At 45.8% G+C, this 72,089-nt stretch overlaps 2 protein-coding genes across 2 annotated transcripts; both read right to left on the reverse strand.

The window, feature by feature from the left end:
- Positions 1-23,778: 23,778 nt before the first annotated feature.
- On the reverse strand, positions 23,779-25,093 carry LOC100037626 (dehydration-responsive element-binding protein 1B). Its single transcript, XM_044529455.1, has one exon. The coding sequence runs from the start codon at positions 24,847-24,849 to the stop codon at positions 24,202-24,204; it is 648 nt and encodes a 215-aa protein (XP_044385390.1). The 5' UTR covers positions 24,850-25,093; the 3' UTR covers positions 23,779-24,201.
- Positions 25,094-30,116: 5,023 nt separating this feature from the next.
- LOC123107469 (dehydration-responsive element-binding protein 1B) lies at positions 30,117-31,104 on the reverse strand. Its single transcript, XM_044529456.1, has one exon. It carries the CDS (start codon positions 30,885-30,887, stop codon positions 30,294-30,296), a length of 594 nt encoding a protein of 197 aa, XP_044385391.1. The 5' UTR covers positions 30,888-31,104; the 3' UTR covers positions 30,117-30,293.
- Positions 31,105-72,089: the final 40,985 nt, after the last annotated feature.

Raw genomic sequence — 72,089 nt, forward strand, 5'->3', positions numbered from 1 at the left:
TTTTTGAAGATGATTAATAGATAAATTCCTCACTTGCAGCAATTTATTTTAGAATTTTTGGGGTTCCAGATCTTGCGCTATATACAGATTACTACAGACTGTTCTGTTTTTGATAGATTCTGTTTTTCGTGTGTTGTTTGCTTATTTTGATGAATCTATGGCTAGTAAAATAGTTTATAATCCATAGAGAAGTTAGAATAAAGTAGGTTTAACACCAATATAAATAAAGAATGAGTTCATTACAGTACCTTGAAGTGGTCTTTTGTTTTCTTTCGCTAACGGAGCTCACGAGTTTTCTTCTTTGATTTTTGTGTTGTGAAGTTTTTCAAGTGTTGGGTGAATTCTATGATGGATTATGGAACAAGGAGTGGAAAGAGTCTAAGCTTGGGTATACCCATGGCACCCCCAAGATAATCCAAGGACACCAAAAAGTCAAAGCTTGGGGATGCCCCGGAAGGCATCCCCTCTTTCGTCCACTTCCATCGGTAATTTACTTGGAGCTATATTTTTATTCACCAACATGATATGTGTTTTGCTTGGAGCATCTTGTATTATTTGTGTCTTTGTGTCTTAGTTTGCCACAATCATCCTTTCTGTTCACACCTTTTGAGAGAGCCATACATGAATTAAAATTTGATAGAATACTCTATGTGCTTCACTTATATCTTTCGAGCTAAGTAGTTTTGCTCTATGTGCTTCACTTATATCTTTTGAGCTAAGTAGTTTCGCTCTATGTGCTTCACTTATATCTTTTGAGCGTTATAATTTTGCTCTATACGCTTCACTTATATCTTTTAGATCATGGTGGTGGATTTGTTTTAAAGAAACTATTGATATCTCATGCTTCACTTAAATTATTTCGAGAGTCTCTTAATAGCATGGTAATTTGCTTAATAATAATATGCTTGGTATTCAAGATTAGCGAACTTTCTTTTGAGTGTGTTGAATACTAAGAAAAGATTGAAGCATGATAATTGTTTTGAGATATGGAGGTGATAATATTAAAGTCATGCTCGTTGAGTAGTTGTGAATTTAAAGAATACTTGTGTTAAAGCTTGTGATTCCCGTAGCATGCACGTATGGTGAACCGTTATGTGATGAAGTTGGAGCATGATTTATTTATTGATTGTCTTCCTTATGAGTGGCGGTCAGGGACGAGCGATGGTCTTTTCCTACCAATCTATCCCCCTAGGAGCATGCGTGTAATACTTTGCTTTGATAACTTCTAGATTTTTGCAATGAGTATATGAGTTCTTTATAACTAATGTTGAGTCCATGGATTATACGCACTCTCACCCTTCCACCTTTGCTAGCATCTCTAATACCGCGCACCTTTCGCCGGTATCATACACCTACCATATACCTTCCTCTAAACAGCCACCATACCTACCTATTATGGCATTTCCATAGCCATTCCGAGATATATTTCCATGCAACTTTCCACCATCTAGTTCATCATGACACATTCATCATTGTCATATTGCATATCCCGGTACACCACCGGATGCATTCACATAGAATCATATTTTGTTTTAAATATCGAGGTTGTAATTGTTGAGTTGTAAGAAAAATAAAAGTGTGATGATCATTATTATTAGAGCATTGTCCCAGTGAGGAAAGAATGATGGAGACTATGATTCCCCCACAAGTCGGGATGAGACTCCGGACGAAAAAATAAAAGAGGCCAAAGAAGCCCAAATAAAAAGAGGCCATAAAAAAGATAAAAGGCCCAAATAATATATATATATATGAGATAAAAAGAGAGAAGGGACAATGGTACTATCCTCTTACCACACTTGTGCTTCAAAGTAGCACCATGATCTTCATAGTAGAGAGTCTCTCATGTTATCACTTTCATATACTAGTGGGAATTTTACATTATAGAACTTGGCTTGTATATTCCAATGATGGGCTTCCTCAAATTGCCCTAGGTCTTCATGAGCAAGCAAGTTGGATGCACACCCACTTAGTTTCTTTTTGAGCTTTCATATACTTATAGCTCTAGTGCATCCGTTGCATGGCAATCCCTACTCACTCACATTGATATCGATTGATGGGCATCTCCATAGCCCGTTGATACGCCTAGTTGATGTGAGACTATCCTCTCCTTTTTGTCTTCTCCACAACCACCATTCTATTCCACCTATAGTGCTATATCCATGGCTCACACTCATGTATTGCGTGAAGATTGAAAAAGTTTTGAAAAAGTTAGAGTATGAAAAAATTGCTTGGCTTGTCATCGGGGTTGTGCATCATTTAAATACTTTGTGTGGTGAAGATGGAGTATAGCCAGACTATATGATTTTGTAGGGATAACTTTCTTTGGCCATGTTATTTTGAGAAGACATAATTGCTTTGTTAGTATGCTTGAAGTATTATTATTTTAATGTCAATATAAACTTTTGTCTTAAATCTTTCGAATCTGAATATTCATATCACAATTAAGAAGATTTGCATTGAAATTATGCCAAGTAGCACTCCGCATCAAAAATTCTCTTTTTATCATTTACCTACTCGAGGACGAGAAGGAATTAAGCTTGGGGATGCCTGATACGTCTCCAACGTATCTATAATTTTTGATTGCTCCATGCTATATTACCCATTGTTTTGGACTATATTGGGCTTTATTTTCCACTTTTATATTATTTTTGGGACTAACCTATTAACCGGAGGCCCAGCCCAGAATTGCTGTTTTTTTGCCTATTTCAGTGTTTCGGAGAAACATAATATCAAACGGAGTCCAAACGTAATAAAATCTTCGGGAAGGTGATTTTCTCACGGAACGTGATCCAGGAGAATTGGACCCTGCTCCAAGGAACAAAAGAGGCGGTCACGAGGGTGGGGGGGCGCGCCCCCCTGCCTCGTGGGCCCCTCGTTGCTCCTCCGGCGTACTTCTTCCTCCTATATATACACCCGTACCCCCAAACGAACAGAAGAGGAGCCAAAAACCTAATTCCACCACCGCAACTTTCTGTATGCATGAGATCCCATCTTGGGGCCTATTCCGGAGCTCCGCCGAAAGAGGGCCGTCATCACGAAGGGCTTCTACATCATCCTAGCCCCTCCGATGAAGTGTGAGTAGTTTACGTCAGACGTTCGGGTCCATAGTTAGTAGCTAGATGGCTTCTTCTCTCTCTTTGAATCTCAATACAAAGCTCTCCCCCTCTCTTGTGGAGATCTATTCGATGCAATCTTCTTTTTGCGGTGTGTTTGTTGAGACCGATGAATTGTGGGTTTATGATCAAGTCTATCTATGAATAATATTTGAATCTTCTCTGAATTCTTTTATGTATGATTGGTTATCTTTGCAAGTCTCTTCGAATTATCCGTTTGGTTTGGCCAACTAGATTGGTAGTTCTTGCCATGGGAGAAGTGCTTAGCTTTGGGTTCGATCTTGCGGTGTCCTTTCCCAGTGACAGAAGGGGCAGCAAGGCACGTATTGCATCGTTGCAATCGAGGATAACAAGATGGGGTTTATTTCATATTGCATGAATTTATCTCTCTACATCATGTCATCTTGCTTAAGGCGTTACTCTGTTTTTAACTTAATACTCTAGATGCATGCTGGATAGCGGTTGATGAGTGGAGTAATAGTAGTAGATGCAGAATCGTTTCGGTCTACTTTTCACGGACGTGATGCCTATATACATGATCATGCCTAGATATTCTCATAACTATGCTCAATTCTGTCAATTGCTCAACAGTAATTTGTTCACCCACCATAGAATACTTATGCTCTTGAGAGAAGCCACTAGTGAAACCTATGGCCCCCGGGTCTATTCTCATCATATCAATCTCCATCACTTTAATCTTGCTTTGCTTTTTTACTTTGCCTTTACTTTTTACTTTGTATCTTTATATCAAAAATACCAAAAATATTATATTTAGCAGATCTCACTCTCGTAAGTGACCGTGAAGGGCTTGACAACCCCTAATCGCGTTGGTTGCGAGTAGCTATCGTTTTGTGCAGGTACGAGGGACTTGAGCGTGGCCTCCTACTGGATTGATACCTTGGTTCTCAAAAACTGAGGGAAATACTTATGCTACTCTGCTGCATCATCCCTTCCTCTATGGGGAAAACCAACGCAAGCTCAAGACGTAGCACCGGTTCAGCCACCCCGTCCTCCACCTCCAAGGAGATGCCCCGACGTTCCCCTTGTCTTTCGCGCCACCTCCATTCCCACACCGCCGTCTTCACCTGCACCACCGGAAGAGCATCATCATCACCGTTTCTTGGATGAAGCTGCGGCCTAATCGGCGCCACAAAAGAGGTTGTACACTAATCGCTGCATTTTCTTCTTGATTCGATCTCATGGTCCTGCCGGCGCTCGGTCCCGAGCCGACACGGCGCGGCTCCATCCACGGCGGCGTCGCCGGCCACTTCCTCCACGGTGTCGCTCCCTCGGCGGCGACGTCCACATCAGTAGGAGCTGCTGCTGCTTTAGCTCTCGCTCGTGCTGCTGCTCTGCTCTTGCTCTCGGTCCCTTGCCTGGTCTGCTCTTGCTATTGCTCTTGCTCGCGCTGCTGCTCTCGCTCTTGCTCTTGCTTGCGATGTTGCTCCGATTTAGCTACACTTTAGTCGACTGAATTGACTTTTGGGTCAGTCGATTTTGAGGGGGGGGGGCTCGCCGGGGTGAAGGAAGAACCAGCCGCTGTGGGGAGGGGGGCTCACCGGAGAGGTACCCTACTATCTATCTTAGGGTTCAGGATGGGGGCGGTGGTCGCCGGCGGTGGCGGGGCGTTGGCGGGGTTGTGGCGTGGGGATCGCCGGAGAAAAAGCTCGGCATGGGGGACCTAGAGGGATGGCCGGGGTGGCGGCGGACCGGCGGTGGGTAGTGTTTTCAGGGCGGGCGGGCGGGGCGGCACACCGCCGGCCGCGGGCAGTGGGGGGCTGCTGGTTGGCCGGTGGTGGCTGGCGGCTCAGGGGGGTGGAGGTTGAAGATGAACCGCAGGCCCTTGATTTCGTATCCAACGACTGCAAAATTGACTGACCAGAGATGAAAAAGTCAGTCGACCGACGTGTAGCCTCACCTTGCTAGTGCATTCAGTTTCGACAGCAAAATTCAGTTTCAACAGCAAAATTCAGTTTCGACAGCAAAATTCAGTTTCGACAGTTAAGTTCTGTTTCGACAGTTAAGTTCAGTTTCGACAGTTAAGTTCAGAGATGAGCGGATGATGTATTTTACATCTAGCACTTTGTGGTTATGTATTTTACATCATGTATTGGAGATGCTATTAGAATTCCACTCAGGTTAACGTTGTTCGTTGTCTCTCTTGTCCTGCTTCAGCCTCGGTGTCATACAACTTACCGGAGCTGCTCCAACGATGAAATCCTTCATCACAGCGGAGCAGTACCTCGGGATCCATCTCCAGACGCCTAAGATCTTCTTCCCCTCCTCCGACAGCAAAGTCAGCCGGAGCATCCTCACCGGCCAACCCAATCACGTTGAGATCGACATGGCTTCGCCAAAGAGGTTGTATACTTGTTGCATCTCTTTTTTACTCTACATGTTATATATATTGTCCACTGAGCACACGGATTTGTTCCTTTAGTGTCTCCTTGAAAGAAAAAACGTAGGAATTTTAATTTTCACTTGTCCTCCTTTTCAAATTCCTATTCATGAAGCACAAGACTAAGAGATAGTAGCATAATAGCATTATAACCGTACATTTTCTTGTGGTTTGACTTAATCTCACCATGCTTCTTTGCATCCTGTGATCTTCCAATTATTTTGAATCAAACACCCAGATTGGCAGAAATCCTGTGTTTTAAAATTCTCTGTTTTGCACGCGCATTCCTATCCTATTCATGTCTATTTCCTATCCTTGCATTGTTGGAATCCTCCAATTCAAACGAGCCCTTACATAATTACTTCTCTTATAGATAGTTGTCAAAGAAAACCTTCCGTGGTTTGTCCCGCTCCTGCTGCGCCGTCGTCTACCCTAGCTCAGCTGCTCCAACGACAGAAGGGTCCAGCACAGCAGGGCTCCGGCCTCCAGACTGTCTTTCGGCGCCTCAGATCTTCTTCCCTGCCGCTGGCAGCCATGAAAACTGCATTACCATCATCAACCAAGCAGATGACCTCGAGGCCTACATGGGTCCGCAAGAGAGGTCGCACTCTTTCGTGTCTGCTTACGTTATGCATCACTTAATATTACATGCTACTTTATCGTCCTGTTCACCGATTAGACTCTGAGTCAGCTCCAAACTAATGGTCAAACTTGAGTTTTCAAATGGTTGTGAGGTACATATCGGGGCCGCTATCAATAGTATCTATCTACTATCTGGTTAATCTCCGGTGTCTACTATGAGTTTCATGTTGGGTGGGAAACAAACAGTAAAGAAGACATTATCTGTATTTTTTAACTGAAGCCATTATCTGCCTGCTATTATTGGTTTTGGGTCTATCCACAGGTTGCTACCATCACTCTGGATTTCTGCATGCACTCCTTACATAATCTCACTATGTTTTATTCCTATGCATGACAGTTATTGTAAACAATGGAACTGAACATGTAGAGCAAAAGAGACGAGCCTTGCGTGGCAATAAAATTTCATGCAGACGTCGCTCCATGGTAGGCGCAAAGGCAGCCCCCCTCCACGCATTTCGGATTGTAATCAAGAGGAAGATATCTGTTCTGAGGGGGATTCAGAAGGAGAAGACAACTCCTATTTACCCCCTGAGGTCTTCGCTCTAACTTGGCATGCTGATGTTGGTTATATCATGCATATGGTGTCTTGCATTGCTTACTTTATACATCAAATATGTCATCTGCTTAGTTTAGACATCCTTTGTGCGAATGCCATCTGTTTAGTTTATTCATCGTTTATGTGAATTATGAAATGCCATCTTGTTTAGCCGGGCATCATATATGTGAATTTTGCAATGCCATCCTGCTTAGCCAGTCATCTTATATGTAAATTATATCAGGCCATCCTTTTTTTCGTTACATATTACATTTGTCAACAATGTTAGTACATTCAACTGCTCTTCATGTGCATCAGTCATTTGACATGGTGATGGCAAATTCTGGAGTGAAAACAAGGTCTTCAGAGTAGACTATGCTATCTGACAAGCGCATATCTCACTGGTTATGGATAGCTCCTCACAGAAGGATTCAGAGACAGATGACCAGTCCTATCCCCCCCCCGAGGTCTGTGCTCTAACTTGGTAGGGTTATGTTGCTCATATCGTGCGTATGGTGTCTCGCATTGCTATGTCATTTGATTAGTTTAGACATGCTTTGTGTGAATGCCACATGTTCAGTGTCCAATTACCATATATGTGAATTATGCATTGCCATCTTGTTGCAAGACATTATATATGTGAATTATACAATGCTATCTTGTTGCAAAGGCATTATATATGTGAATTATGCAATGCCATGCTGTTTAGCCAATCATCATGTATGTGAATTATATCATGCTATCATTTTTTTGTATTACGTGTTCCATTTGTCGACGACGTTTGTATATTCAACTACTCTTCCTGTGCATAAGCCATTTGAAGCGGTGATGGAAGTATCTGGAGTGAAAACAAGGTATTCAGAGCAGACAATGCTACCTGCTGAAGCAGACATCTTGCTGGTTACAGAGAGCTCCTCAGAGGAGGATTCAAAGACTGATGACCAGTCCTATTTCCCCCCTGAGGTCTATGCTCAAACTTGGCAGGGTTATATTACCCATGTCATGCATGTTGTCTTGCATTGCTTAGTTTTTACATCATATATGGATTGCCATCTGCTTACTTGCTTACTATATAAATCATATATTTGAATTATATCATGCCATCATGTTTACATAGTACATACACATCATCTATCTGAATTATGGCATGGCAACCCATTTAATAAAGACATCATATAGTTATATCATCTCATCCTGTTAAGTGTTTACAGTCATCATATTTTGAATTGTGGCATTCTATCCGTGAATGTATGTGAATTATGGCATGCCAACCTATTTAATAAACACATTATATAGTTATGTCATGTCATCCTGTTTACATAGTCTCATATTTTGAACTATGTCTTTCCATCTTTTTTAGTTAGTCATCATAATGTGAAATTGTGTCATGCTATCCTGTTTAGTTAGCCATCATATATGTGAAATTGTGTCATGATATCCTGTTTGGTTAGACAACATAAATATGAATTGTTTCATGCTCTCTTTTATTCCCCACTATCCATTGCACTTGTCTATCATACAATGTCTATACTTTCTATTACTTCTCTTGTTTATCAGCCATTTGAATTGGAGAGTGTGATGGCAGTATCTAAGGGAGTAACAACTCAGTCTTCAGAAAAGATAGTGCTACTAGTTGATGCAGATAGAACCACGGTTGTACTTGCCCAAGGACCAGATCCACCACACATAACCCAGACTCTCGCAGATTGTACCCCTACCCAGTTGGACAGAGAACCAGCTACACCCCTTCTAACCCCAACCCCGGCAGATAGTAACCCAGTTCCAGTTGACACATCACCGTCTCCACCACAGAGCACCAAAACATGAGCAGTTAGTAAGGGAACTGCAGTGCCCAAAGCACGAGGACCACCACTCTGAATCACAACTCAACGCTTAAAGGAGAAGAAGATTTGTTCTCAGGTTAGGTTCTGTAGCTATGGTTACTCCTTTGCTCTTGCATTACTGTATTTACTCATACCAACTATTTTCAAATTTGAAGGATGGAATTGAAACTCCAATGGCGCAACAGGTATGTTTTAAACATGTTTCTTTAACTGGTTTGCTGTTGTAACCTGCTCTATGTTGATTTCAGTTTCAATTGAATAAACAGTTATGTTTTCATGTCATGCACATTACAAGTGTTGTTATTGCTCTATAGTTACCCACACTTATATTCTGTCTATTTTGCTTTGTCTTGAACAAATATTATTTGAACTGTGTCTCTATCTTGATTTGGCAACAAAAACTAGAATGATATAGACCATAAAGTGACCATGGTACATAGATATATGTTTGTTTCATGCTGTTATCCTGTCCACTTTACTACTGAACTCATTTACCAAAATGAGTTTCATATACAACATGGTAAACATGTGATGTGTCTGCTTGTTTCTCTTTTAGAATGCGGACAAAATATTGGAGAACAGTACCGCGTTATCCAATGGTAAAGGAAGTAATGCAGATAAGGTTCAAGATAGTGAGACATCCCTGTTGGTCTCCAAGAAAGCTGATAAAAACTATCTTGACGACAGTGAGGGAACCCAAAAGTCCTGTCTTGATGTAGTGTTCGAGTTACTGGCCACTACTGCTGGCACAAGCTCTTCGAACTCGCTGCCTGAATCAGTTCGTCTTCTTGAGTCTCAACTTCAAGTTGAAAGACATCGATCAGATGTGCTGCGACAGGAAGCTGAAGGACTGAGGAAGTCCCTGCAGAATTCAGATGCATATTTTCTGGTGCAACAGCAAGCGCTGGAGGATTTAAGCGCCAAACAAGAGAAAGTTAATAAGCTTGCTAAGCATCTTGCCAGCATTATGGGTACCCAGGATATTGTTTCTTGAGATCTTCTGAAGTGGTTTCAGTTCTGGATTTGTTTTGCTGCGGCGTTTATTTGCGCTGATCACCAACTTTGACAACCAGTGTATATGATATGCTGCTTTGTTCCCTATATTTGCACTGGTGGCAAACTTTGATGCCCAGTGGATGTAATATGTGTAATAGCCGTGATAGCCTAGCGTTAGTTTCTTGCTTATTTATTTCCTTGTTGTCTTGTTTATTTGTTTGCTTGTAGTCATTGCAGTTCTTTTTCTGCGGTTAGCTAGTGGCTGCAATAACCTATTTTTTAAAACTAGGCCACAATAACCATGGGCTAATATTTACTGCAGTGACACTGGGCCTCCTACTGGCCGTAGAAACAGTGGGCCTTCTACGGGCCGTACAAACAATGGGCCTTCTATGGTTCGTATCATCAATGGGCCTTATACGGGCCGTATGATCGATTGGCCAAACATGGGCCAAACAGACCGCATTATGGCCGTAAACAGGCTAGAGTTGAAATCGTCCATTCATGGGCCGATCATAATGGGCCATCGTTAATAGGTCGTATTTGATGACGCTATGAAAATGGCCCAACGTATTAACGGACCACAAACGGACCGACTGTAACCACGGGCTGAATTTGGCCCACAAGCAGAAAATGACAGTAACGGGCCGTAAGTAAACGAATGCTGGAAATGAGCCCAAGAATAAATGGGCTCTGAGAAGGCCGAAAGATAACATGGGCTGGAAACGGCCCAACGGAATAACGGCCGTTAATGGGTATAAAGTGATACACTGTTCATTACGGGCTAGTTTCACCACGGTCCGTTAATGGGTGTAAAGTGATACATTGTTCATTACGGGCCAGTTTCACCACGAGCCGTTAATAGGCCAAGAGTTACATAGGGCCTCATATGGGCTGAAAGACGTCATGGGCCATACATGGGCCAGAAGTGAAAACGAGCTGGAATCATATTGGATGGACAGATGACGCTACTGGGCCTAATTCGGATAGGGCGTAACGGGCCTTGGGTTAGCGGGCTGTAAATGGGCTATATGCGAACAGGCCGTTAATAGGCTTTACATAGGCCGGCCCGCCACCTTTTGACCAAGTCAAACAGGCTGGCCTTTTCACAGGAATGGGCCTCTGTTGGGCCGTGCCACGTGTTGACGTATCATAGGCGCCTTCTGTCCATTGAGTGGATGACATCTGTCCCAACAATGAGCCGACACGTGTTTCCTCCAGCTAATGATGATTTTACACGTGGAAAATCCCCATTGGTCGGGGCTGTTAACGGGTTATCGGATGCAAAACCCGACCCGATAGCTTAACGGTGTTCCGTTACGGTGGATGCCACGTGTCGGTCACCCTTGACGAAAGCACTTCTGTGACGCGCGATTTATCATCATGGAAGTGGACACTTCTGTGATGATAATTTTGGTAATGTCATGGAACACTTCTAGGACAGCACAAGTATGACTATCTTGATTCTGTCATAAATTTGTCATGGATGTACATGCATGACAAAAAACGCAACCTACTGTGACAAACACGTATCATCACGGAAGTGTATTTTTTTGTAGTGTATAGAGGTTTTCTTCTAGAGGGCGGAACTTAACTTCTTGCGCTAGATCCCATGCAACATGCATGTTGCGGAAAAACCAGTACTGGCTGTACGGCTTATCCATATGAACCCGCGCGATCGCCATCCACCGCGCCGCTTCCTCTGGTATATCACCATCCTGAACCACAATATCCTCCAGATCACCTTCTTTCAGGCCTAATTCCATCATCATAGCTTCCATCTCGCTCATCGCAGCGGCAGAAGCCGATGTTGAGCCTTCCATCAGATCTCTTGCCCGAGAAGAAGATTTCCGCGGGCGGGAGGGCCCAAGCCAGATCACCCAGCATGCACACAAGCCAGTCGTCCGAAGCCACTGGCGATCAGTGGTCTGGCAGACGCAGGGGATCGCGATCTCCACGTCGGTACCAGGCGCCGCCGGGAGGAGAGAAAACCCTAACTAGAGGGGAGACTATTACACCGCCTTCAGCTTCCATGTTGGTTGTGTCGCGTGCATCAGCAGCACCTCGTAAGTTAGACCCCACCAGGCCTTGCCCAAAGCCTCAAGGGCCTAGCCCATCAAGCACGCAACCAGCTAGCCCCACTAGGCCAGCCTGCCACGCCCTAGGCTGCCCACGAGCCTCCTCGGCTTCGGCTCCCTATGACTTAGGTCCACGCCGCTTCGATCGAGCCGCTGCCTACATGTCTATCTCGCCGAAACAGATCGCTGTGGACATCTAGCACCGATCCAATCGACAAGAAGTCCCAACGCACTCGCCGGACATCGCCTTTGGAGTTCAGACCGCTTCCTCTTCTAAGGCTGGTCATAGTGTGTGATAGCCTGGCTTATTAGGGATGATAGACTACTCATATCAATAAGGAATTCCTTCTTTTCCGGGAGCCCATTCAGACAGAACTCCAAAGTTAAGCGTGCTCAGCTTGGAGTAGTGTCAGGATGGGTGACCGACCGGGAAGTTGCTCCCGGGTGCGCACGAGTGAGGACAAAGTGCATAGAAAAGACTAGTATTGATCTGTGGGGCCAGTCTAGATCCCGCTAGGAGTAACGACCATCGGCGGATGTGTCCGGGGCGTTACAAGTTGGTATCAGAGCCGACCCTCGCGGTTACACGGATGGTTGCGGACAGGTGCATGGTCATGTTGTTCATGACGTTTGTGACCCGTCGTGACACCCGGCATCGCACATGTACCGGACTGGAAGCACAGACGTTTGTGCCAAGAGGGAACGTTCCTGTGGCCCGACGAGGACGTCGGTTCCTCTGAGTGGGGGTGTATGTGATAGCCTGGCTTATTAGGGATGATAGACTACTCATATCAATAAGGAATTCCTTCTTTTCTGGGAGCCCATTCGGACAGAACTCCAAAGTTAAGCGTGCTCAGCTTGGAGTAGTGTCAGGATGGGTGACCGACCGGGAAGTTTCTCCCGGGTGCGCACGAGTGAGGACAAAGTGCGCAGAAAAGAATAGTATTGATCTGTGGGGCCAGTCTAGATCCCGCCAGGAGTAACGACCACCAGCGGGTGTGTCCGGGGCGTTACATAGTGGGAGTAACTTAGCAAGTAACATAGCGCATTTCAAGACAGTTTTGCTTATGTGGCATAGAGTTAATGAGGAGAGAGGTGTTTGTTGGGTAACGTAGCAGAAATTCAAAATTTTCCTACGTGTCACCAAGATCTATCTATGGAGAAACCAGCAACGAGGGGAAGGAGAGTGCATCTACATACCCTTGTAGATCGCTAAGCGGAAGCGTTCAAGAGAACGGGGTTGAAGGAGTCGTACTCGTCGTGATCCAAATCACCGGAGATCTAGTGCTGAACGGACGGCACCTCCGTGTTCAACACACGTACAACCCGGTGACGTCTCCCATGCCTTGATCCAGCAAGGAGAGAGGGAGAGGTTGAGGAAGACTCCATCCAGCAGCAGCACAATAGCGTGGTGGTGGAGGAGGAGCATGGTGATGCAGCAGGGCTTCGCCAAGCACCGCGAGATATGAGGAGAAAGAGAGGTAGGGCTGCGCCAGGGAGAGGTCAGAAACTCATGTGTTGGCAGCCCCAAAGACCTCAACTATATATAGGGGAGAGGGAGGGGGCTGCGCCCCCACCTAGGGTTCCACCCTAGGGGCGGCGGCCAGCCCAGATCCCATCTGGTGGGGCGGCCAGGGGAGGGGGAGAGGGAGGCGCACCAGGCATGGGCCCTAAGGCCCATCTGCCCTTAGGGTTTGCCCCCTCCTCCCCTTAGGCGCCTTGGGCCCTTGTGGGGGGGCGCACCAGCCCACCTGGGGCTGGTCCCCTCCCACACTTGGCCCATCTAGCCCTCCGGGGCTTGTGGCCCCACTTGGTGGACCCCCGGGACCCTCCCGGTGGTCCCGGTACGTTACCGATAAAACCCGAAACCTTTCCGGTGACCAAAACAAGACTTCCCATATATAAATCTTTACCTCCGGACCATTCCGGAACTCCTCATGACGTCCGGGATATCATCCGGGACTCCGAACAACATTCGGTAACCACGTATATCTATTCCTTATAACCCTAGTGTCATCGAACCTTAAGTGTGTAGACCCTACGGGTTCGGGAACCATGCAGACATGACCGAGACGTTCTCCGGTTAATAACCAACAGCGGGATCTGGATACCCATGTTGGTTCCCACATGTTCCACGATGATCTCATCGGATGAACCATGATGTCGAGGATTCGATCAATCCCGTATACAATTCCCTTTGTCTAGTGGTACGATAATTGCCCGAGATTCGATCATCGGTATCCCGATACCTTGTTCAATCTCATTACCGGCAAGTCTCTTTACTCGTTCCGTAACACATCATCCCGTGATCAACTCCTTGGTCACATTGTGCACATTATGATGATGTCCTATCGAGTGGGCCCAGAGATACCTCTCCCTTTACACGGAGTGACAAATCCCAGTCTCGATTCGTGCCAACCCAACAGACACTTTCGGAGATACCTGTAGTGTACCTTTATAGCCACCCAGTTACGTTGTGACATTTGGCACACCCAAAGTATTCCTACGGTATCCGGGAGTTGCACAATCTCATGGTCTAAGGAAATGATACTTGACATTTAGAAAAGCTTTAGCATACGAACTACACGATCTTTGTGCTAGTCTTAGGATTGGGTCTTGTCCATCACATCATTCGCCTAATGATGTGATCCCGTTATCAACGACATCCAATGTCCATGGTCAGGAAACCGCAACCATCTATTGATCAACAAGCTAGTCAACTAGAGGCTTACTAGGGACATGGTGTTGTCTATGTATCCACACATGTATCTGAGTTTTCTCTCAATAAAATTCTAGCATGGATAATAAACGATTATCATGAACAAGGAAATATAATAATAACCAATTTATTATTGCCTCTAGGGCATATTTCCAACAGTCTCCCACTTGCACTAGAGTCAATAATCCAGTTCACATCGATATGTGATTAGCACTCAAGGTCACATCCCCATGTGACCAACACCCAAGGAGTTCTGGGTTTGATCATGTTATGCTTGTGAGAGAGGTTTCAGTCAACGGGTCTGCAACATTCAGATCCGTATGTACTTCGCAAATTTCTATGTCATCTTGTAGATGGAACTACTACGCTACATTTGGAGCCATTTCAAATAATTGTTCTACTTGGAGCTATTCTAAATTGTTGCTCCATTATACGTATCCGGTATCTCTAGTCAGAGCTATCCGGATAGGTGTTAAGCTTGCATCGACGTAACTCTTTACGTCGAATTCTTTATCACCTCCATAACCGAGAAACATATCCTTATTCCTCTAAGGATAATTTACCGCTATCTGGTGATCTACTCCTAGATTACCTTTGTACCCTCTTGCCAGATATGTGGCAAGGCACACATCAGGTGCGGTACTCAGCATGGCATACCGTATAGAGCCTATGACAAAAGCATAGGGGACGACCTTCGTCCTTCCTCTTTCTTCTGCCGCGGTCGAGCTTTAAGTCTTAACTTCATACCTTACAACTCAGGCAAGAACTCCTTCTTTGACTGATCCATCTTGAACACCTTCAAGATCATGTCAAGGTATGTGCTCATTTGAAAGTACCATTAAGCGTTTTGATCTATCCTTATAGATCTTGATGCTCAATGTTCAAGTAGCTTAATCCAGGCTTTCCATTGAAAAACACTTTCAAATAACCCTATATGCTTTCCAGAAATCCTACGTCATTTCTGATCAACAATATGTCAACAACATATATTCGTCAGAAATTCTATAGTGCTCCCACTCACTTCTTTGGAAATACAAGTTTCTCATAAACTTTGTATACACCCAAAATCTTTGATCATCTCATCAAAGCATACATTCCAACTCCGAGATGCTTACTCCAGTCCTTAGAAGGATTGCTGGAGCTTTGCATACTTATTAGCATCTTTCAGGATTGACAAAACCTTCCGGTTGTATCACATACAACCTTTCCTCAAGAAAATCGTCGAGGAAACAATGTTTGACATCCTATCTGCAAGATTTCATAAATAATGCTAATATAATTCCAACAGACTCTTAGCATCACTACGAGTGAGAAAGTCTCATCATAGTCAACTCCTTGAACTTGTCGGAAAACATCTTAATGACAAGTCGAGCTTTCTTAGTGGTGATATTTACCATCATTGTCCGTCTTCCTTTAAAAAAATCCATCTGTACTCAACAGCCTTACGACCATCGAACCGTTCTGCCAAAGTCTACACTTTGTTTTCATACATGGATCCTCTCTCGGATTTTATGGCCTCGAGCCATTTATCGGAATCCGGGCCCACCATCGCTTCTCCATAGCTCGTAGGTTCATTGTTGTGTAGCAACATGACTTCCAAGACAGGATTACGTACCACTCTGAAGTAGTACGCATCCTTGTCATCCTACGAGGTTTGGGAGTGACTTGATCCGAAGTCTCATGATCAATATCATAAGCTTCCACTTCAATTGGTGTAGGTGCCACAGGAACAACTCTTTGTGCCCTGCTATACACTAGTTGAAGTGACGGTTCAATAACCTCATCAAGTCTCCACCATCCTCCCACTCGATTCCTTCGAGAGAAACTTTTCCTCGAGAAAGGACCCGATTCTAGAAACAATCCCTTATTGCTTTCGGATCTGAGACAGGAGGTATACCCAACTGTTTTGGGTGTCCTATGAAGATGCATTTATCCGCTTTGGGTTCGAGCTTATCAGCCTGAAACTTTTTCACATAAGCGTCGCAGCCCCAAACTTTTAAGAAATGACAGCTTAGGTTTCTCTAAACCATAGTTCATACGGTGTCATCTCATCGGAATTACGTGGTGCCCTATTTAAAGTGAATGTGGTTGTCTCTAATGCCTAACCCATAAACTATCGTGGTAATTCGATAAGAGACATCATGGTATGCATCATATCCAATAGGGTGCAGTTATGATGTTCGGACACACCATCACACTATGGTGTTCCAGGCTGTATTAGTTGTGAAACAATTTCCACAATATCTTAATTCTGTGCCAAACTCGTAATTCAGATATTCATCTCTATGATCATATCATAGATATTTTATCCTCTTGTCACGACGATCTTTCAACTTCACCTTGAAATTACTTGAACCTTTCAATAATTCAGACTCGTGATTCATCAAGTAAATATACTCAACATCTACTCAAATCATTTGTGAAGTAAGAACATAACGATATCCACTACACGCCTCAGCACTCATTGGACTGCACACATCAAAATGTATTACTTCCAACAAGTTGCTTTCTAGTTCCATTTTACTGAAAACGAGGCTTTCAGTCATCTTGCCCATGTGGTATGATTTGCATGTCTCAGGTGATTCAAAATCAAGTGAGTCCAAATGGTCCATTTGCATGGAGTTTCTTCATGCATATACACCAATAGACATGGTTCGCATGTCTCAAACTTTTCAAAACGAGTGAGCCCAAAGATCCATCAATATGGAGCTTCTTCATGCGTTTTATACCGATATGACTTACGTGGCAGTGCCACAAGTAGGTGGTACTATCATTACTATCTTATATCTTTTTGTCATGAACATGTGTATCACTACGATCGAGATTCAATAAACCATTCATTTTAGGTGCAAGACCATTGAAGGCATTATTCAAATAAACAGAGTAACCATTATTCTCCTTGAATGAATAACTGTATTGTGACAGACATAATCCAATCATGTCTATGCTCAACGCAACCACCAATCTCGATGGTAGAGGGAGCGTGCGATGCTTGATCACATCAAGCTTGGGAAAAACTTCCAACACATATCGCCAGCTCACCTTTAGCTAGTCTCCGTTTACCTCGCAGCTTTTTATTTTCGAGTTTACTAACATTTAGCAACCGAACCGGTATCTAATACCATGGTGCTACTAGGAGTACTAGTAAAGTACACATTAACACAATGTATATCCAATATACTTCTATCGACTTTGCCAGCCTTCTCATCTACCAAGTATCTAGGGTAATTCTGCTCCAGTGGCTGTTCCCCTTATTACAGAAGCACTTAGTCTCGGGTTTGGGTTCAACCTTGGGTTTCTTCACTAGAGCAGCAGCTGATTTGCCGTTTCATGAAGTATCCCTTTTTGCCCTTGCCCTCCTTGAAACTAGTGGTTTCACCAACCATCAACAATTGATGCTCCTTCTTGATTTCTACTTTTGTGGTGTCAAACATCGCGAATATCTCAAGGATCATCATATATGTCCCTGATATATTATAGTTCATCACGAAGCTCTAGCAGCTTGGTGGTAATGAGTTCGGAGAAACATCAGTATCTCATCTAGAATATCAACTCCCACTCGATTCAAATGATTGTTGTACTCAGACAATCTGAGCACAAGCTCAACAATTGAGCCTTTCTCCCTTAGTTTGCAGGCTAAGAAAATCATCGGAGGTCTTATACCTCTTGACATGGGCACGAGCCTGAAATCCCAATTTCAGCCCTCGAAACATCTCATATGTTTCGCGGCGTTTCAAAATGTCTTCAGTACCTCAACTCTAAACCGTTTAACTGAACTATCACGTAGTTATCAAAATGTGTATGTCAGATGTTCGCAACATCCACAGACGACATTCGAGGCTCAGCACACTGAGCGGTGCATTAAGGACATAAGCCTTCTATGAAGCAATGAGGACAATCCTCAGTTTACGGACCTAGTCCGCATAATTGCTACTATCATCTTTCAACTAAAATTTCTCTAGGAACATATCTAAACAGTAGAACTGAAGCGCGAGCTACGACATAATTTGCGAAGACCTTTTGACTATGTTCAGGATAATTAAGTTCATCTTATGAACTCCCACTCAGATAGACATCCCTCTAGTTATCTAAGTGGTTACATGATCCGAGTCAACTAGGTCGTGTCCGATCATCACGTGAGACGGACTAGTCAACATCGGTGAACATCTTCATGTTGATCGTATCTTCTATACGACTCATATTCGACCTTTCGGTCTTCCGTGTTCCGAGGCCATGTCTGTACATGTTAGGCTCGTCAAGTCAACCTAAGTGTTTCGCATGTGTCCCGAGGCCATGTCTGTACATGCTAGGCTCGTCAACACCCGTTGTATTCGAACGTTAGAATCTATCACACCCGATCATCATGTGGTGCTTCGAAACGACGAACTTTCACAACGGTGCACAGTTAGGGGAAACCCTTTCTTGAAATTTTAATGAGGGATCATCTTATTTACTACCGTCGTTCTAAGAAAATAAGATGTAAAAACATGATAAACATCACATGCAATCAAATAGTGACATGATATGGCCATCATCACTTTGCTCCTTTTGATCTCCATCTTCGGGGCTCCATGATCATCATCGTCACCGGCATGACACCATGATCTCCATCATCATGATCTCCATCATCGTGTCTTCATGAAGTTGTCTCACCAACTATTACTTCTACTACTACAGCTAACGGTTAGCAATAAAGTAAAGCAATTGCATGACGTTCATGTTGACACACAGGTCATAAATAAATTAAGAAACTCCTATGGCTCCTGCCGGTTGTAATACTCATCGACATGCAAGTCGTGATTCCTATTACAAGAACATGATCAATCTCATACATCACATATCATTCATCACATTCTTATTGGCCATATCACATCACATAGCATACCCTGCAAAAACAAGTTAGACGTCCTCTAATTGTTGTTTGCATGTTTCACGTGGCTGCTATGGGTTTCTAGCAAGAACGTTTCTTACCTACGCAAAAACCACAACGTGATATGCCAATTGCTATTTACCCTTCATAAGGACCCTTTTCATTGAATCCGATCCGACTAAAGTGGGAGAGACAGACACCCGCTAGCCACCTTATGCAACTAGTGCATGTCAGTCGGTGGAACCAGTCTCACGTAAGAGTACGTGTAAGGTCGGTCCGGGCCGCTTCATCCCATAATGCCGCCGAATCAAGATTGGACTAGTAACGGTAAGCATATTGAACAAAATCAACGCCCACAACTACTTTGTGTTCTACTCGTGAAAAGAAACTACGCATAGACCTAGCTCATGATGCCACTGTTGGGTAACGTAGCAGAAATTCAAAATTTTCCTACGTGTCACCAAGATCTATCTATCGAGAAACCAGCAACGAGGGGAAGGAGAGTGCATCTACATACCCTTGTAGATCGCTAAGCGGTAGCATTAAAGAGAACGGGGTTGAAGGAGTCGTACTCGTCGTGATCCAAATCACCGGAGATCCTAGTGCCGAACGGACGGCACCTCCGCCTTCAACACACGTACAACCCGGTGACGTCTCCCATGCCTTGATCCAGCAAGGAGAGAGGGAGAGGTTGAGGAAGACTCCATCCAGCAGCAGCACAACGGCGCGGTGGTGGTGGAGGAGCATGGTGATCCAGCAGGGCTTCGCCAAGCACCACGAGATATGAGGAGAAAGAGAGGTAGGGCTGCGCCAGGGAGAGGTCAGAAACTCATGTGTTGGCAGCCCCAAAGACCTCAACTATATATAGGGGAGAGGGAGGGGGCTGCGCCCCCACCTAGGGTTCCACCCTAGGGGCGGCGGCCAGCCCAGATCCCATCTGGAGGGGCGGTCAGGGGAGGGGGAGAGGGAGGCGCACCAGGCATGGGCCCTAAGGCCCATCTGCCCTTAGGGTTTGCCCCCCCTCCTTCCCTTAGGCGCCTTGGGCCCTTGTGGGGGGGCGCACCAGCCCACCTGGGGCTGGTCCCCTCCCACACTTGGCCCATGCAGCCCTCCGGGGCTTGTGGCCCCACTTGGTGGACCCCCGAGACCCTCCCGGTGGTCCCGGTACGTTATCGATAAAACCCGAAACCTTTTCGGTGACCAAAATAGGACTTCTCATATATAAATCTTTACCTCCGGACCATTCCGGAACTCCTCGTGACGTCCGGGATATCATCCGGGACTCCGAACAACATTCGGTAACCACGTATATCTATTCCTTATAACCCTAGCGTCATCGAACCTTAAGTGTGTAGACCCTACGAGTTCGGGAACCATGCAGACATGACCAAGACGTTCTCCGGTTAATAATTAACAGCGGGATCTGGATACCCATGTTGGTTCCCACATGTTCCACGATGATCTCATCGGATGAACCACGATGTCGAGGATTTGATCAATCCCGTATACAATTCCCTTTGTCTAGTGGTACGATAATTGCCCGAGATTCGATCGTCGGTATCCCGATACCTTGTTCAATCTCATTACCGGCAAGTCTCTTTACTCGTTCTGTAACACATCATCCCGTGATCAACTCCTTGGTCACATTGTGCACATTATGATGATGTCCTACCGAGTGGGCCCAGAGATACCTCTCCGTTTACACGGAGTGACAAATCCCAGTCTCGATTCGTGCCAACCCAACAGACACTTTCGGAGATACCTGTAGTGTACCTTTATAGCCACCCAGTTACGTTGTGACGTTTGGCACACCCAAAGTATTCCTACGATATCCGGGAGTTGCACAATCTCATGGTCTAAGGAAATGATACTTGACATTTAGAAAAGCTTTAGCATACGAACTACACGATCTTTGTGCTAGGCTTAGGATTGGGTCTTGTCCATCACATCATTCTCCTAATGATGTGATCCCGTTATCAACGACATCCAATGTCCATGGTCAGGAAACCGCAACCATCTATTGATCAACGAGCTAGTCAACTAGAGGCTTACTAGGGTCATGGTGTTGTCTATGTATCCACACATGTATCTGAGTTTTCTATCAATACAATTCTAGCATGGATAATAAACGATTATTATGAACAAGGAAATATAATAATAACCAATTTATTATTGCCTCTAGGGCATATTTCCAACAGTGTTTGGAGTAACATAATATGTTACTGTAACATAACACAACCCAAAGCAAAATGAGTCTATAATGTAATAAATGCTATCATCTATGATACTACTTGTATATTACTTTGCACTATGAAGGTAGTAAAAAAGACTAGTGTCATATGCATGACACTAGTCTAAGTTACTCCTCACTATGACTAGCCTAAGATCAACCTTCCACAACCTCAAGATAACCTAGCTCATGATACCACTTGTTAGAATAAATTCGAGGCATACCGTCGATCATCCGAGGACCAAGCAATCACACAAACACGACACCGAGATTTGTTAACGAGGTTCACCGATATGACTATATCCCTGGGGATTGACTATGGGCCCTCCTCCCCATGACACCGCTATAATACCGCACCCGGTCGCCCTGGACGTCGGCACATACCGCAGGCTTTCTTTGCGTTCGTGTGCTGTTATTTCACCAGAAATCAGCGCCTCTTGTTGATGCTTCTTGCAGGTTTCTCCAGAGTTACCTTGACTCGCTGATTGGGACTAAGCTGAATAAGCATGGAGATCCTTGCAAAGGGAAATCATTCATATCATATGAAACAATTACAGTACGTACTGCTATTATGGACAGTACTATGGAGTCGAGGCCACCTGTGCATGGATGGGTTATGTTGAACACTGATGGCTCATTTGGACAAAATGGATCAGCCGGCGCGGGTATGATCTTGCGCGATGAGGCCGGTTTTGTTATTGTTTCAGCCTGCAGGCAATTGTTCGCTTGCCGGGATGCTTTGGAGGCGGAGCTCTGTGCATGTATGGAAGGGATTTCCCTAGCTATCCAAAGAAGTGATCGTCCTATAGCCATCGAGATGGACTCGCTAATGGTGGTCGCAATGATTCAGAAGCTGGAGATAAAATAGATCAGTTTATGCTTCACTGGTGAAGGAAATTAGGCATTCGAGAAGTCTTCGAGAAACTTGTATTACTCATGTTATTCGCAGTCAAAATAAATTAGTGACAGTCTTGCTACTTTTGCTAGGTTAGAAGGTAGAACTATGACTTGGATCGGTTCAGGTCCTCCTAAGGTCCTTGAGTTGGTGGTTGATGATTGTAAGAATTCCGTGATTGAGTAATAAGAGCTCTCTATTCGCAAAAAAAATGTTGGCATAGGTTACATCATGTGTCTACCCCTATATACAAGACGCCTAGGATACAACTGTCCTATTAGGACAGGACTCCATATCCTATCTAAACACAATACTACAAAAGTCCAACTGTAATCTAATTTGCATACTCGATCCGTTCTTGAAAGTGTGTACTTCCAACTTTGTTGGAGAGTCAAACTATTTGAAAGTTTGACCGAGTTTGTGCAAAAATATATCAATGTTTGTAAAACCAAATAGGTATATGATGAAAATATATTATGTCATGAATCGAATGCTACTAATTTGACGGCATAAATATTGGTGTATTATAGTATAAATACAGTCAAACATAAAAAAATTTAACTTTCCAAGAAAGTTGGAAGTGCACTTTTTCAAGCACTGGCGGAGGACCCCAGTGGGCAAGGGCTGGCGGCCGCCATACCTTGAATCGGTACAAATTTTCTTGTATACATACGCTACTAGGCATAGTCACATTCATCGCTGGAAAAATCACTAGAACATTGGGTCACGATGCTGGTTGTCATTTCCCAAGTCCAACGCACGGCAGACGCAGTTGGGCCAAGTCGCCATCGAGCCAGCACCAACCAACGCGCTTGTACAGGACCCCCACACTGCAGTACACGCCCAGCTCCCCTATACAGCCATACTATTTCCTTTGCTAAAAAAAGCCATACCGTTTCCTAAAAAAAAGTAAAAAAAATCCCCCATACTGAGACGCACACCACAATCAACACAGCGCAGCTCGCTACCTAGAACGGCGGCCGCGGCTGGCCAGCCAGGATGAGGCGGATGACCGTGGTTGTGGCCGTCGAGCAAGCAGGTGGCTGGCCGGTGCCGTGCAGGGCACATAGAGCGGTGGCAAGGCATAGTGCAGGCTGCTCCTAGCCAACGTCGCGTCCTTCACGGTCGGCATCACGGTGCGGCATCATCTACGCCAACAGTATGAATAGGAAGGACAAGGGATTAGCAAAGCGAAAGGAAAAGGGGAGAGGTAATTTTCTCTGGATTTTATTGACATTTTTGAACAACTTATAATATGCAATTGTAGTAATTTTAGTGACAATTTGAAACGTGAACTGTCGATTTAACAAGATATTTTGAAGTACTTGGTATTGACACTAGCTCAAACCCAAGCACCCATGAAAGCGTCCTTCACGTTGTATTATGGTTTTGCATAAAGAAAAATTCTTAAAAGTTCGCCACACCTTTAATTCTTTTCGTCCTCCGCCTCTGTTTCAAGGACGGAGGGAGTACCATAGTCGACACAACTCTAACACTCGAAATATTTTAGACTCACACCCAGAATGAATCGTATGCTTTGGCATATAATCTGTCCAACAACCATTATTTTTGTCAAGTTGTAGCACTCAACAGCGACATCCTTTTCATTTGTCGTTTTCTTCTCCATGTTGCCATAAGATATTTTGATTCCGGTCCATGGAGATTCAGTGCACCTGTGAGTACTAGGCTACCAGATATGGTCATTTTTCTTTGGTCTTTATAGTTTATAGACAAATTCAGTCCTTCATCCCTGCAAATAGAAACCGGAAGCTCTCAAATACGGGAAGAAAAATTGCTCCTGATGCTTACTCTGTATCTTCCCATATTTGGACGAACACAACCACTAGTAGTCTAGGAGTAGTTTCTAAAAGTGTACATGGCTTAATTAGTCGGATAAGTGTTCCAAAGCGGCGTCTGGACGCCGCTGTATTCGCCGCCATCCTCGCTCCGCGCTCTGGCGGCCGGCGGCTCCATGAGCATCCCCTGCGCCAAGCTCGCATAGTACGAGCCGGCGTTCATGCCGCCAAACCAGTGCTCGTCCAACAAGTCGCTGGACGTGGACAGCTCGCGCGGCGTCGGTGAGCCTTGGACGTCCTTTTCGCCGTCGTGCGTCTCCGGCGTGGACAGGACGGGCCGCTGCCGCTGGAACTCCACGACGGCGACGGCGTCCTTGATCTCCCGCGCGCTGCTGAAGCGGGACGAGCCAGCCGCGAGGACGGGCAGCATCCGCCAGGCGGAGTCGGCGAAGTTGAGGCAAGCGGCGCGGTCGAGGAGCGCGAGGACGGCGGAGTCGTGCGCGCGCGCCGCCATCTCGGTAGTGGTGAAGGTGCCGAGCCAGAGCCTGTACCCTTGCGCGCCGCGCACGCGCACCTCGCACACCCACTGCCCGAGCCGGCCCCGCCGCCGCACGCCGCGGTACAGCGGGTGGCGCGTCTCCTTGAACTTGGTCCGCCCTGCCAGCCTCTTGGGCGGCTCGGAGCACACCGTCCTGTGCCCCTCACGCGGGGAGCCGGGGGCGGCGGTGTCCATCGGTTGCAGCGTCAAAAACTAGCGGAAAGTCGCTGCCTTGAGAGTTGCAGGTTGGTTTGAGCGGTGGAGTTGGGATGAGAAGAAGAGAACCGAGGCGGGGAAGAATAAATAGAGAAGATGGTCTAGTGGTTACCCGGCGGGGCGCTCGGGTTGTGGCAGCGGCGCGCCACGGAAGGAGACGAACGAAGCGGTAGGGTCACACCCTCGATATCTATCTCCTTCCTTCTGCTCAGGGCAACTCCAACACACGACCCAACCGACGTTCGTTTAATTTGAATTTCGTCTGTTTAAGGATGGCAATAAGGCGGTGTCCACTCAGATTTGTGGATATGTCGGTCATGTGTCCAACACGCAGCTGCATTTCGGCCCCATCTTGTCCGGCTGTATGCACTTTTTTGCCAACACAATTTATTTCATCAACGACATTTTGATACATGGTAGTACATTTATCAAATCTTGACTAGAATAGTAAGACAAAAAAAACAAGAACCATAATTAGACATTTTATAAGAAATTCAACTGCCATAACTGCTCCCATAAGTTGGATTAATATCTTCTTGATGCCTTCATTGTTGACCTGCAGATTCTCGATCTTTTATACCTCTTTGTTCTTTGATTCTAAAGAAATAGACGTTGCTTCCCATAGATCGATGTATTTCTTCTTCCCAATACCCAAACTTGCATCCATCCTACACATAAATTTACATATGAGCCAAGAGCTATTAAAATTACGCCCAATCCAGAAGCACAACCGAAGAAAAACAAGCATATACCTTTTTTTTGCACTTGATGAACACCCACCCTGATGTTTCAGCGTGGTAGAAACGCGGAGAATGACTTGACGCGGGAAGTTGTCGCACTTTATGAGCGGCAACGGTGAGCCGACCAGACGCTAGGGCAGCGCCGACCCCGGACGACGGCCGGGCGTATGTTTGTCGGCCATTCTGGCGGGGTAGATCCGAGCGGCTAGAAGCGGATTCCATGTGTGCATGCGGCCCAGAGTTGTTGCCAGGGCTGTGCGGTCCGGTGCCCGGCCTATCCATGGCTAGGCATAGCCCACCGGCGGCAGGATGTGGCTGGATGCGCACAAATGAGGTGGCCAGATGCACACAATCCGGTGGCCAGGCTGGACAACGACGCGGCCGAGACAACGGCGGGGGGAGGGGGTGTGGGGGGTGGGGCGGGAGGAGGAGGGGGTGCGTCGTGCAGGGGGGAAGCCGAGAAAATGGCGGTGGCATTCGCGGGTAGGGTTCGGGGGTTTGGGGGTGGCTGGGAGGATGGAGAGAAAAGGGGGCGCCTATGTCCCCAACGGAAGGGTCAGGGAAAGATATGGGCACGCGTCGCGCCCGTCCGTGCGTGTCTGTTTCGACACTAACACAACGCAACTCAAAGTTGGGTCGGGAATGAATCGAAAGAGAACGAAAAATGGACGCTCGTTCGTTTACTCCTATGCGTTTGGTCGCGCTTTGTGTTTGTTTATCCCAAAACAGACACGACCGGATGATTTGATGTCATGTGGTGTTGCCATTATGTGCCATAGGGATCACTTTTGTTTGCTTGTAGTACGTTTTTTTTAGAACGAAGGCTCAAGAAGAGCCCGGCTTTGAATTAACAAAGCCATCAACCGGCCAGGATTATAAGAACACCAACTAACAAGGAAAGCAAGAAGAGAACCAAGCGGCTGATACAAGGAGCAAAGCGAAACAGACTCAAAGGCAGCAACGATAGCAAGAACACGCCATGCTGCCGCCAACACCCTACAGGACGACCTACACCAACCGGACAAGCTACGAACTTGAGAGGATGCGCCACCGCGCAAGCTTCGTGATCGTAGCCAAAATCGAAGACAGCACTGACACTCCTCTGGAACTGCCACTGCCAAGGGCCCCTGCCCTCCCATCCTGGCTCGAAGGATGCCGCACCGGCAGGCGGCAGCTCGATTCACCCTAGAACCCAGAGGAAGACGCCCAAGCTGCACATGAAGAAAGAACTAGGAGCAGACCTGCTAGCTCAGAGCACACCATTCCGAGCACCGTCGTCGTCCGCGGTTAAGCCACACCGAAGGGCTAGAGCTGTCGGCCACAGACGCAGCAACAAGGGCAACAGCGATGAGCCACCGAAGAAAAGGCAGTGAAGCGTCGAGCCAAGCTGCCACCCTCCACCATCACACCCACAACCCGACTCTCTCGCCGCCCCTGCGATCCCCGGACTGCGCCTCCAAGAAGGAACACGACACGGATGTGTCGTCGCTGCCCGAATCAGGGGACATAGGCTTTCACCTAGTAGGGAACGGAAGGAGGGGGAAGGATCCTCACCACAGCCTCCAGGGAGGGGTACGGCGCCCAGGGTGTCGCCTGCGATGTGGCTGCGCCGGCCAGGGGTTTCCCCCGGAACCAACCCCCTCGACGAGATCCGCGCTGCCGACACCCGGGAGGACCCGGATCCGGCGATGGAGGAGCAGATCGGGGCGAAGAGGATGAGATGCATCTGGCGACGGCAACCGCGCAGGGGAGGCCGCACACCAGCGACCGTGGACCGACACCTCCTCGTCCCCCGCGAGACCGAGGGAGGCGCCTCACCAGCTCCGGCCAGGGTGGCCCGCCGCCCGGGCCACCCGGCGCTCTCCGCCCGGGGCCGCCGCCCCGGATGCCGAGCCCTCCACGCTATGTGGAGCCGCCGGATCCCCTGCCGCCACCTTCATCGGTGTCGAGCGCACGCCGGTGCACACCTCTGGCGGCGGCGGAGGGGAGGGGGAGGGGGAAGTAGGGGTGCGGCGGCGGCGATTTAGGGTTTCCCCCGAGTCGCCTCGGTGGAGATGACGCGGGGGCGGAGGGGGGGGGGGGTGTCCAAATCACTTTGCTCGCTGCCTCACCTGCTGTACCTCCTTGTAGTACGTTTTACCCGTCCTTGCTACAAGTCATCGGAAGAATAACTAGCATAATGGAGCCACCTATCTTTCTTCTTTTTAGTGGATGGAGCCACATATCTAACCAAGTGAGGACAAACGCATCACATCTTGGCATCGTGCCAGTTGGCCATAGGATTTAGAGGACGGAGGGGAAGCGACAGCTCGTGATCACGACGTGAAGCAGTGAAAAGATCTCTGATCCAGGGCCCCAACTTGGCCTCAATCGGCCGACTAGTGACTAGTAGATGGCTTCCGTACCACATCTTCTGGATTAATTAGCGTAGCGTACGTCTAGACCAGCCAGTGGAGTGGATTAAGCTGCCAGATCCCCGATATAGTCACCGCTCGTGAACGAATAGCGCCTATTTTTAGAACCATTTCGTAAGCATACGTACTGCAGCGTTGTCGTTAGTGGTGTCCGTTGGCCTGCCGTTTTACTTTCTTTTTTGCTTGAATAAAAATTTACTGTAATTTCAAAAAAAAGTGTGAACATGAGATAAAAATAGTACTCCCTCCGTAAAGAACTATAAGAGCATTCAGATCACTACTCTTGTAATCTAAACACTTTTATACCCCGCAAAAAAATAAATCTAAACGCTTTTATATTTCTTTACAGAGGAAGTAAATACCATAGATTTACGAGGGCATCTTTACAGCTACATGAGACACACTTGCACGAAGTGATCTGCCAATAAGCTCAAATTTGTTCATCACAATGTCATTGTCTATAAAAATTCCAAAAGGAAAAAAATGGAAATTTACCTGTGAACACATGGTTCAAATTTTAAATGTCAAAGTTTTATGGAAGCCTACATTACACATACTTGTATGGATTGGTCTGCTAATAAACTCAAAGTGGATGCTCTTTATGTGGTTAATGTTGGGCTAATTTAATTCGTTCCTAGTAAATTTGATGTGTGAACACGAGGTTGAAATTCTAAAAAGCTAAATTCCATATAGTAGTGACCTTCATTTGCATGTGACATCCAAACATAAACATTATAATTCATATAATTATATAGAAAACTCAAAATTAAACGGAATTGGCTTTGGAATTCAACTGAATGAGTAGAATTTAATTATTGCAAGACAAACGAGGTGTTATAATAATGCCCCCTCCGCTGCGTGGAAGGAATGCATGAAGTTGGTACCTCTTGTATATGGGATATCTTCTTCCTGCATCTTCGGGGACATTTTGGAGCTTAGTTTGCTCCAAAAAAAAAGCAGCACGCGACTGTCTCATCGTGTGATGGACGTTTTTTTTTTTTGCGATAAGAGATGGACGTTATAACTTCCTTATGGGCCCCTAATGAAAATGAGTGAAAGCTATAACTCGCTTAGCGCTCCAAGGAATTGGACATGAAATTGTGAGTGTGTCTTTCTACCTGCGTTCTTTTATTTGTAGGAGTGAAATTCATAGAAAAATATATTTGGAATTACTTTCTCATACATATTATAACAAATTCATCCACTCCAACCTCTTAGCAGAATCTTTTATTTTTTATGTGTACAATAAAATATTGTTTCGAATATGTAATACTATTCAATATGACATGACATTTCTGAAGTGATGTTCTAGTAGTGGGTGCATATGCAACCATGCCATGATGAACACCAAATTCTGAAAAAATATAAATAGTTTTCAACAAATCTGATTTTTTTTACAAACAGTACTGAATGTTTTAGCAACATGCAAAGTTTCAATGTGCTCTAAATATTGTCCTTTTGGAACATCATTTTTCTCAGACTTTCATGGAAACATTCAGTACAAAACTTTGCATGTTGGTAAAAATATTCAATTTGTTTATCACAAAGAAATCAGAATTGTTTGTATATTTTCTCTATTTTTTACTTCTTATTTCACGGGTCATGTAGGTGCATACGCACCTGAGTGCAGAAACTCTGTGTTTTTGAGAATAATGCAAATAAAGGGGATCTGGAAGAGGTTAAGTTTCCAATAACTTAGCCAGCCGGCCCCATGACCCAAAGTGAATCCAACACATCATCTGGATTGACGTTAACTACATCAGCTAATTAATGCAATTTGTTAGTTGTTAAACGGTTATCCCTGCCCTGATGTTCAGATATTTCTCGTCACCACACCTCCACGAATAGTACATGCAGTTGAATTTCTCTTTCAAAGCCGTCTACTAACTCCATTGTGGTCACTTCCCTAATGTGCACTCTCGATCCCTCCCTACCAAAATACATTTTTTTTCGGTTCTCCTATAAGACAAAGTCGAATTGCCATAAAATACGGTCTTATATTTTAATGTTTTTTTTTCTTGTTTCTACACTAACATAAAATATAGTAGCAGTACCTTATATAAGATCGTGAGTGCTTCAGGTCCACAATAACTGAAGTACTACTGTATTCTTTATTCACAGAACACGCAAGTGCAAATATGCCCTTTCTCAAAGTAGAAACCGGAGGCTTTCAATATGAACGAACACACATGGACCATATGAGGGAAAATATTCCCCTCTGTTTCTTCCCATATTTGGTGCGACAGAAGTACAGAACCAACTATAAACTTTACACGTCGCCGGCACCGAGCTCGCGGTTTTCAGGCCGCTCCGGCGGCTCCATGAACATGCCCGGCGAGTAGTACGATCCGGCATCCGTGCCGCCAAACCAGTGCTCGTCCAGCAAATCGCTGGACGTGGACAGCTCGCTCGGCGTCGGCGAGCCTTGGACGTCCTTCTCGCCGTCGGCCGTGGACGCGATGGAGCGCTGCCGCTGGAACGCTACGACAGCGACGGCGACGGCGTCCTTGATCTCCCGCGCGCTGCTGAAGCTGGAAGACCCAGCGGCGAGGACGAGCAGCATCCGCCAGGCGGAGTCGGCGAAGTTGAGGCAGGCGGCGCTTCCGGAGAGAGCGAGCGAGGCGGAGTCGTGCGCTCGCGCCGCCATCTCGGCGGTGCGGAAGGTGCCGAGCCAGAGCCTTGTCTCCTTGGTGCCGCGCACGCGCACCTCGCACACCCACCGCCCGTGCCGCCCCCGACGCCGCACGCCGCGGTACAGCGGGTGGCGCGTCTCCTTGTACTTGATCCGCCCCGCCGGCCTCTTGGGCGGCTCCGTCCACACCGTCCTGTGCTGGTCCGACGGGGAGGCAGCGTCGGCGTCCATCTGTGGAGACCGTATAGCACCGGAGTGTGCAGCGTAGCGCGGGGGGTGGCGCGCGTTAAGCCGTTGTGCTGAGGGTCGATGGATTGCAGCTCCGATGAGAACTAGAAGCGGGGAATCAAGCAGGTGAGTATATAGTATGCAGGAGAAGAGTTGTTAGGGGCTACTGGCAACGGGTTGGATACCCGCCACGACGTGGACGCTCGGGTGGAAATGGACTCTCTCTCGACAGACTGGTTTCATGGCACGCGTTTTATTACATGTCCAGTTTGCGATCAATCTGATCCGTTACGTTGCTTCATCGAGGTAGCTAGCTGTAGCCTGTAGCTCTTGCTTGGACGTACGACCACGGTGCTACTTTTGTTACATTTTTTTTCTGGTTTGCCATGAGATGCTCCGGTGTCTGTTTGTTCACCCCAAGATTGTTCATCTCGGAAGGGTTTGAAGGCTGTGGTGCCCTTCTAGACGTTTCGACGCCGTAATCCATGGATGAGCACACTATATCTTTGTTCCCTACTTTTCTTTTCGGGAACACATCATTTTTCTCCAATCAAAAGTTGTAATCGTGCGAGAACAACCTTCTTGCATATCGTACTTGTATATCGGAGGGATTTGCGGTGGCCTTCCAGGCGTGTGAGCCACGGGAACTGATTCTAGATAGACTAACAAATCAAGGATGCGTTGTTGTTTTCTTCTTTTTGTCGAGTTTGCTAGAGCACATCTAGACGTGCTCTAAGCATTGCACATCTAAGTTCTATGGCATTAATTTTACGCTAAAATTCTTGATTGTGTTTTTTTCTATCTTTTTTTTCTAGTTTAATTGAGTCATGAGATGTGCTACTAGACAGACCCTTCTTTCTCCAAAAAAAAGTGGACTATACCATAACCATCAACAGTTGAATCATCTCCAATGGTTTTTATGTTTTTATTGGTAAGAAATCAATTTCATCAATTAGCAAATCATCATACACTCCCATAGGTCGGTGTCGGCGCAGGCGTGAAACGTGACGCCAAGATCCATAATGCCACAGACATAGCAGAGAATCCGCTTGACGACAGCCCAGTGAACATCTCGAGGAGCATGCATATGAAGATACATCTCCTGCACGGCGTACTGGATCTTCGGCCGAGTCAGGATGAGGTACCAGAGAGCACAAACGATAGACCGATAGAAAGCAGCATCTGAAGCAGGATAACCATCCGTGGCAGAAAGCTTGGCCTTCGTATCAACAGGCGTGCCGGCGGGCTTGCAGTTAAGCATGCCGGCGCGCTCCAGGAGCTCATGAGCGTACTTTCGCTGATGAAGGAAGAAGCCATCCGGACGGTGCACTACCTCGACACCGAGGAAGTAGTGCAAAGAACCCAAGTCCTTGATGGCGAACTCAGCACGAAGACGAGCCTTGAGTTGACTGAGGAGACCAGCCGTACATGCCGTCAAGATGATGTCGTCGACATAGAGCAGCAAGTAGGCCGTGTTAGAGCCCTAATGATAGACGAAGAGCGAGGCGTCCGAGCGGGTAGAGCTGAACCCAAGCTGGTGGAGAAACGCCGCGATGCGCTGGTACCAGGCACGCGGAGCCTGCTTGAGTCCGTACAAGGACCGCGAAAGCAGGCACACGTGATCGGGAAGCACCGGGTCAACAAACCATGTGGGCTGCTGGCAGAAGACCTGCTCCTCGAGATGATCATGATGGAAGGCGTTGGAGACGTCCATCTGGTGCACCGGCCAACCCCGGGAGAGCGCAAGGTGGAGAACCGTGCGTATCGTACCGGGCTTGACGACCGGAGCGAAGGTGTCGGTGAAGTCGATGCCAGCACGCTGTCGGAAGCCACGAACGACCCAACACGCTTTATAGCGATCAAGGGTACCATCGGGACGGAGCTTGTATTTGAAGACCCACTTCCCGGTAATCATGTTGGCGCCGGGGAACAAGCTGCCACGTCCGGTTGTGCAACAGGGCGTCAAACTCCTCTTGCATCGCAGCCATCCAGAGCGGGTCACGAAGAGCGGCTCGAACGGAGGACGGCAAGGGTGATGGCTCAGACGTGGACGCCGCATGGACGTAGTCATCTGCGGCGTAGCGCGAGCTCGGGCGAAAAACACCCGTATGGGCGCGGGTGACCGGACCCGACACGGGCGCGGGGGGCGCGGGTGCCGGGAGGGCCGCGGGCACCGGGGCTCCAAGGGCTCTGCAGGCGCCGAGGGCACCACGGGCACAGGGCGCCAGGGGCGCCGCAGGCGCCATCGCCGCGGTTGTAGGAGGAGCCGCATGCGGGGGGGCGCGCCTCAAAGCCAGGGCGGGCCAAGAGAGGCGCGCGACTACCCTGGGAGAGGCGTTGAGGAGCCCGCGTCACCGGTGGCGGGAGGAACAGCCGGGGGTACCTGCTGAAATGGAAACACATGCTGATCAAAGTAAACATGTTGGGAAGTGAACACACGGCGGGAGACGGGATCGTAGCACCGATACCCCTTGGAGTTAGAGGGATAACTGATGAAGATACAAGCGACAGAACGAGGTGCGAGTTTGTGAGGAGCGGAATCGGCAGTGCTAGGATAGCAAAGGCACCCAAAAATACGCAAGCCATTATAAGATGGGTCGTACCGAAGAGAAGATGGTGAGGTGCATAGTTCCACCGTGGGCGGCAGGGGCGAAGGTTAAGGAGAAGTGAAGCAGTAGCGAGTGCGTCCGGCCAGAAACGAGGTGGCACATTAGCATGGAGCAGGAGCGTGCGAACGCAGTCGTTCAGAGTGCGAAGGATGCGTTCGGCTCGACCGTTTTGCTGTGAAGTATACGGGCATATGAGACAAAAAAGTGTGCCGTGGTGCGACAGAAAAGTGCGAAAAGCAAGGTTGTCGAACTCTTTTCCATTGTCAGTCTGAAGAGCAAGGATGGGATGCCCAAACTGCGTGCTGACATAGGAGTAAAAAGCCGTCAAAGTGGAGAGTGCATTCAACTTTCGTCATAAAGGAAACGTCCACACATAGTGAGAATAATCATCAGGGATAACCAGATAATATAAATAGCCTGAATTACTAGGAACCGGAGAGGTCCACACATCGCTATGAATCAACTGAAAAGGAAAAGAAGCTATGGTGGTGGAGTTATTAAACGGGAGGCGAACATGTTTGCCGACACGACAGGCATGACAGGTGTGAATATGATGAAGCTCCTAAGAATATGATGAAGTGTGACGGGGTTGGGATCACCCAAACGAGTGTGCCAGAGATCGACACCAGCGGAGAGAGCAACCGGTGCGGTGGTGGAGGTGGACGGCGGATGCACCAGATAGAGCTCATCGAGGTTGTCACAATGGTGAAGTACCATCCTGGTTCGAGCGTCCTTGACACAAAAACCAAGCTCGTCAAATTTATCAGTAATTGGATTTTCACGAGTTAAACAACGAACGGAAACAAGGTTCTTAATAAGATGAGGAGACACAAGTATGTTGGACAAAGCAATAGGCATGGAAGTGGATGGAAAAGAAGTGTGCCCGACATGTGTAATAGGAAGTGTGGAACCGTCACCAACAATGATGCGGCGGTCGGTGGTGACGGGAGTGAAGGAGACAAGATTACCAGGATGAGCAAACATGTGAGTCGTAGCCCCGGTGTCCATGTACCAATCACCGTGTCCAGTGTAGTTGTTCGGCGTAGCCGCGGTGTGCAGCGCGGCGAGGAGCGCCGGATACCAAGGTGTCGACGGCAGGACCGGCGGGGCCGTAGGGACATCGTAGGTGCCGTTCAGCTGTGGAGCCGCGTAGTACGCCTGGTGCGCCGGCGGGCGCGGCACGGGAAGAGTCGGTGCAGGAGCCCATGGAACCGGCATGGTGTAGGCATAAACAACACCGGTCCATAGGTTGTAGCTGGAGGCCCACGGAGGGGGCACCTGGAACTGTTGCTGATGTGACTGCTGCTGACGGGGCGGGCCGGTGCCCTGCGACTGCTGCTGCTGACTACCGCGGTGGCCCCCAGCGCATCGGCCCCCACCGCATCGTTCAGTAGGAGGGGAGGGAGGGGCGGGCGGTCCATAGGGCAGTGGAAGCAGCCTCGGCTGCTGGGGCGCCGGGTATGGCGGCGGCGCCGGGTGGTGCGGCAGGGGGGCGCGGCCGGAGCAGCGGGAGGCGCCGAGGGTGGTGCCGGCAACGAGAATGGTGTGGATGGCCTGCGCCTTCACCTGCTTCATCCGCCGCTCCTCCTAGCGAAGGTACGCAACGAACTTGGCGAAGGACGGGTTGGGGATGAGGCTGAGGTTCGCCGCGGTTGCCGAAGTCCTTGTTGAGCCCAACGGTGAGCGTGCTGAGGAGGAGGTCATCATTGATCTTCGCGCCAATATCGCGGAGCTCGTCAGCGAGAGTCTTCTGGCGGCTACAATAGTCAGCGACGGAGGCGTTGTCCTGGTGACACCCAAAAAACTCTTGCTGCAAAAAAACGTGACGCTCAAGCTGGTTGTCGGTGAAGAGCCCGTTCAGCTTGGTCCACATGGCACAGGCATCGTCACCGTCTGCCACGACCGTCTAGAAAAGGTCCGGCGAGATGGTGAGGAAGAACCAACGGATGATCATGGTGTCAATGGTGGACCAGTCATGAAACTCTGGGACGGGGCTGGAGTCGACGGTGCCGTCCACGTGGTCGATGAGGTGATACTACCGGAACACGAGGGAAAAATACGTCTTCCACGTGTAGTAGGAGGAGTCCGCCTGCAAGAGACGAACCGGCACCCTCTCGAAGATGTTGAGGTTGCGGATGTCGTTGACGTCGGGAGGATTGGCATTGGCCAACGGGTTGGAGTTGGTGGACGCGGAGGAGGTGACAGACGACATGACACAAACGGGACGGGTCGGCGGCAGCGGCGGCTTGCGAGGTGAGTGGGCGATGCGAGTGCAGCGGCTCGAGAGATGCATCGGCAGATGGCTGGATCAGGCTAGCGATGGGGTGGCGAGCTAGCGAGGGGGTTGCAGGGCTATAGCGATGCGGGTCGAGCTGGCGAGCGCGTCGCGTGGCTTCTGGCAGCAAACGGCGCGTCGCGTGGCATCTGGCAGCTGGCGGCAAAAGGCAACGCGAGTCTGGTGGCGATCGGGCATGGGCAGCAGCGATGTGGATCGCAGCGATCGGGGCGAGTGGGGTCACGCGCGAGGCTAGTGGCGGGACCGGGTGGGAGGAAAACTACGGTGGCCGAGGAGAAGACTGGCGGCGGCAGTGGCGCGTGAGGAGGCGCGCGGTGGCGGAGCGGAAGACTAGGTTAGAACCTAAAAACTAATACCATGTATGAGATTATGATTACACGGTATATTGCTCTTGTGCATAGGCATGTACATATGATGTACATAGGTGGGCCACGGACCTCAGCTATACAAAGAAATAGGAGGCGGGCCCAATACACAATATACACACAACACATATACTCAACACTACCCATGGAAGACCAAGATCCGAAGAGAACTACTAGATCCGGGGACAAAAATAAAAGAAAGGCCAGAAATCTAAAGAGAGCAATTAGATCCGGGGACAAAAACTCACACAGGCCCTTTGCTAGTGCCGGATCGGGCGTCATTGAGGTAGGGAGAGACCACCATCACCTTGATGACATCATCGGGGAAACAAAACCTAAGAAGAAAAAAGGAACATACGAACGGGTTCTCACTCCTCTCTTACCGCCAGGCGAGAAAGTGGAGGGAGACCGATGCAGAGGCGTGGGGGAGAATTTTGGAGGCGGTGGTTGGGATTGTTCCTCTACTCCAGACATGAAGACAAACGAGACAGAGGTATGTTTAGTAACTAATCAACCACAATATGTGTGATTACAAGTACTCCCCCCCTAACTCAAACTTTGTGAAAAGTTTCCCCTGCCTCTTGGGTCGGTCTCGCTACCTCGGTGGCCCCCACGCCGCCACCCACAGAGCCCTTCACCATCGCCAACCCTGCAATCATCATCCCTGGAGGAGGCCAAGGGCAAAACCCAATGGCGATGGCCAAGATGCGCACAATCCACGCTCGCCGCCCTCCTTTAGATCACAGCTTCGTTCTCTACTTTCGACACAAATCCAGACTTACCTCATCTCGCACCAACGCCCATGTGTGGCACGCTCCCCATGCACACCCATCCATCCCCTACCTCCAATGCGCTCCCATGTTTGCTCACCCGTCGTCTCTGCCTCGTTGCATCTTCCCACGGCTATACCACACACGGACGCTGCGACCACTACTCGCCTAACTTCACTCCTCCCATTCACTCCTCAACCTTCTCAGATGGTTCTCCAGCAATGCTGCTTCTCTCCACCATCCATCCCGCACTGGCCGCACCCGGTTGTACCCGATCCTTGCCGGATCTGGGTGTCTAGCCTTCGCAATCCACCTATGGTGGTCCGCGCCATGGCATGCAGGGTTGCCTCCTCCTTGTCCTCGGTGGATGTGGCACCGGCTGAGCCCCAATGTGAGCATTGGCTTCAACCTACACTGCCTCTCCGCACTCTTGATGTCTCTGGCACCACCGGGCGCCACAAAGTCGCCCCGGATGTCTACAGCACCATCGGGTGCCACAATGTCGCCCACCTGCTTTGTGTGCCCCCATGCGGCGTGTGGCCTACCAGGCCTCTACCTCCGACCCATGTGTGTGGTCACCATCGGTTGTGTCACAGCAAGCTACTCTCGCCCACAACTGTTGTTTGGGTCGTTCAGCACTAGAATCTACCAGCTCTAGACATGGACGAACAACCTCTGTGTTGGACAGATCTTTCATTGGTCTACCCGTCTTCTGCTCGTCCCACACAAGGTCCCCGTAGGCCCTGTTCAGCATAGGTTTATCATGCCCCATCTGCCTCAGTAGTTGCACCATTCTTTCACCCATTGCCATTTGGTGATTTACGTCTTGTCATCGATGCTATTCGTACCATGTGAGTGTGTGCTATTGTCGCTTCTATAAGATGTGGCTCTACTCTGGCATTAGGAGAAATTCTTGCACTGCTTCAGCACTCGCAACAATGACAACTTTGGGCGCCTTGTTCCTTCTTGAAGGTGATGAGAAACGGCTCATGATCATCCTTCTTCTTGTTTGAGGCCCGACCCTCTCCCTATGTTTCCCTCCATGACAATGCTTATTCTCTCAACAACCGTGACACTAGTACAAAAATGTCTAGCTATGGCGTGATAAAATAGGCCTTGTTGGCGTGGACACCGTGCGCCACCAATATGGTGCCGCTGTTTAAAAATAGTGGTGGTGTTGGAGCCCATGTCAACATTATTGTAGGTCTTGATGGTGTGCCACGTGGCAACACCACCGGCAATATTCATCAGTAGTGACATGTCATATTGGCACCGTGCAATCAATTTGGTTTTCATAATTGAGATAAAAGTTGTAGAGTATCCCTTTCCCAACCAAATGATAGCATAATCGAGTTTACCAACATAAATAAAATCAAGTTTTGATAGTACTAAATAGAGGCAAATAACAACATTTAAGTTCAACAATGTAATAATTAACAAAGTCCAACAGAGTACTAAAAAGAGGCAAGTAGCATACATCTTCACCTAAATAGAGGTGCTAATAACATAATATGATCTACCATGCATGTGTACTATCAAGACTCTTCAGCAAGCAAACTCGGGGTCATAGTTTGGAGTAAGTGAAACAGAGCTGCCAAAAGGCCTGTAGTAGACCATGATTTTCTCATGATCATATTCGAGGTAGAACGTGGCCCTCTCCCCAGGTTCCATCCCATAAGCATGTGCAAGAGCTCTCCTACCAGGGCACCCGAGAATGGTATGGTGTGGCTCGTTGATGACAAGGCAATTTAAGTCCTGGGCCATCAACATCTTCATGAGGGTGCACTGGAATGTGATGGTTGCATCAAGCGGAACTTGAAACCTCTCTAAGGATTCATGCCTTGATCTGCAAAGGATGACCTTAGCAAAATTAAAATAAAGTAGTAGTTAGACAATTTTGGGCACAACCATATGAAACTCAATCAGAAAATGTTGAACTAAAATATATCGTCCTAGTGCTTCCTTTTGAGCACTGCGTTGGTTTTCCCCGAAGAGGAAGGGATGATGCAGCAAAGTAGCGTAAGTATTTCCCTCAGTTTTTGAGAACCAAGGTATCAATCCAGTAGGAGGCTACGCGCGAGTGCCTCGTACCTGCACAAACCAAATAAATCCTCGCAACCAACGCAAAAAGGGGTTGTCAATCCCTATAAGGCCACTTACGAGAGTGAGATCTGACAGATATGATAAAGATAATATTTTTGGTATTTTTGTGATAAAGATGCAAAGTAAAATAAAGGCAAAATAAATAGCAAAGGAAATAACTAAGTAGTAGGAGATCAATATGATAAAGATAGACCCGGGGGCCATAGGTTTCACTAGTGGCTTCTCTCGAGAGCATAAGTATTCAACGGTGGGTGAATAAATTACTGTTGAGCAATTGACAGAATTGAGCATAATTATGAGAATATCTAGGCATGATCATGTATATAGGCATCACGTCCGAGACAAGTAGACCGACTCATGCCTGCATCTGCTACTATTACTCCACTCATCGACCGCTGTCCAGCGTGCATCTAGAGTATTAAGTTAAAAACAGAGTAATGCCTTAAGCAAGATGACATGATGTAGAGGGATAGACTCATGCAACATGAAGAAAACCCCATCTTGTTATCCTCGATGGAAACAATATAATACGTGCCTTGCTGCCCCAACTGTCACTGGGAAAGGACACCGCAAGATTGAACCCAAAGCTAAGCACTTCTCCCATTGCAAGAAAGATCAATCTAGTAGGCCAAACCAAACTGATAATTCGAAGATACTTGCAAAGATAACAATCATACATAAAAGAATTCAGAGAAGATTCAAATATTATTCATAAATAGACTTGATCATAAACCCACAATTCATTGGTCTCAACAAACACACCGCAAAAAGAAGATTACATCGAATAGATCTCCACAAGAGAGGGGGAGAACATTGTATTGAGATCCAAAAAGAGAGAAGAAGCCATCTAGCTACTAACTATGGACCCGTAGGTCTGAGGTAAACTACTCACACTTCATCGGAGGGGCTATGGTGTTGATGTAGAAGCCCTCCGTGATCGATGGCCCCTCCGGCGGAGCTTCGGAACAGGCCCCAAGATGGGATCTCATGGATACAGAAAGTTACGGCGGTGGAATTAGGGTTTTGGCTCCATATCTGATCGTTTGGGGGTACGTGGATATATATAGGAGGAAGGAGTACGTCGGTGGAGCAACAGGGGGCCCACGAGGGTGGAGGGCGCGCCTGGGGTAGGCAGGCGCGTCCCCTACCTCGTGGCCTCCTCTCTTGTGCCTTGATGTAGGGTCAAAGTCTCCTGGGTCTTATTCGTTGAGAAAACCATGTTCCCGAAGGTTTCATTCCGTTTGGACTCCGTTTGATATTCCTTTTCTTCGAAACACTAAAACAGGCAAAAAACAGCAATTCTGGGCTGGGCCTCCGGTTAATAGGTTAGTCCCAAAAATAATATAAAAGTGGATAATAAAGCCCAATAATGTCCAAAACAGTAGATAATATAGCATGGAGCAATAAAAAATTATAGATACGTTGGAGACGTATCACCTAGTCAGCAAGTTAATCCGAAGATTTGTGAGTAACTTCATTTCCTTTTGGCATCTCACTGCACCACAGGTTGCACAAGGGGCATCCACTTATTGCTTTCATCATGTTGGCAAAACAAACATACATCATTTAACAAAATAACCAACATAGAAAACGTGCATAGATATAATTCAACATAAAACAATATATAACTAGCTAGGTTCATTATTAGACATTGTACACATACCTATAATTAAGCAATTATACAAACCATGCACATAGTTCAAACATAAAATATGCATAAAGTTAAACAATTCACACGAAGTAGCACTACCCATCTAGCAAGCTAGTGGCCGGAGCCAATGGCCTTGTGGTTGCCCCTCGTGGACCTACCACCCCCTTCTCACCCTTTCGGTCATCCAATTCTATGGGATCATATTCTGCCATCTTCCTGGCTTAATACTGAAGGGCCATAATTTTATTGATCTCCACAAGTTGTTCATGAGTCACAAGCTGCCTCACCATGGGGTCGAAGAACTGCATCTCGACCTGGAGGTTCTCCTTCTCCTTAGTCTTCATGCATATCCTCGTGTTCTCTGCGCGAGGAACTCCGCGTACTCACGATGCTCAGGTAAGTTTAGAAGCACCCCTTTCATATAGAACTCGAGCCCTTTGGCATCATAGGCGCGCATCACTAGCTCCGGGATGTCCCGCCAAGCTCGTGGACCACATCAGGCTTCCTAATAGTCGCATACCACTTGTTTCCCTACTGCCGGACACCACGAAACTTTGTAGCCATTTGTGACGGTTCATACCTCACAAGTTAGTAAAAAATTCTATATATAGTTACCAAAAAATTCACCATGACGTGGCCTATAAATTGGGCATATTGACAACACGACTAACCACAAAACTACAATCTATAATGTACAACTACACTACATTACACTAAAATTCTATGACTGCACTAAAATTTTACAGCTACGCAACACTACACTAAGATCCTACAACTACATTACACTAAAATCTACAACTACAACTACACTAAAAATTCGGCCCTAAAAGTACAGTACACTACACTAAAATTAGAAATAAACTAGACTAAAATTCTACAATTACACTAAAATCTACAACAACTATGTAGCGACCCGACCTCAGACGGTCAAGCCTCTGTGTTACTGTGCCATCCCTGGATCAGTATGCTGGCACACACAGTACATCAATGTATATATCAAAGTGCAATCACATGTATAAATAACGTAAAATGATATATACCTCATAATACTCAGCGGAAACAATCAAACGGGTGTGGAGTCCCATCAACGCCATCGGCAGGTTGAGTGTAGACCGTAACCCTGTATCGTAATTCTTACTCGTCGAGGAAATATCTGCAACATGATACGTTGCAGCCGTGTAGGTCAGTACATTGAATGTACCGGCAAGATCACAATAAAAAGAACAGATGATAAAACTATACTATATGCATTATGGCTTTGTGGCTCTGTATCTGAATTTTGTTTGCGTAAAAGCTGATTTGTTTTCCCTACATCAAAGGAATAAATGAAGTCTGTACTATGGAGTTTTCTATCATGACATGGTTCCGCCAACCGATGTCTCATAGCCCAAAATCATCATAAGTTGCCCACAATTAAGTTATCAGTCCGGTGTTGAGAGTTCCGAGATAGATCCAAGTCCAGATGCTCAAATTGTCCGTAACCGGGGACACGGCTAATCGATTAGGTTTAAACCCTCTGCAGAGGTTTGTACACTTTACCCGCAAGATTCGATTCCTCTCTTTACGTTCTCGCACTTCAGGGTGTTTGAGAACAAGATGACCGAAACATGGTCTTCCGAAGAGTTCCTCTGACCACTGTCCGGTGCTCATCCAATCCTACCGTAGTTCTACATCTGCTAGCACCGTCCCAGCCAGAGTCACAACTAAGGTCAACCAAGCCAGAGCCCATAGTGACTTGCGGTTGCACAGGTAAGCTTCCGGGCATGAAGTATTCTTCCGTCTCTTTGAGTCTAGGTGAAGCTTTCCGCAAGATGTCATGGCGCTTCTCCATGCATCCCAGCCAACCACTGGTTTCTCTAGGGTGCCCGTCAACCGTCCTTCACCCAGTAGTGTGTATTGAATTCTTGTCTTGAGTCTTGAAGTCTTGAGGCCTTGAAGATGCAGTCCTTGCAGATTCCATCATGGAGTTGTCGTCATTGACGTAGAGCCTCCATTCTCACACCACTCCCGAGCACTCATACCAAACCCCGTCTACTATAGCGTAGCATTAAAATAATTAACGTCCCGGGCTTGGTAACAGGGTGATGGGTTCCTACCTCATGCATACTACTCAACTACAAGGATTTCAATACACTACTTGAGGGGTGGTTGCGAAGGTGCCACTAAATGCAATAAAACATAGGTAAGAAAGCATGGTCAAAGTGAACTTGCCTGGTAATACTTGATGAAGATAACAACGCTGTCAGAAAATGACTTGGTAGAACTAATCGTCACTCCGTTTAAAATCTATATAGTCAAACATAGCATTCACATAAGCAAACATCCTAGCAAACAATTTTAGCACTCGAAATAAAAATCAAAACAGCAAGGAAAATCGATAATAAAACTCAAACAAAAATCAAAAGAAACTTCAAATAAAACTACAAAGAAAAACTACTAACGAAGATCTATGACTTTGCTACAAACATCTAATATAGTTTTGCCGTAAGTAAAATTTAACAACAATTAAAATACTAAACTAATAAATTAACAGAAAATAAAATGTAAAATAACTAATTTAACAGAAAGTATTTTTTTCCATAAAATTTTATTTGCAAAAAGAAACAAATAAAAAGCTTTTATAAAACACTAACTATGACCTAAACAAGTTTTCATACAAAACTAAGAATTTTTTTTTTAAATAAAACAAAATTTTCTTTTGTTGACTAACAGAAACAAAACTAAATTTTTCAAGAGTGAAAAAAAAAGAAATAATTTGAAACTAATAAAAACAATAAAGAAAAGACTAAACCAAAACTATAACTAAAACAGTACTGTTTTGCTAAAAACCTAATTTAAATTAACCTGAAAATAAAATACTAAATACTACTGGATAAACAAAGGTCCTAGAGACCAGGAGCAAAAAGAATCGGTCGAAAATAATATTCCTAACTCAAAATATCTCAAATCTAGTGATTTGAGAAAATTCATACAAACACAAATTTAAACTGCTCAAATATGAAATACAATTGAACTAACAGAAACTTCATAAAATTTGTGATCCAAGGCAGTTGGAATCACTCAAAAATACCTCGTAGATAATTAACTATGGATTTTACAAGATTGAAACTATTCTGAAAAAAAAAACAGAACGAAAAAAAAAAAGTAGGTCGGGATTTACTGTAGCAGTTCCGATGGTGGGGTTCTGGTGGAGCTCCGGTGACGTCCTCCGGTGGCCCTCTGGCGTCGGGGAAGGGACGGTAGGGTCGGTGGGTGGCTAGGATGGCCGGAGGTGGTGGGGCGGGGCGGCAATGGCGGCGGTGGTCCGGCGAACTCCGGCGAGGTGGCGCAGCGACGTGGGGTGGGAGAGGAGAGGAGAGGTGTTGATTTGATGTGCTAGAGGGGGGGGGTGCTTGGGTATTTATATTGGGGAAGGAGGGTTTTGCTTGGGGTAGGGGACAAGAAATAAATTAGGATTAGGAAACAAAAGGGAAAAGATCTAGAAACAAATCGGAATAAACGAAACGGGATCAAATCCTACTAGTATTAGGAAAAAGGAAAAGGAGCGGCTCCCTGGCTCCCTTGGTGCGGCGCGTGTGATGGCCTTGTGGCTGGCCGGTGGTTTTGGCGGCTTGGGCCTTTGGCCCAAGGCGCTGCGGTATTTTTTTTTTTAAACAAAAATTTCAGAGAACTAAAAAAAATGACTAAAACTTTTATATAAGCATATAATATACCAAAATTTGCAGAAAAAGATTTTCTACAACATGAACATTATTTTAGCTTCAAATAAAATTCACAAAAATTCTAATAATTCACACAGTGTTACTGGTCCAATAAAATCCAATAAAAATCATTTTTAAAATACCAAAATGACTTCAAATTAATTTCTCTCCAATTTTCTGATGTAGGGAATCATGTTACCCTATTTTCCATATATTTTGTTTTTGGAGAAAAATAATTTGAATAAAACTCAAATAACTCCAAATTGAAAATAAATTCAAAAGAACTTTGAATTTAATTCTTTAAAACTCCCAACTCATATTTCATATAATTTGAAGAAGTCATTTTATCTTCGCTCGTGAAAATCACTGAGTTGCATGAAGTTTATGAATTAGAAAATATTTCCAAATGAAATTCAAATATTTTCAACACCCCTTTTTCATTTAAATGGAAGAAGTCATGTTATCCTCTCTCCAGGGTTTTGTGAGGAGAAATATTTGAATTCACGGAGATCAGAAAGCAAAAATGAAAGTTTGGGAAAGTCCTTTTATTCCCTCTCATTTAACTTTCAAAAAGTTTCAAATTTCACTCAATCAATCACACAACAATTCAAACAAACAAACAAATCTATCTATTTATTTATAACATTCCAAAATTTAGAATTTTGGGATGTTACAAATCTACCACCCTTAAAATGAATCTCGTCCTCGAGATTCGGAGAGGCTAGCAAGAAATAGGTTAGGGTTTGGGGGTCTTCAAAAATCCATCGATCATCTCCGGGGTCTCGGGTGCTACCACCCTTAGAAGCATCGTTACAATTCCATCAAAACTCATATACTCCATCCTTATCGTTGACAGTGTTGGTCTTCTCAGATTGTAAGGATAAATCCTTCTCTGGGCTCTTTCGGTAGTGGCATAAGCTTTTCCTCAATTCTTTTGTCCTTTCATCTTGGTAAGGTTATTCCGAGATTGGGTCTTCATAACCGATAGGTCTGGCGCCAATTCTAAACAACTATCGATATCTCATGGTGGTCAACGATTTATGGTTTCTCCTGCAGAAAACGGGTCTGGTTTGAACCTCACCGTATTTTCTACGGTTGGCAACAACTGCCTTGTACAAGGGGAAAAGAAATACCTATACCATCCTAAGGTTTAAACAAGGTTTTGATCGTTGTCTCTCTACTATAGGTAAGTCACTCAGGTTTACCATCCCATATAGCAAGGCGAATAATAAGAGTAAGTCGGCATGGTGATCAATCCATCCCGCACCCAAATCATTACCTTGTACATGGTTTAGCGAATCTCGCATTCTAACACTCGGTCATCCTCACAAGCATTGCAGAATTTCTCTTGTCGACGAACCAAGTTCGGAAAAATCCATTGATTCTGCAGGCCAAACAAACATCTATCGTTCCTTAACAACTCTCAGGTTTTGCGTAAACTCCTATAGAATCGTCGGTTGATCCAATCGTAGTCTATTCCCAAAATTTCTTTCTCCAGTGGGTACTTGATCCTTATTAATTCCTGGGCCTGTGGGTTATGGCCCACTTCAACACTAGTGCAGCTTTAACTCATCCTTGGAGTAACTCTCATGTTACACCTCCTTTAATTCCAGTAGTACTCTGTTTCTTCATACCATCATATCAAAAGCAAAACTCCAGCTTATTTTGTCCAGCTTCCTTCTATGGACCATCATGAATAACACATTTCTTTCTTCATTGATCCTGTGGCTTTACGGAGTACTACGGCACCAAAGACAAATGCACTAGTTTATCCATAAATCTCATTTTTCATATCAATCCTTTAGTACATCCTTAACCATTTTTCGTGAATCCAAATTCCAAAAGTTTATTACAAATGTCGCCACCCCACATGGTTCGGTATGGTCAGACATTACTTCTAACTTTATTTATTTATCTTTCTCGAGGATTCTTCAGTCCCACTGGAATTGTGCGGCATGCGCCTTGAAATCTTCAATCTTCTGTTTCATCGTGGTGGCCTTGAGCTTGACCTCCATCATCTCTGCATGCACTTCGCTTAGGTATTCCTGAGTATAACGAAGTCTTGCTTCAAGTATTTCTCCGATCTGGCGTATGGCTTCCATGGCTGCTTCACGAACAGCATCGAAGAAAGTTGCTTGTGGCACACGTGAAATGAAAAAGTACTGCCCCATCATCTTTGGGCAAACTCCTTTCAAATGGTGGAGGTGTACCTCCACATACCAAAGTTCCACTCCCTTTTGCATGAAAGGGTAGCCTTTGTAGATTGCATCTCCTTCAAGGTGAATATGCTTCATCATGTCCTTCAGGATCTTCGGGTAATCATGATCACTTGTCAGGGTCATGATTGTTTCCGGACCTTTAAGGAAAGACTCATAAAGGGTCGTCATCTGCAGTTGTGAAACAGAAATGATGCTCAGAATAAGGTACTTATCCCCTGGGGCATACATTCATATCATCCAAACAGAACTTCAAACTCAATTTCCAATTTCCTGTTTATGCATCACAACTCATCTTCTTCCATGTTCATCAAGAATATTAATTTCCAAGATAAGATAAAATATGACAACTCCTTAAAGCTTTTCAGCATGTGACATTACAACTTTATTGAGTCATGAACTATTACAATCTCAGAGTAATCTATTACATAACTCAACTCATTGAGCTCATGAAAATGAAATTGCTTTCTACTACTCTTATTATCCATATCAAAATTCCAGCTACTCAACTCCAGCTTTCATCTTGTCGGGACTTTTAATAGCATAATGTCCTGCCTCCTTGCAGCGAAAACAAATGACTTCTGACATGTCTCGGGGCTTCTTTGTGATTATGCGTGCTCCTTGGATTCTTGGCTTCTTTTCTGGACATTTACTAGCGTAATGACCTAAATCCTTGCACCTGTAACAGGTGATATGACTCAAGTCCTTCTCTGCAAAAATTGTGTTGTTCTCGGGTTGCCTTCTTTTTTCTCTTCCTGGATTTCTCTGTAATGATCAGAGTTTCTATTTCCCGAGGATCAAACTTCACTACTGCTCTCGGGAAATATCCCAGATACCCTTTTATTCCCTTGGGGCAGTACTGCGAAAAATGTCCTTCTTCTCCACATGAATAGCAGGCATTGGAGTAAAATCTGTTGAGGCCTTCTCCATCAGGGTCTTCAACACATTCCTTCATCACAGGTTCTTTCATAACTTCTCGGAGGGCTTCTTTCATTCCTTCTTCCTGCTCCTGAATAGTTTGTTGCACCATGGGGTAAATGTGACACTGGGTCGGGTAGTGGGTGGTTCCTTCACACAAGAAACAAGTCACCTGACTAGTTGGGCATTCCTCAGCTGGGTGTTTCTCCTCACAATGAGGGCATCCATCCTTGTGTTCCTCCTGGGTGTGTCCTATTTCTCCGCAAATCTTGCAGGCACAAGGTTTATTTCTTGGTGTATCATGGTGCTTCCGGGTAAGACGTGATCTCAACAGGGTCTTCTTGAATTCCTCCCAAGTTCTTGCTCCATTAAATCCTTGTATGGCTTGATGCATATTCCACCAGGTTGCAGCACTTCCTTCAAAGTACTGAAGAGCGTACGATACTTCATTCTTCCTTGAAACCAAATTGCTCCCGAAGTGATTCTCCATGTTCTGAATCCATAGCTCTGCCTCCGGCTGAGTCTTCGGTCCAGAGAATATCAGTCCAACTTCATTCATCATCTATGGGGTCCAAAAGTTTTGGGATGAGATATGAGAGAGGTGGGGAGGGATACACACAATACAAACAATAGTTTTTGAAGAAACAAGTTTTACTTTGTGGCTGTCGGAAAACATCAAACAAATGACAGCTCACAAATCGTTGTATCTAACGTAAGTGTGTAACAGGGGTTTGGTCTTCTAAAGGTCAAATCTCTTCAGATCCTTCAAGTTTTCGGAGTCTTCAACTGTTGTAGCTTCTAATACATGGTGAAATCCTCTTTACTCTGAAAGGGTCATCAATTCCTTCTTGGAGCGTCTTCAGTTGATCCTCCGGTTGATTAAAAGGGAAAAGGGGTATATTCTAACTATTTGAGGTGAGAGTGTCAGAAGAGATGAGAAGTAAGAGTCTTTTTGTAAATAGAGTTTTTTTGAGATATCCTGTCCTAGGGCTTTCCGATGTCTAGGGTCACGTCCTACAGTCAACCTGGCTCCGATACCATTTCTGTAGCGACCCGACCTCAGACGGTCAAGCCTCTGTGTTACTGTGCCATCCCTGGATCAGTATGCTGGCACACACAGTACATCAATGTATATATCAAAGTGCAATCACATGTATAAATAACGTAAAATGATATATACCTCATAATACTCAGCGGAAACAATCAAACGGGTGTGGAGTCCCATCAACGCCATCGGCAGGTTGAGTGTAGACCGTAACCCTGTATCGTAATTCTTACTCGTCGAGGAAATATCTGCAACATGATACATTGCAGCCGTGTAGGTCAGTACATTGAATGTACCGGCAAGATCACAATAAAAAGAACAGATGATAAAACTATACTATATGCATTATGGCTTTGTGGCTCTGTATCTGAATTTTGTTTGCGTAAAAGCTGATTTGTTTTCCCTACATCAAAGGAATAAATGAAGTCTGTACTATGGAGTTTTCTATCATGACATGGTTCCGCCAACCGATGTCTCATAGCCCAAAATCATCATAAGTTGCCCACAATTAAGTTATCAGTCCGGTGTTGAGAGTTCCGAGATAGATCCAAGTCCAGATGCTCAAATTGTCCGTAACCGGGGACACGGCTAATCGATTAGGTTTAAACCCTCTGCAGAGGTTTGTACACTTTACCCGCAAGATTCGATCCCTCTCTTTACGTTCTCGCACTTCAGGGTGTTTGAGAACAAGATGACCGAAACATGGTCTTCCGAAGAGTTCCTCTGACCACTGTCCGGTGCTCATCCAATCCTACCGTAGTTCTACATCTGCTAGCACCGTCCCAGCCAGAGTCACAACTAAGGTCAACCAAGCCAGAGCCCATAGTGACTTGCGGTTGCACAGGTAAGCTTTCGGGCATGAAGTATTCTTCCGTCTCTTTGAGTCTGGGTGAAGCTTTCCGCAAGATGTCATGGCGCTTCTCCATGCATCCCGGCCAACCACTGGTTTCTCCAGGGTGCCCGTCAACCGTCCTTCACCCAGTAGTGTGTATTGAATTCTTGTCTTGAGTCTTGAAGTCTTGAGGCCTTGAAGATGCAGTCCTTGCAGATTCCATCATGGAGTTGTCGTCATTGACGTAGAGCCTCCATTCTCACACCACTCCCGAGCACTCATACCAAACCCCGTCTACTATAGCGTAGCATTAAAATAATTAACGTCCCGGGCTTGGTAACAGGGTGATGGGTTCCTACCTCATGCATACTACTCAACTACAAGGATTTCAATAACACTACTTGAGGGGTGGTTGTAAAGGTGCCACTAAATGCAATAAAACATAGGTAAGAAAAGCATGGTCAAAGTGAATTTGCCTGGTAATACTTGATGAAGATAACAACGCTGTCAGAAAATGACTTGGTAGAACTAATCGTCACTCCGTTTAAAATCTATATAGTCAAACATAGCATTCACATAAGCAAACATCCTAGCAAACAATTTTAGCACTCGAAATAAAAATCAAAACAGCAAGGAAAATCGATAATAAAACTCAAACAAAAATCAAAAGAAACTTCAAATAAAACTACAAAGAAAAACTACTAACGAAGATCTATGACTTTGCTACAAACATCTAATATAGTTTTGCCGTAAGTAAAATTTAACAACAATTAAAATACTAAACTAATAAATTAACAGAAAATAAAATGTAAAATAACTAATTTAACAGAAAGTATTTTTTTCCATAAAATTTTATTTGCAAAAAGAAACAAATAAAAAGCTTTTATAAAACACTAACTATGACCTAAACAAGTTTTCATACAAAACTAAGAATTTTTTTTTAAATAAAAACAAAATTTTCTTTTGTTGACTAACAGAAACAAAACTAAATTTTTCAAGAGTGAAAAAAAAGAAATAATTTGAAACTAATAAAAACAATAAAGAAAAGACTAAACCAAAACTATAACTAAAACAATACTGTTTTGCTAAAAACCTAATTTAAATTAACCTGAAAATAAAATACTAAATACTGCTGGATAAACAAAGGTCCTAGAGACCAGGAGCAAAAAGAATCGGTCGAAAATAATATTCCTAACTCAAAATATCTCAAATCTAGTGATTTGAGAAAATTCATACAAACACAAATTTAAAATGCTCAAATATGAAATACAATTGAACTAACAGAAACTTCATAAAATTTGTGATCCAAGGCAGTTGGAATCACTCAAAAATACCTCGTAGATAATTAACTATGGATTTTACAAGATTGAAACTATTCTGAAAAAAAACAGAACGAGAAAAAAAAAGTAGGTCGGGATTTACTGTAGCAGTTCCGATGATGGGGTTCTGGTGGAGCTCCGGTGACGTCCTCCGGTGGCCCTCTGGCGTCGGGGAAGGGACGGTAGGGTCGGTGGGTGGCTAGGATGGCCGGAGGTGGTGGGGCGGGGCGGCAATGGCGGCGGTGGTCCGGCGAACTCCGGCGAGGTGGCGCAGCGACGTGGGGTGGGGAGAGGAGAGGAGAGGTGTTGATTTGATGTGCTAGAGGGGGGGGTGCTTGGGTATTTATATTGGGGAAGGGAGGGTTTTGCTTGGGGTAGGGGACAAGAAATAAATTAGGATTAGGAAACAAAAGGGAAAAGATCTAGAAACAAATCGGAATAAACGAAACGGGATCAAATCCTACTAGTATTAGGAAAAAGGAAAAGGAGCGGCTCCCTGGCTCCCTTGGTGCGGCGCGTGTGATGGCCTTGTGGCTGGCCGGTGGTTTTGGCGGCTTGGGCCTTTGGCCCAAGGCGCTGCGGTATTTTTTTTTTAAACAAAAATTTCGGAGAACTAAAAAAAATGACTAAAACTTTTATATAAGCATATAATATACCAAAATTTGCAGAAAAAGATTTTCTACAACATGAACATTATTTTAGCTTCAAATAAAATTCACAAAAATTCTAATAATTCACACAGTGTTACTAGTCCAATAAAATCCAATAAAAATCATTTTTAAAATACCAAAATGACTTCAAATTAATTTCTCTCTAATTTTCTGATGTAGGGAATCATGTTACCCTATTTTCCATATATTTTGTTTTTGGAGAAAAATAATTTGAATAAAACTCAAATAACTCCAAATTGAAAATAAATTCAAAAGAACTTTGAATTTAATTCTTTGAAACTCCCAACTCATATTTCATATAATTTGAAGAAGTCATTTTATCTTCGCTCGTGAAAATCACTGAGTTGCATGAAGTTTATGAATTAGAAAATATTTCCAAATGAAATTCAAATATTTTCAACACCCCTTTTTCATTTAAATGGAAGAAGTCATGTTATCCTCTCTCCAGGGTTTTGTGATGAGAAATATTTGAATTCACGGAGATCAGAAAGCAAAAATGAAAGTTTGGGAAAGTCCTTTTATTCCCTCTCATTTAACTTTCAAAAAGTTTCAAATTTCACTCAATCAATCACACAACAATTCAAACAAACAAACAAATCTATCTATTTATTTATAACATTCCAAAATTTAGAATTTTGGGATGTTACAAACTACTACACTAAAAATCACAGAGTCTAATGATCATAAATTGGAACATCTTGCACTGGAAAAATAGAGGCATAAATGATAGTAATAAATGGCTGGCTTTGAAATATAAGATTGCAGGGTCTAATGCTGATATTATCTGCCTTCAGGAGACCAAGAGGGAATTATTTGATGCTAGATATCTCAAGAACTTTTGTCCCAGGAGAATTAATCAATTTGAGTATCTACCTTCAGTTGGTGCCTCGGGAGGCCTCTTAATTGCTTAGCATGGCCCTTTATTAGTAGGAGAAAACTTATTCCAAAATGATTATCCATTTTCTATTAGATTCACCTCATCCATGTCTGGAGTATGACGAATTCTACCTAATATATATGGTCCCATCCAAGGGGAGGCAAGATGACAATTTCTAGATTGGCTCAAAGACATTCAAATGCTAGATGACACTAAATGGACTATAATGGGAGAATTATATCAGGTATCCCAGGAACAGAAACAGGATAGGTGGTAATTACTCAAAGATGATAAATTTCAATTAGACCATCAATTCTTTAGCTTTGGTAGAAATACCCCTGAAAGGGAGAAGCTACACTTGGAGCAATGTGCAAGATGCCCCTCTTTTGGAGATGCTGGATTGGGTGTTTACGTCAGAAACATGGGCTATTGAGTTCCCTAATACTATGGTTCTGCACCTTGCTAAACCAATTTCTGATCACACTCCTTGTTTGATTCAAATTGGCACCCACATCCCCAAGGCTAAGATTTTTTAGGTTTGAAAACTTCTAGATGAAAATATAGGGATCCAAAGAAGTTGTCAAACAGAGCTGGGAGCAAGATATTCACATAATTAATACTGCTAAGAAAATCTCCGCTAAGTTTAAGAGGTTGAGGAAATGCCTGAAATTTTGGTCAAAGACAATTTCCCACTTGAGAAATTCAATCAAAGCCACAAATGAAATGATCCTCTTTCTTGATACCATGGAGGAGTTCAGACCGCTATCTATCCCAGAGTGGAATGACACAAATTTTCCTAAAGATCATCTTCTTCATCTACTGGAACCGCAGAAGATTTACTCGCAACAAAGGGCCACTATTAGATGGGACAAGTTCGGTGAGGCCAACTCCAAATACTTTCAAGCTAAGGCCACCATAAGGTACATAGTTAATCACATTGAAAGTCTACAATGTGATGCTGGTGAAATCTTCAGAGATCAAAATGCGAAGGCTGGCATCCTCCTGAATGATTTTAGGAAATCGCTCAGCACCTCTATTCCTACTTTTAATCTTCTCAATCCAGATATTTTGGTTGAAAGAAACACTGATCTCACAATGTTAGAGTAGCCTTTTTCTAAACAAGAGACTGATGAAGTTATGCAAGAGCTTCCCTCAGATAAGGCTCCTGGGCTAGATGGTTTCAACACAGATTTTGTGAAATTCTACTGGGTATTATGGCACCTAATTTTTATGCATTGATAGAGGATTTCTTCATAGGATGCATCAACTTGCAAAGCATTAACAACTCTTTCATCATACTCATCCCAAAAAGATGCATCAATTTCCCCAATGATTTCAGGCCCATCTCACTTCTCAATTGCTCTATCAAGATTATTACTAAGCTTCTTGCCAACAGACTGCAGAAAGTGATACTAAAACTGGTACATACAAATCAACATGGTTTCTTAAAATCAAGATCCATTCAAGATTGTTTGGTTTGGGCTTATGAGTACATCCAAGAGTGTAAAATTCTAATAAAGACTTGATCATCCTCAAGCTGGACTTTGTGAAAGCTTTTGATCTGATTGAACATCAAACCTTCAAAGGAATCCTAATCGCAAGAGGTTTTGGGCCTAGATGGCTCATGTAGATGGTTATGATCTTTACATCTGACTTCTCTTTAGCACTTCTCAATGGTGTTCCTGGCAAACAATTTCTCTATAAAAGAGGTGTTATATAGGGAGACCCCATTTCTCCACTTCTATTTGTGCTAGTTGTTGATCTGCTCCAAACAATTCTGAATAAAGCAATGGAGAACAGCCTCATATCAAAACCCCTGGATCTGCACCCCTGCCCCGATTTCTCAGGTATATAGTATGCAGTATGCAGATGATACTGTCCTTATTATGCCTACATGCAGATTCAATTAGAGCAACTCAAGAGTCTTCTTATGCAGACTGAATTAGAGCAACTCAAGAGTCTTTTTATGCATTTCACTACCTACACTAGCTTAAGTGTCAATTTTGAAAATCTGCAATGACTCCAATCAACACTAGTCAACAAAAGATGCATATTTTAGCCAGCAGCTTGGGATGCATCATTGGCAGCCTCCCTTTCACTTACCTTAGCCTGCCCCTCAGTCTGCTCAAACCCAAGCTAGAAGACTTTGGTCTTGTTATTAAAAGAATTGATAAAAGACTGGCAGGCTGCTCCACATTCTTGTCCTATGGAGACAAGCTTACACTCATTAAGTCCATCTTCACTAGCCTTCCAACCTTTTTCATGAGCACGCTTTCTCTACCTGCTGGCATAGTGGATCAAATCAATAAGTACCACAGACTTTGTTTCTAGAGGAAGTATGCTATGGATGTTGGGGAACATAGTAGTTCAAAATTTTCCTACGATCACGCAAGATCTATCTAGGAGAAGCATAGCAAGAAGTGGGGAGAGTGTGTCCACGTACCCTCGTAGACCGAAAGCGGAAGCGTTTAGCAACGTGGTTCATTTAGTCGGACACCGAGCCGATCCAAACACCGAGCATACGACACCTCCATGTTCTGCACACGTTCAGCTCGATGACGTCCCTCAATCTCTTGATCCAGTTGAGGAGGAGGGAGAGTTCCGTCAGCACAACGGTGTGGTGACGGTGATGATGAAGTTACCAGCGCAGAGCTTCGCCTAAGCACTACAATGATATGATCGAGGTGTGTAACTATGGAGGGGGCACTGCACACGGCTAAGAGAAGACTTGGTGTGTCTTTGGGGTGCCCCCCTCCCACGTATATAAAGGGGGGAGGAGAGGTGGCGGCCCCAAGGAGGGTGTTGGTGTCAAAACCGGCGGATCTCGGGTAGGGGGTCCCGAACTGTGCGTCTAGGCCGGATGGTAACAGGAGGCAAGGGACACGAAGTTTTACCCAGGTTGGGGCCCTCTCGATGGAGGTAAAACCCTACGTCTTGCTTGATTAATATTGATGATATGGGTAGTACAAGAGTAGATCTACCAGGAGATCGGAGAGGCTAAACCTTAGAAGCTAGCCTATGGTATGATTGTTGTTGTGTATGTTGTCCTATGGACTAAAACCCTCCGGTTTATATAAACAACAGAGAGGGTTAGGGTTACACAAAGTCGGTTACAATGGTAGGAGATCTACATATCCGTATCGCCAAGCTTGCCTTCCACGCCAAGGAAAGTCCCTTCCGGACAGGGACGAAGTCTTCAATCTTGTATCTTCATAGTCCAGGAGTCCGGCTGAAGGTATAGTCCGGCCATCCGGACACCCCCTAATCCAGGACTCCCTCAGTAGCCCCTGAACCAGGCTTCAATGACGACGAGTCCGACGCGCAGATTGTCTTCGACATTGCAAGGCGGGTTCCTCCTCCAAGTACTTCATAGAAGATTTTAAACACAAAGATAGTGTCCGGCTCTACAAAATAAGTCTCCACATATTGCCATAGAGAGAATAATATTTACACAAATCTAATCTGCTGACGTATTCCGTAGTGTAACACACCACGACCAAGCCTTTATCCGAGTCGTTTTATTATCCCACCTCAGCGCGTCATGCGAGGCGGTTTCCTTGGCACGTCTTGTTAAAGCAGAGATCGTGTCCCCTTATTCCGGGATTCTCATCAATACGGGCGTGGGTAACCCAACCGCTTCTAGGACTCCTAGATTATAGGCAAGTCCAAACGGACACAGAGAGGACGCTTGATATTCACCCTCTTTATAAAGGGGACAAGGCTTTTATTTTTCCCTCCCGTGCTCAATCGAGTCCTTCCCCCACCTCAAGCTCAAACGCCCGAAGTTCAGGTCAGGTGCTCCGAACCTTCAGTCATGTCCGGATCTAGCCTTCAAGGCCGATGGGTGCCTTCCTCCGTCACGGAAGAAGACATCAAAAAGTTGAGGGAGGCCAGATATCTGACCGCCGAGATTTTGCATCGGTTGCCTCCCCGAGGGCAGGGCGTCCCCACCCCTGAACCCAACGAGAACATCGTGTTCGTCTCCCACTTCCTCCGAGGTCTAGGCCTTGCTCTGGATCCTTTCGTCAGGGGTTTGATGTTTTATTATGGGCTAGACTTCCATGATCTAGCTCCAGACTCCTTTCTTCATATCACGACATTTATTCTCATGTGCGAGGCCTTCCTCCGGGTTACCCCTCACTTTGGCCTATGGCTCAAGACCTTTGAAGTAAAGCCGAAGATGATCGTGGGGCAACATGCAGCGTGTGGAGGTGCCTCAATACGCACGATGACGGGAGCTCCATGGCCCAAAGGTTCCATCCCAGAGGTGTCTGAATTGTGGCAACAGGAGTGGTTCTACATCACGGCTCCTAGAAGTGCCAAGTGGGCGACCGCCCCTATTTTCCGCTCGGGCCCTCCACCCCAACTGATGTCATGGATCAGCAGAGGTCTGAGCTGGGGTCCAGCCAAGGACGTGCCTATACTGCAAAGCCGTATTCGAGATCTCTTCAATGGAGATTTCAGTTTGGTTGCGGTAATACAAGTTATGCTGGTTCGTCCAGTCCAGCCTTGCAAACGCCGGCCTCTTCGCCTGTGGGAGTTCAATCCCGAGGGACCGCGTGTCATTCAAAATTTTCTCGGCCTGACGCACGAGTAGATGTACAATTCATTCTTCGGACCTCAGGTGGAGTGTCCGGAAATCATCGAGGACGTGGGCCTGAGTAGTAACCGCGCCGCCGAGCAGGTAAGGCATCTTTCGGCCGAACATACTATCTCTCCTTTGTTACGAATTCATTTCTGAGAGTTTGCTTTTTGACCAGGACTGGCTAACAAAGGCGAATTTGATTCGGTGTTCGGCCCCCCTCCCTGAAGGTTTGGAAAATCCGGTATTGAAAAAGATGCTCCAGACCGCACCTTGCCCGGAGCCCTTGAAGGAAGATACTGTGGAGGATAATACGGGCGGACGCGGGCCCCCAACGCTACCCATTCTAACCGAGGGAGCGAGCGTCTCCATGAAGGAAGACGAACAGAAGAGGAAAAGGACTGCGCCCAGGATTCGGAAGCTGAAGCTTCCAAACGGGAGAAGTCTCACACAGAGGGTCCTACCTTGGGGGGCGCTGTTGCCGCACAAAGTCCACGGGGGGATCAATTCTCCCGCGAGTCGTAAGTGACCCGAAATACTTTAATAGTACTGATATGCCATCCTTTTCTTCTGAGAGAATAACCACCGCATATATTTTTGCAGTTCGGGCCTTAGCCCCTCTCAAATGAGCTCGTCTTCGGGGGATCTTCTTCCAGAGATGATGGAGAGCGAAACGCCTCATCCAGACTCCTCCGCTCCGGAAGCGGGCAACCCTAAAGTGTCGTCGCGGAGGGCCTCTCCGAGTCCGGTGAGGCCGGAAGATAATCCCATTGACCCCCGAAGCTCCCAGTGTCTGGCTCCCGAAGAGAGCAGACAAAGGAGTCCGGCACCATCTAGTGTGCGATCGAATGTTCTGAGGGAGTTGGTGGGGCGAGCGGCCATCTCAGATGAACACCGTGTGCTGATGAATACGGTGATGGAGAGAATATCGTCCGCCGAAAGCGGATTGCATGAAGCTTTTATGAGTCTACTGACAGGCTTTGAGGTACGTAAAAGAATGTATGATAGTCCTGCACATGCTAGGTGTGCCCTGTGTAGATAGTAGCCCCTGAGACTCTGGTTGTCGTCGGAAACAACGACGAGCAGAGGATCATATTCCCAGGTAATAACCATATTGCCTCTATGTGCAGGTGATGGTAGCTCCGGTGGCTAGGCGGACTAGCGAGTTCGCCCATTTAGAACGGCAGTTGGATGCGGCAGACGCCGATATCGAGCTTGTTAACAAAAGGCTTGACGAGGCACAGGGTAAGTGTCATTATCTGGTAAACGCCACAATAGGAAGAGCAGCATGATGCCAGCATCTTTAATATGTTGTGATTGCAGATGGAGCTGCCACTGTTGAAGCCTTGCAGGCAGAACTTGCCCGAGCCAAGGAACAAGCGAGGTTGGGTAATGCAGCTGCTTTGAAGGCGGCCGAAGAGTTGCATGCCGAGAAGGCCGCGCATGGCGAGAGCCGAGACAAGATGGCCAAGATGGCCATAGAATTAAAAGCCGCCACCGACCGTTGTCGGGTTCTTGAAAAGGAAAACCAAGCGAAGACATCGGACCTTGAGAAGGCTGCTGCGACGAAAAAAGACCTCCGCTCTGCTATGAGGGCAAAGAAGGAGGAGCTGCGGGAAGCTGGGGATATTGTAGCTGGGAAATCCTTTATGTTGCGGAGGAAGTTCAGAGATCCACGGTATGCCCCTCTGGATCGGCTGTGGAGTTCGGTTGATGTGTATATGGATTTGGCGGCGAGCGCTGCTGATGCGGCCAAGTACTTCCAGGGTCAGACGGACCGTGAAGTAGACCAGCTATTTTGGAGACAATTCCATTCTCCCGAGCGTCCACTTTCATTGACTGACCAATTAGCCAAACTAAATAGGTTGTCCGGACTCTCCATGAGGTCTGTTGTGGATCAGCTGTGGCCGGAAAGGTCAAAACCGAACAACTATTTCAGCTTGGTGCAGCAGTTCCTTGACGTGGTGTCACGCATTAATACGATGAAGAGGTCGGCGTGCATAGAGGGTGCACGGATGGCCTTTGCCCGTGTTAAAGCATACTTGGCGGAGATGGATGCTACCACTGTTGCAGCGTGGGATTCGGCCATAGGTCGAAGGGCTGCTGAGCACTACTTTGAAGAAGTTCTTGAGGGTGCTCGTTTGATAGAGACCCAGTGCTCAAAAAATATTATGTTTGAGTGATATGTAATTTCATTGTAAGCGAAATACTTTTATAAATTTTCATAAGGCTATTTTTATACTTTTGCCTGAAAGTAATATGATGCCTCCTGGGCGGTCGTTCATGTATACATGTGTATAACCTGAAAGATTGTAGTCGTCGGCTTCAACCCCCACGCATATCATGCAGATGTGCTCGCAAAAACATGCGTTCACACTTAACCCAACGTCTTGGTCCTATTAAGGAGGTGATAGCGGAGCGAGCGAGGCAACCGGACTATAATGCTTTAGCACTTTCACTTAGCCATAGGAGTTTCACAGTGGGGCTACTAGATAGCCCCTGGTGGCTCCGCACTCTCCCGTTCTCGGGTTGCGTACATGCCTGGCCGGAAAACGGCCCTTTGTTAAGGCGGAGGAATTCTAACATTCCCACAGGTCATCGAGTGGTTGACCAGTCTCACGCTATATCATGACAGTCAGTTTTCGGCTTTCTCTACTGAGGTGCTCGTCCGGGTGAACCAGGGCACAATCGCAGTAGTTCTCCAGGTGCTACCTTAGCCGGTAAAGCGGAACGTAAGGCACCAAAACACAGGAGCCGGGCAAACCCAACATTTGACCAAAGACAATGATTCGGAGCTGATGCATATAGGGCCAAACTCGCGACGCCGAACACTCCCTAAGGTATTTGGTCTTTGTGGTATAAACCGGGCCTAAATAATGGCCTTTGTAAGAAGCCCCTTGTGTCCAGGTACATGCATTGTTCTGGCGTGGCCACATGCCAAGACGTCAGCATCCTTCTCAACGGTGGATATGTATCAACAAGAGACAGTAAAAAAGGTTTACGCAGGGTCTTAATCTAAAAAGAATCCTTAGAGCGGGTCCCTGCTGTACGTCTGCGCATGTATCTCCGTTGTGCCGTATCCTGGACGGGTGTAGCACGATGATCGTCTATAAAAGAGAGGAATTTAGGTGAAAAAGTTGTCGTGCAAAAAGATAGTTTGTTAAAGAAACCATGTGTAATTCAAGATGAGAAGAAATTGCCACTTGTCTGCGCGTGTTGAGCCCCTTGTATTGACAAATAGGGGTGTGACCATTTATTCGGTATAAGTAGCGGCGCCGGACTTGATTAGTTGTGTCTGAGGACTTGACGACCTATTGGATGCTTTTGTTGGTCCGGGCGCCTTTAGTGTGCGGCTGCCAAGGCAGCCTCACTCTCTTCGGCGCACAGAGATCGCTTGATATTTCCGTGCACTGTAATGATGCCACGTGGACCGGGCATCTTGATTGTGAGGGAGGCATAGTGTGGTATTGCATTAAAGCGAGCGAAAGCTTCGCGTCCGAGCAGTGCTTGATAGCCACTTTGAAATGGAGCGATGTGGAAAGTTAAATGCTCGCGACGGAAGTTATCGGGGGAGCCGAGTATAACTTGTAGTAGGAGGGAGCCCGTACAACAAGCCCCTGGACCTGGCGTTACTCCTTTAAAGGTAGTATTGCTATGGCAAATTTGTGTTGGGTCTAACCCCATTCTGTGGATTGTATCCTGATATATTAGGTTTAGGCTACTGCCGCCATCCATCAAGACTCGTGTGAAGTGATATCCGCCAATTACTGGGTCTAATACCAGGGCAGCCCATCCTGCGTGTCAGATACTTGCTGAGTAATCGTGATGGTCGAACGTGATCGGTTGAAACGACCAGTGGCAGAACTTCGCGGTGACAGGCACTTGGGTATATTTTGCTGGGAGTGCCGCGTTGTTTTTTCCCTTGATCACGTGTAACATGTTTACTGTTTTGACTTCTGGTGGAAATTTCTTTTGTTCCCCCGTGTCTTGCTTGGGGGGCTCATCCTCGTCTTCACTTGGTGTACCCTCCCCCTTGTGTACGGTGTTGAGCTTGCCGGACTGCTTGAAGACTCAACATTCTCTGTGGGTATGATTAGCAGGTTTACCAGGGGTACTATGGATCTGACATACTTGGTCCAGAATTTTGTTGAGGATGGACAGTTCATCCCAGGTGCCTTTAGGGGGCGGCTTTTGACCTGGCCGAGAGCTTTTGAATCCGGCATTTACTGTCGTGTCCTTCGTGCTGTCTTCTTTATTCCGGCGTTTGTTATTGCTGTTGCGCCGTGATTTCCCGTTTACATCTCTAACTTCAGATGTACTAGGGTCGCTGGTGCTGCATCTGACTAGCCAGCTGTCCTCACCCGCGAAAAAGCGGGTCATGAGGTTTGTTAATGTGGCCATCGTTCTCGGCTTATTTTGGTCGAGGTGTTTGGCGAGCCATTCGTCACGGACGCTATGCTTGAAAGCTGCCAAGGCTTCAGCATCCGGACAGTCGACAATCTGGTTCTTTTTAGTAAGAAACCTGTTCCAAAGCTTTCGGGCTGACTCTCCGGGCTGTTGAGTTATATGACTCAAATCGTCCGCATCCGGAGGTCGGACATAAGTCCCTTGGAAATTTGCTCAAAAGGCGTCTTCGAGCTCTTCCCAACTTCCAATGGAGCTTTCGGGGAGGCCTTTGAGAAAGTGACGAGCTGGCCCTTTGAGCTTGAGGGGTAAGTACTTGATGGCGTGGAGATCATCTCCTCGAGCCATATGGATATGAAGGATGCAGTCCTCAATCCACACCCCAGGGTCTGTTGTTCCATCGTATGCCTCTATGTTGACGGGCTTGAATCCCTCTAGAAATTCATGGTCCAGCACCTCATCGGTAAAACATAGGGGGTGTGCGGTACCCCTGTAGCTGGGTGTACCGCGTTGTTCGGATGTTTGTTGTGTTGCATTGTATGCTGGGGCGCGCTTGCGCGGTCCATAGATAGATCTTGTTGCGCCATCCTTTGGGTGCGAGCCCTCGCATGGGTTGCGTATTGTATTGTGAGCGGCGTTGTATGCTGCTCTGTGTTGGTAGAGGGGTCGTCTATCCGACCAGGTGGCTGCTTTGATATTTGGTTGTGGGGGGTCTGAGGCCTCCTCATCGAATTTGGGTAGCAGCTTCCGCTTTGGGTAGCTCTTGGAGGGGCGATTGTCACCGTACCTTGCTGCAGTGTTAGAGTATTTTACTCCATCTGATTTGGAGTGTGTCTTGCGCGTCCTTGAGCCTTTGCTTCTCCTTTTTAAGACTCCTCGCGATGGCAACAAGCCTTTTACGGGCATTCTGCTGCTCCGGGTGCCTGTCCGGCGTTATGTCGTCCGGACCATTATCCTTGATAGAATTTGTTTGCTCGGTTTGATTATACGGATTTCCGTTGTCCGACAGCGGTTCGCCCTGCTCCAGCGCTGGGTTTGTGTGATCGCTATTTCTATCGAGGCGGGATTTGGGGCGGCGCTTGCGTCGCCGCTTTGACTGCCTTTCGAGGGAACAAGCCTTCGGTGCGTCCTTCCGCTCCTCGTCGTCATCTTTTGGTGCGTCCACCATGTATACATCATATGACGAGGTGGCATTCCAGGGCCCAATAGGCGCTGGTTCTTCATTGTCTCCATCATCGGCGTCCAGACTGTCGATGTCTTCGGAGTCGAAGTCGAGCATGTCGGTTAAATCATCGATAGTGGCTAAAAAGTGGGTGGTGGGTGGGCTTCGAATTTCTTCATCGTCCGTATCCCAACCTTGCTGACCCTAGTCCGGCCAGGGCTCTCCTGATAAAGAGAGAGAGTTCAGTGTCTTCAGAATATCGCCGAAAGGCGAGTGCTGAAAGATGTCCGCGGCAGTAAACTCCATGATCGGTGCCCAATTGGATTCGATCCGCAGAGGCGCAGAGGGTTCGGAGTCCAGAGAGGAGTCCGGCTCCTTGGAGTCACGAGTCTCACAGAGTGTGGGGCCGGTGTTAGGCTCGATCACCGTTGGGATCGCAGCCCCCGAGGTAGCGTCCAACCACCCATCCTCGATCGGCGCAGTTGGCTCCGAATTAAGGGTCGAAGCCGATGCGGGTGCGGCCTCTAGGGCACTGTTCGGCGGCAGAGCTAGATCATGCTCGTCGTGACAGTGTGGCGCGCTCGACAGTGGCTCGAATCCGTCGAAGATCAAGTCCCCGCGGATGTTAACCATGTAGTTTAAGCTTCCAAATCTGATCGGACGGCCAGGGGCATAGCTTTCGATCTGCTCTAGATGGCCAAGTGAATTGGCGCACAGTGCAAAGCCGCCGAAGGCGAAGATATGTCCAGGGTGGAAGGTCTCACCCTGGACTGCATCGCTATTGATGATCGTAGGAGCCATCAAGCCTGATGGCGACGACATAGAGGAACTCTCAGTGAAAGCACCAATGTCGGTGTCAAAACCGGCGGATCTCGGGTAGGGGGTCCCGAACTGTGCGTCTAGGCCGGATGGTAACAGGAGGCAAGGGACTCAAAGTTTTACCCAGGTTCGGGCCCTCTCGATGGAGGTAAAACCCTACGTCCTGCTTGATTAATATTGATGATATGGGTAGTACAAGAGTAGATCTACCACGAGATCGGAGAGGCTAAACCCTAGAAGCTAGCCTATGGTATGACTGTTGTTGTGTATGTTGTCCTACAGACTAAAACCTCCGGTTTATATAGACACCGGAGAGGGTTAGGGTTACACAAAGTCGGTTACAATGGTAGGAGATCTGCATATCCGTATCACCAAGCTTGCCTTCCACGCCAAGGAAAGTCCCTTCCGGACACGGGACGAAGTCTTCAATCTTGTATCTTCATAGTCCAGGAGTCCGGCTGAAGGTATAGTCCGGCCATCCGGACACCCCCTAATCCAGGACTCCCTCAGGGGGCGCGCCATGGGGGGAGTCCTACTTGGACTCCCGGTCCAAGTAGGATTCTCCCCCCCTTTCCTATTCCCACTAGGAGAAGGAGGGAAGGAGGAGGAGGGAAGGAAAGGGGGGCTGGCCCCCGCAACCCTAGTCCAATTTGGTTTGGGCTTGTGGGGGCGCGCGCCACCAGCTGGCTTCCGCCTCCTCTCTCTACTAGGGCACATGAAGGCCCATTAACTCCCGGGGGGGTTCCGATAACCCCCGGTAATCCAGAAAATGCTTGAACCTTTATGAAACCATTCCGGTGTCCAAACATAACCTTCCAATATATCAATCTTTATGTCTCGACCATTTTGAGACTCCTCGTCATGTTACGGGACTCCAAGCAAACTTTGGTTCATCAAATCACATAACTCATAATACAAATCGTCATCGAACGTTAAGCGTGCGGACCTTACGGGTCTGAGAACTATGTAGACATGACCGAGACACATCTCCGGTCAATAACCAATAGCGGAACCTAGATGCTCATATTGGCTCCTACATATTCTACGAAGATCTTTATCGGTCAAACCGCATAACAACGTACGTTGTTCCCTTTGTCATCGGTATGTTACTTGCCTGAGATTCGATCGTCGCTATCATCATACCTAGTTCAATCTCATTACTGGCAAGTTTCTTTACTTGTTTTGTAATACATCATCTCGTGGTTAACTCATTAGACACATTGCTTGCAAGGCTCATTGTGATGTGCACTACTGAGAGGGCCCAAAGATACCTCTCCGATACACGGAGTGAAAAATCCTATTCTCGATCTATGCCAACTCAACAAACATCATCAAAGACACATGTAGAGCATCTTTATAATCACCCAGTTACGTTGTGACATTTGATAGCACACAAGGTGTTCCTCCGGTATTCGGGAGTTGCATAATCTCATAGTTAGAGGAACATGTATAAGTCATGAAGAAAGCAATAGTCATAAAACTAAACGATTATTATGCTAAGCTAACAAATGGGTCTTGTCCATCACTTCATTCTCTAATGATGTGATCCCGTTCATCAAATGACAACACATGTCTATGGTCAGGAAACTTAACCATCTTTGATTAACGAGCTAGTCTAGTAGAGGCATACTAGGGACACTCTGTTTGTCTGTGTATTCACACATGTACTAAGTTTCCAGTTAATACAATTCTAGCATGAATAATAAACATGTATCATGATATAAGGAAATATAAACAACAACTTCATTATTGCCTCTAGGGCATATTTCCTTCATGTTGGAAATATGCCCTAGAGGCAATAATAAAAGTATTATTATTATATTTCCTTGTTCATGATAATTGTCTTTTATTCATGCTATAACTGTATTATCCGGAAATCGTAATACACGTGTGAATACATAGACCACAATATGTCCCTAGTGAGCCTCTAGTTGACTAGCTCGTTGTGATCAACAGATAGTCATGGTTTCCTGGCTATGGACATTGGATGTCGTTGATAACGGGATCACATCATTAGGAGAATGATGTGATGTACAAGACCCAATCCTAAGACTAGCACAAAATATCGTGTAGTTCATTTGCTAGAGCTTTGCCAATGTCAAGTATCTCTTCCTTCGGCCATGCGAGCGTGTAACTCCTGGATACCGTAGGAGTGCTTTGGGTGTATGAAACGTCACAACGTAACTGGGTGACTATAAAGGTGCACTACAGGTATCTCCGAAAGTATCTATTGTTTTATGCGGATCGAGACTGGGATTTGTCACTCCGTGTAAACGGAGAGGTATCTCTGGGCCCACTCGGTAGGAAATCATCATATGCGCAATGTGACCAAGGAGTTGATCACGGGATGATGTGTTACGGAACGAGTAAAGTGACTTGCCGGTAACGAGATTGAACAAGGTATTGGATACCGACGATCGAATCTCGGGCAAGTAACATACCGATAGACAAAGGAAATTGAATACGGGATTGATTAAGTCCTTGACATCGTGGTTCATCCGATGAGACCATCGTGGAACATGTGGGAGCCATCATGGGTATCCATTTCCCGCTGTTGGTTATTGACCAGAGAACATCTCGGTCATGTCTACATGTCTCCCGAACCCGTAGGGTCTACACACTTAAGGTTCGATGACGCTAGGGTTATAAAGGAAGTTTGTATGTGGTTACCGAATGTTGTTCGGAGTCCCGGATGAGATCCCGGACGTCACGAGGAGTTCCGGAATGGTCCGGAGGTAAAGATTTATATATGGGAAGTCCTATTTGGCCACCGGAAAATGTTCGGGATTTTTCGGTATTGTACCGGGAAGGTTCTAGAAGGTTCCGGAGTGGGGCGCACCTGCATGGGAGGACCCACATGGACGTGGGTAGTGGGGGCAAGGCCCCACACCCCTGGTCAAGGCGCACCAAGATCCCCCCTTAGAAGGAATAAGATCATATCCCGAAGGGATAAGATCAAGATCCCTAAAAAGGGGGGATAACAATCGGTGGGGAAGGAAATAATGGGATTTCTTTCCTCCCACCTTGGCCAACGCCCCAATGGACTTGGAGGGCAAGAAACCAGCCCCTCCACCCCTATATATAGTGGGGAGACGCATGGGAGCTTTAGACGAAGTTCTGGCGCAGCCCTCCCCCTCTCCCAAGTCGTCCTCCTCTCCCGTGGTGCTTGGCGAAGCCCTGCAGGATTGCCACGCTCCTCCACCACCACCACGCCGTTGTGCTGCTGCTGGATGGAGTCTTCCTCAACCTCTCCCTCTCTCCTTGCTGGATCAAGGCGTGGGATACGTCACCGGGCTGTACGTGTGTTGAACGCGGAGGTGCCGTGCGTTCAGCACTTGATCATCGGTGATTTGAATCACGACGAGTACGACTTCATCAACCCCGTTCACTTGAACGCTTCCGCTTAGCGATCTACAAGGGTATGTAGATGCACTCTCCTTCTACTCGTAGCTGGTTTCTCCATAGATAGATCTTGGTGACACGTAGGAAAATTTTGAATTTCTGCTACGTTCCCCAACAGTGGCATCATGAGCTAGGTCTATTGCGTAGATTCTTTGCACGAGTAGAACACAAAGTAGTTGTGGGCGTTGATGTTGTTCAATATGCTTACCGTTACTAGTCCAATCTTGTTTCGACGGTATTGTGGGATGAAGCGGCCCGGACCGACCTTACACGTACTCTTACGTGAGACAGGTTCCACCGATTGACATGCACTTGGTGCATAAGGTGGCTAGCGGGTGCTAGTCTCTCCCACTTTAGTCGGAACGGATTCGATGAAAAGGGTCCTTATGAAGGGTAAATAGCAATTGGCATATCACGTTGTGGTTTTGCGTAGGTAAGAAACGTTCTTGCTAGAAACCCATAGCAGCCACGTAAAACATGCAACAACAATTAGAGGACGTCTAACTTGTTTTTGCAGGGTATGCTATGTGATGTGATATGGCCAAGAAGAATGTGATGAATGATATGTGATGTATGAGATTGATCATGTTCTTGTAATAGGAATCACGACTTGCATGTCGATGAGTATGACAACCAGCAGGAGCCATAGGAGTTGTCTTAATTTATTGTATGACCTGCGTGTCATTGAACAACGCCATGTAAACTACTTTACTTTATTGCTAAACGCGTTAGTCATAGAAGTAGAAGTAGTCGTTGGCGTGACAACTTCATGAAGATACGATGATGGAGATCGTGATGATGGAGATCATGGTGTCGTGCCGGTGACGATGATGATCATGGAGCCCCGAAGATGAAGATCAAAAGGAGCAAAATGATATTGGCCATATCATGTCACTATTTGATTGCATGTGATGTTTATCATGTTTATGCATCTTGTTTGCTTAGGACGACGGTAGTAAATAAGATGATCCCTTACAAAATTTCAAGAAGTGTTCTCCCCTAACTGTGCACCGTTGCTACAGTTCGTCGCTTCTAAGCACCACGTAATGATCGGGTGTGATGGATTCTTACGTTCACATACAACGGGTGTAAGACAGTTTTACACAGCGAAAACACTTAGGGTTAACTTGACGAGCCTAGCATGTGCAGACATGGCCTCGGAACACGGAGACCAAAAGGTCGAGCATGAGTCGTATGGTAGATACGATCAACATGAAGATGTTCACCGATGATGACTAGTCCGTCTCACGTGATGATCGGACACGGGCTAGTTGACTCGGATCATGTGATCACTTAGATGACCAGAGGGATGTCTATCTAAGTGGGAGTTCATAAGATGAACTTAATTATCCTGAACATAGTCAAAAGACCTTTTGCAAATTATGTCGTAAGCTCGCGCTTTAGTTCCACTGTTTAGATATGTTCCTAGAGAAAATATAGTTGAAAGTTGATAGTAGCGATTATGCGATGAGTAGAAAGCTTATGTCCTTAATGCACCGCTCAGTGTGCTGAACCCCAACGTCGTTTGTCGATGTTGCGAACATCGGACATACACGTTTTGATAACTACGTGATAGTTCAATTAAATGGTTTAAGTAGAGGCACCAAAGACGTTTTCGAAATGTCGCGGAACATATGAGATGTTTCGAGGGCTGAAATTGGGATTTCAGGCTCGTGCCCACGTCAAGAGGTATAAGACCTCCGACGATTTTCTTAGCCTGCAAACTAACGGAGAAAAGCTCAATCGTTGAGCTTGTGCTCAGATTGTCTGAGTGCAACAATCACTTGAATCGAGTGGGAGTTGATCTTCCATATGAGATAGTGATGTTTCTCCAAAGTCATTGCCACCAAGCTGCTAGAGCTTTGTGATGAACTATAACATATCAGGGATAGATATGATGATCCTTGAGGTAGTCACGATGTTTGACACCGCGAAAGTAGAAATCAAGAAGGAGCATCAATTGTTGATGGTTGGTGAAACCACTAGTTTCAAGAATGGCAAGGGCAAGAAGGGATACTTCATGAAACGGCAAATCAGCTGCTGCTCCAGTGAAGAAACCCAAGATTGAACCCAAACCCGAGACTAAGTGCTTCTGTAATAAGGGGAACAGTCACTAGAGCAGAATTACCCTAGATACTTGGTAGATGAGAAGGCTGGCAAGGTCGATAGAAGTATATTGGATATACATTATGTAAATGTGTACTTTACTACTACTCCTAGTAGCACCAGGGTATAAGATACCGGTTCGGTTGCTAAGTGTTAGTAACTCGAAATAAAAGCTACGGCATAAACGGAGACTAGCTAAAGGTGAGCTGACGATATGTGTTGGAAGTGTTTCCAATGTTGATATGATCAAGCATCACACGCTCCCTCTACCATCGAGATTTGGTGTTTGCGTTGAGCATAGACATGATTGGATTATGTCTATCGCAATACGGTTATTCATTTAAAGAGAATAATGGTTACTCTATTTATGTGAATAATACCTTCAATGGTCTTGCACCTAAAATGATGGTTTATTGAATCTCGATCGTAGTGATACACATTTTCATGCCAAAATAAGATAGTAATGATAGTACCACTTACTTGTGGCACTGCCATGTAAGTCATAATGGTTAAAACGCATGAAGAAGCTCCATGTTGATGGATCTTTGGACTCACTCGTTTTTGAAAAGTTTGAGACATGCGAACCATGTCTATTGGTGTATATGCATGAAGAAACTCCATGCAAATGGACCGTTTGGACTCACTTGATTTTGAATCACTTGAGATATGCAAATCATACCACATGGGCAAGATGACTGAAAAGCCTCGTTTTCAGTAAGATGGAACAAGATAGCAACTTGTTGGAAGTAACACATTTTGATGTGTCCAATCCAATGAGTGCTTAGGCATGCAGTGAATATCGTTATGATCTTACTTCACAGATGATTCGAGTAGATGTTGAGAATATTTACTTGATGAAACACAAGTCTGAATTATTGAATGGTTCAAGTAATTTCAGAGTGAAGTATAAGATCATTGTGACAAGAGGATAAAATGTCTATGATATGATCATAGATGAATATCTGAGTTACGAGTTTTGGCACACAATTAAGACATTGTGGAAATTGTTTCGCAATTAATACCGCCTGGAACACCATAGTGTGATGGTGTGTCCGAACATCATAGTTGCACCCTATTGGATATGGTGCGTACCATGATGTCTCTTATCGAATTACCACTATTGTCCATGGGTTAGGCATTAGAGACAACCACATTCACTTTAAATAGGGCACCACGTAATTCCGTTGAGATGACACCGTATGAATTATGGTTTAGAGAAACCTAAGTTGTTGTTTCTTAAAAGTTTGGGGCTGCGACGCTTATATGAAAAAGTTTCAGGTTGATAAGCTCGAACCCAAAGCGGATAAAATGCATCTTCATAGGAAACTCAAAACAGTTGGGTATACCTCCTAATTCAGATCTGAAAGCAATATGGATTGTTTCTTGAATCGGGTCCTTTCTCGAGGAAAAGTTTCTCTCGAAAGAATTGAGTGCGAGGATGGTGGAAACTTGATGAGGTTATTGAACCGTCTCTTCAACTAGTGTGTGGCAGGGCACAGGAAGTTGTTCCTCTGGCACCTACACCAATTGAAGTGGAAGCTTGTGATGTTGATCATGAAACTTCGGATCAAGTCACTACCAAACCTCGTGGGATGACAAGTATACGTACTACATCAGAGTGGTATGTAATCCTGTCTTGGAAGTCATGTTGCTGGACAACAATGAACCTACGAGCTATGGAGAAGCAATGGTGGGCCCGGATTCCGATAAATGGCTCGAGGCCATAAAATCCGAGAACGGATCCATGACTTTGGAAGAAATACTTGATGGTCGTAAGGCCATTGGGTACGGATGAATTTTAAAAGGAAGACAGACAATGATGGTAAGAATTACCATTAAGAAAGCTCGACTTGTCGTTAAGATATTTTCTGACAAGTTCAAGGAGTTGATTACGGTGAGGTTTTCTCACTCGTAGCGATGCTAAGAGTCTGTTGGAATTGGATTAGCAGTTACTGCATGATTGATGAAATCTTGTAGATAGGATGTCAAAACATTGTTTCCTCGACGTTATACTTGAGGAAAGGTTGTATGTGATACAACCGGAAGGTTTTGTCAATCCCAAAAGATGCTAATAAGTATGCAAAGCTCCAGCAATCCTTCTAAGGACTGGAGTGAGCATCTCGGAGTTGGAATGTGTGCTTTGATGATGATCAAAGATTTTGGGTTTGTACAAAGTTTACGAGAAACTTGTATTTCCAAAGAAGTGAGTGGGAGCACTATAGAATTTCTGATGAGTATATGTTGTTGACATATTGTTGATCAGAAATGACGTAGAATTTCTCGAAAGCATATAGGGTTATTTTGAAAGTGTTTTTCAATGGAAAGCCTGGATTAAGCTACTTGAACATTGAGTATCAAGATCTATAAGGATAGATCAAAATGCTTAATAATACTTTCAAATGAGCACATACCTTGACATGATCTTGAAGGTGTTCAAGATGGACCAGTCAAAGAAGGAGTTCTTGCCTGAGTTGTAAGGTACGAAGTTAGGACTTAAAGCTCGACCACGGCAGAAAAGAGAGAAAGGACGAAGGTCGTCCCCTATACTTTAGACGTAGGCTCTACAGTATGCCATGCTGAGTACCGCACCTGAAGTGTGCCTTGCCATGAGTCAGTCAAGGGGTACAAGAGTGATCCAAGAATGGATCACAGGACAGCGGTCAAAGTTATCCTTAGAAATTAGTGGACTAAGGAATTTTTCTCGATTATGGAGGTGGTAAAAGAGTTCTTCGTAAAGGGTTACGTCGATGCAAGCTTGACACCTATCCGGATAGCTCTGAGTACAGATACCGGATACATATAATGGAGCAACAATTTAGAATAGCTCCAAGTAGAACAGTTATTTGGATTAGCTCCAAATAGAGCGTGGTAGCTACATCTAGGAGATGACATAGAGATTTGTAAAACACACACGGATCTGAAAGGTTCGGACCCGTTGACTAAAACCTCTCTCACAAGCAACATGATCAAACCTAAAACTCATTGAGTATTAATCACATAGTGATGTGAACTAGACTACTGATTCTAGTAAACTCTTGGGTGTTAGTCACATGGCGATGTGACTTGTGAGTGTTAATCACATGGCGATGTGAACTAGATTATTGACTCTAGTGCAAGTGGGAGACTGTTGGAAATATGCCCTAGAGGCAATAATAAAAGTATTATTATTATATTTCCTTGTTCATGATAATTGTCTTTTATTCATGCTATAACTGTATTATCCGGAAATCGTAATACACATGTGAATACATAGACCACAATATGTCCCTAGTGAGCCTCTAGTTGACTAGCTCGTTGTGATCAACAGATAGTCATGGTTTCCTGGCTATGGACATTGGATATCGTTGATAACGGGAT

This window comes from Triticum aestivum, chromosome 5A, assembly GCF_018294505.1.
Source record: "Triticum aestivum cultivar Chinese Spring chromosome 5A, IWGSC CS RefSeq v2.1, whole genome shotgun sequence".
NCBI lineage: Eukaryota > Viridiplantae > Streptophyta > Magnoliopsida > Poales > Poaceae > Triticum > Triticum aestivum.

What these genes read in the sequence shown, in the direction of transcription:
- LOC100037626 (XM_044529455.1), bottom strand. Translation starts at nt 24,849, where the DNA reads ATGGACACCGCCGCCCCCGGCTCCCCGCGTGAGGGGCACAGGACGGTG.
- LOC123107469 (XM_044529456.1), bottom strand. Translation starts at nt 30,887, where the DNA reads ATGGACGCCGACGCTGCCTCCCCGTCGGACCAGCACAGGACGGTGTGG.